This window comes from Marmota marmota, unplaced genomic scaffold, assembly GCF_001458135.2.
Source record: "Marmota marmota marmota unplaced genomic scaffold, marMar, whole genome shotgun sequence".
Lineage (NCBI taxonomy): Eukaryota > Metazoa > Chordata > Mammalia > Rodentia > Sciuridae > Marmota > Marmota marmota.
Window position 1 is genome coordinate 6,017,045 of NW_025999863.1, and position 71,832 is coordinate 6,088,876.

Sequence of the window (71,832 nt, forward strand, 5' to 3'; positions counted from 1 at the left end):
TTTTCACCCCTATAGTGGAAAAAAAAGACAGGGTGAAAAGATCATAAAATACATAGCCCAGCATCATCAGCATCACATGGGAACATGTTAGACAATCACCCTGACTTATACCTTGGCTTTCAGAGTTGTGAGGGAATAAATTTCTGTTAAGTCTCCCAGTCTCTGGTTCTTGGTTGTGGCAGGACTAGCGACTCATACTCACAAACCACTTCCCCAATATCTCTACCAGTATCAAAATAGATTTCAGAATATTTTGTAAGTGCCATCATGTTTGGGAAGAATCAGGTTTCTGTGCTGCAGCAAATGGGACCAGTCAATGGCAGCTGTGCTGCTAATTGGGGCCACGGATGTATATTTTTCCTTTTTATAAGGAGAAGTGTCTTTCCGCATGCTACATGAGCCACTTTTTTTCCCCTTTCGGAAATTACATAATTGAAATATTTCTACTGAGGTGTCTATTGTTTGCCAATGTATCAAAATTCTTTAACTAGGTTGATCCTTGGAGTTGCCAATTTGTCACTTAGGGCTCAGGCCTGTTTTGCATCAGCTGTGCACCACTTGGTGGATGTACACAGTGCTCAGTTAGAATGAATAGCGAGGCTCTATTTTCCCTGATGATTTGCCTCAATGATTCTTGATGGTGAAAGAATTACTTACACCAATTTGAAAAATTTTGAGCATTGCCTTTTAAACCACAAAACCTCTTAGAGTTTCTTTTTGCCTTTGAAGCGGCAGAACTTCACATTTCTCTCTTCTTTCCAATTCAGCAGTATGTCAAGTGTCCGCTTATGTGGTGGTGTTTTTCTGGCCTGCCTTGCTGGTACAGGAGAGTTGTTGCATCTTTCCCAGTACCAATGGCTCACACATTCACTGTAACACACCAGCCCCTAAAATCAACCTGTTTGTGGTAATAAAACTAAGATTTTTTTGTTACAACTTCAAAGCAGCTAGTACCTCAGGATAACAGCTTTTCTGTTAATTTGCAATTTTCTACAACAATGTTGATGAGAGACACTCAGTTCACATCTGTGACCTGTACTGTTTACAAATACATGTACTGAAGCAAAGACCCTGAGATGGGGTAAGGTTGGTACAGGAATTCTACAAAAATAATGAAGCATGCTTACCTGGCATGCTAGGTCCTCATTGGTTACACATAGCACTTTCAAATTGTTCAATATCCTAGAAAACACGTAACCATATTTATGGAGCCGGTCCTATAATTGCCCCTTTGTATTTGTGCATTTTGGGGGAAATTACCGTCTCTATAATAGCACTTGCATTTATGCAGGAAATTGGTAGACAAAGTTGATATAACAAAGCTTGTGTTTCTATCACAAATGTTTAGTTTCACCTCAAGCTGGCTTGTTTGTTTGTGGTGATGGGTTTTCTTTAGAAATGCTTAGAAAGAGATGTGTGACTCCACTACAGAGGAGAGGTGTGTCCATGCCTGAGTGCGCTGGAGTAAGGTGAGAGCCGAAAAGGGGAGGGGAGAGCTGGCTCCTCAGGTGTCTCAGGGTGAGAAAGGAGAAAGGGATCTGTCGAACTCTGGCCCTTTCCACAGCAGCCACCGATGATCACGGCTCACCACGCTCCCCGCTGAGTGTCCCTCAGGAAAGTCTCAGGTTCCTAGCCCCAGGGGCCTTTGCTCCCCGTTCGTTTAGGGAGAAGGATTTCATGGTTAAGTGGAAACTGTTCAGGATGCCTCAACAGCTAAGAGTCATCACGCCTAAGGCCTCAACACCACGCGCTCTGCTCTTGACCGTGGGTCCTGCTTTGACACTGCTGCTGGCGAGGCGCCACTTTGGTGGACAGAGAACAGAAGGTCTTGAGAACCGAGAAGGTCACTGTGGCTGTTTGTGGGTGGGAGTTTTCAGGAGTCACGTGCTATTTGGGAACTCATCAGAAGTCACCTCACATTGGGGTAGATGTTCCTCTTGGGAGTCTGATATCTTGATTTCAAAGGATACGAATTTCTCTTCAAAAAATGGCTCTGTGGCTGGGTCTGTCGCTCAGTGTTAGAGTGCGGGCCTCCCCTGTGGAAGGCCTGGTATTATCCCCAGAACTGCAAAAGTAAAACCCTGCCTGACATCTCCTCTCGCCCTGGCCACAGCATCAATGTCTTCTCCCCTATTCAAGACTCCTCCAAGTGACCCTTGCACTCACTCCCCACAGCTGTTCTCCTCTCAGGTTTCCTAAGGTCAATCCAATGACAGCTTTAGCGTGATTTCTCCTGTGGCAGGTTCTCAGTTGGTCTCACCCAATAACTTCTCCACCCCTACATGGAGTCCCCTGCCTCTGCTCAGTGGTGGGCAGACTGCCAGAAATCCACAGACAGTCAGCAGCAAGCTCAGTGAGGTTCTTCCTTGGAGGCTTTTCTGAAACTTTCAGGTGCTCCACTCCACAGCTATGGGTGCAGGAAAAGCTCACGTTCACCACGTTGCTCAGGTATGGAGACGGCCTCTGCTCTGGCACACTACTGTCCTCCTGGGACACTGTGTCCTCAATACCATCAAAGATGAATCCACAGAATTCCTTGGCTTCTGCTCACTTACCTTAGTATATTTGATTCTTTTTTTTTGTCTCTTGAAAGCTTTATCTTGCTTTTACATACTGCTATTTGGGGGACTGTCAGTATAAACATTGACCCTTTTGAAATAACTCCACTGATATCTTTTATATACTATTCCCATTTTTTAAAGTGGATGAGGTTAACATGGTGAAGAACGTCTTCATATAGTCATCCATTTAAATAATACATCTTGCAAATTGTAAATTGTTATGTAAATACTTAATATAGTCTAAGTTTCATTCAATGTGAAAATATTGAAGCCTTTATATATAGAATGTTTTAAAAAGAAAACTAACACGGAGCTCCACCTCCACCTGTAAAATGACTGAGAAATCCCGTCCAGTGTGCTGAGTGTCTGGGTGCAGCTCATGGTCCTGCCTTGTGTTAGTTTTGTGATGGTCTCTATATTAAAAGCAATAAGCCATAATTGCATCTCAAAGTTGTGTAATGTGAAGGAACAGAAACTGAAACTATTGGGATGGGATTGAAAACGACATTAATGAAATGGTGAGCAGGGAGTAACAGCTAAGTCTGTATTTTTGGCCGTCAGCAGTGATGAAAGAGAATATATTAGAAGCTTCTTTGAAAATTTTAAGAAACAAAAATTATAGTCCAGCAAAGAGCTGTCTGAGCTGGGGGAACACCCAGGGTGTTGGCAGTGGTGCAAAGTTACAGTTGGGTATTCGTCCCCTAAAGGCCCCTGTGTTAAGGCTTGGTCTTCGTGACGTGGCACTACAGGGAGGCGTTGGGGCCTTTAGCTGTGGGACATAGCGGAAGGAAGTCGGGTCCCTGGGCACTGCCCTTGAAGAGGATGTTGGGACTCCAGCCCCTCTTCTTGCCCTTTTTTCACATCCTGGCTGCCATGAGTGGACAGGACTCCTCCGCCCTGCTCTCCTCTATGATGTCCTGTGCTGTCACTGGCTGAGAGCAACAGGCCCAGTGACCTTGGAATGATATTCTCAAACCATGATCCACAACGAACCTCACGTAGGTGTTTGTTACAGCAACAGAAAGCTGTGAGAATGCCTTAGCTAGTATCTTAGAAAGTGTCATCTACACCCACACAGAGGAAATGTCTTCAAATGATCGAAGCAAGACTCTTGAAATGATTAATTAAAATGATGACTTTGTAATTTAAAGGAGCCCTGGACATTTTTAGAGAGAGGCCAGGCCCAAGCAATGCAGCTGAGCAGACACAGTGCAGAGAGCTGAGAGGGGCAAACGTGGCCTCAGGGGTCAGGAATCAGCCGCCCTGAGTCCTTCCCTCCTGCAGAGTTGGTCTTCAAGGACAGGCCCTCTTGGGATCAGAGCATTAGTAAAATAGGTGATCTAATGAGGACGTTTGGATGAGCCTCCAGAGGAACAGAGACTATAGACATCAGTATGAAACCACCTCACTCAACAGGAAGCAGCACCTGAGCCTCCTCCTGAGATGAGCCTTCCTGTCCAGGACCCTCTGACTCCTAGGTCTGCCTGCATTTCCTGAAGACCCATCTTCCAGCTTCAGTATCCAGGTGAGGCTTTTGGACAGCATTCCTATTTAAACTAACCCAGCATCTAACATCCATATTTAATGTTTTGGAAGTGTAATCCATGCATCTCGTTCGTTCATTGCTGAAGTCATTTGAGTTCCTATTCATGTCATCACATGTCCTCGCCTCATGTGTATATGCCCGGCCCAGGTCTCTGATCTCCACCCTCCTCCATCTCACAGTGCATACTCCACGTTCCCTTCTTATTCCTCCACCCGACCATCAATTCCAGCATTTGTTGCATCACAGTAAACGCTTCCCTGATTTTTGCAAGTATGGTGTCAACCATATTTTCTCTGTCCTCGCTCATCAGTTACTCTGACCCACTCTTCCTTCTGAGGAATGAAGAGGGTGCTGAGCCACAGTTCAGGACTGTAAACCCGGAAACACAAAGGAAATATCAGAATGGGGGACCCACGTGGCGATAGTGTGCAGGGTGCTTTTGTTGGATACATTTCATCACGAAACAGGACCGTGGTATTTTTACAGATTCATTGGAGGATAATTCAGTAAGATTTGTATAAATGCAAGGTGTTCAATGTGATGGTTTGATCCATGTGTGCACTCCCAAATGATTTCCACAAGCAAAGCAACTAACACATTCAACAGGCAGCTGGTTTCTGTTCAGGTGGTGATTTCCCCCTCCACAGCTTTTCTAGAGCCTGGATCACATTCAGAGAGTGTGCTTTCCATCCTGCACCTGATGGTAAATGCCGTCAGACCCAGTTCTGTCCCACTCTGCAGACGAAGGCCATTGCCCCACCGTGACACACCAGGTAGGTCCCAGGTTTTCCTGTGAGGATGTGTGGACTTGTGTGTTAGGAGAACCCAAAAATTGTTTCTATATGCATCACTTTTGTTAGGAGCATATACATTTACTTTTATCTCATTTTAATGTTTTAAAAATTTCTTATGTTGTCTATTAACTTAAGAAAGACCTCCTTTAGGATAAGGTAGAGAATCTCCTGGTTTCCCTTAGAATTAGTTGCTAACGGGGCTGACTTACATTCCTGGGGTGGTGTCTTCTGAGTTTCGAGTGTAGAGGCAACATTTCCTAATCTTTGCTCAGGTCCACCAGGAAGGATGCCGTCCACCTTCTGTAACTATTTTTGTGGGTAGAACTGGACATATATTGAAGGCAAGGGAAAGATCAAAGGCTTTAGATAGGGGAAAGAATAAAATTACAAATGAAATGATGAGATCTGAGTGGCCAATTAGCAATGTTAGTCCTGTACTATCCAGAGGCATTGACAGATTGCTTGAGAATCAACTCAACAGTCAGAATATCTGAGCCCCAATCCAGGCTTGGCCTAACCTGCACTGTGGATCTGACATCCGTGATATAAACTCACCTTCCCTGATTGTCCTCCTGGGTCAATCAGGATGATAATAAAGCACACGAAATCGACAAGATGATTTTGAAGCAAGCCCAAATTAGGGGGCCTTTGCTTTAGAAAACAGATTTCCAGATTTTCAATGACTTTTAGAATAAAGGCATGAAAAATTCGAATTCAAAAGTAATATCTCATACTTTATTTCATTTGTAGCACTTAGCACAGTGCCTGAAACAGCATTGGTGTCTAGTAACCACTTATTTCAATGAAAAAAGTGGAGGGGGAGGGGGAGTGTATAAAGAAATGGGAAAAAAAAATCAGAGTATTCACTTGGGTTCACGGTAACAATGAGGAAGCTTTTGTTTTTAAGTTTTGTTCTCAAACTACATCAAACATCCCAAGGGCTTACTGAAGCACAGACTGCTTGTGCTTATCCTCAGGGTGATTCAGCAGATAACTGGGGCTGGGGACGAGGGATGTGCATTTCTGTCATCTTCCCAAGTGCTGCTGCTGTCCGTACTGTTGAGATGTCTTCTCTCATATTTTCCATAAGATTCACCAGAAACATGGAACCCGTAAACTACACAGCTATTTCAGAATTCCTTCTCCTGGGACTGACAGAGGACCTGGCTCTGCAGCCTCTCATCTTCAGCCTGTTCCTGTCCATGTACCTGGTCACCGTCCTGGGGAACCTGCTCATCATCCTGGCTGTCAGCTCTGACTCCCGCCTGCACACCCCCATGTATGCCTTTCTGTGCAGTCTGTCCTTTAATGACATCTGTTTAAGCACAAGCACAGTCCCCAAGATGCTGGGGAACCTCCAGACGCAGGATCCGAGCATCACCTACACAGGATGTCTCTGCCAGATGTTTTTTGTCTTAGTTTTTGCATATTTGGAGAATTTTCTCCTTGCAGTGATGGCCTATGACCGCTATGTGGCCATTTGTCACCCCCTGAGGTACACAGTCATCATGCTGCCCCACTTCTGTGTCCTGCTGGTTCTGGTCTCCGTGTCCATCAGCACTGTGGACGCCCTCCTCCACACTCTGATGGTGCTGCGGCTGTCCTTCTGCACAGACCTGGGGATCCCCCACTTCTTCTGTGAACTCGCTCAGGTCGTCAAGCTGGCCTGTTCTGACACCTCAGTTGATAATGTCCTCATCTATGTTGCAACTTGCATATTTGGTGGCGTTCCTCTCTCTGGGATCATTTTCTCTTATGTTCACATTGTGTCCTCTGTCTTGAGAATGCCATCAGCCGAAGGAAAGCATAAAGCCTTTTCCACCTGTGGGTCTCACCTGTCAGTTGTGGCCTTATTCTACGGGACAGGTGCAGGGTTGTACATGAGTTCTGCATTTACTGACTCCCCCAGGAATTCTGCTGTGGCTTCGGTGATGTACACTGTGGTCCCTCAGATGCTGAACCCCTTCATCTACAGCCTGAGGAACAGGGACTTGAACGAGGCTTTGAGGAGTCTCATCGGAAGGATAACTTCTTTTCTGTGACGTGATGACTTCTATTTCCAGGCCTTCATGGTCTTTCTCCATGGTCTAGGGTCTCAAGTAAGTCAAAATGACAGGATTCCCATTGGGCCCAAATGTGTCAAACTTGTCTTTTTTTTTTTTTTTTAAAGAGAGAGAGAGAGAGAGAGAGAGAGAGAGAGAGAGAATTTTAATATTTATTATTTTTTTTAGTTTTCGGCGGACACAACATCTTTGTTTTGTATGTGATGCTGAGGATCGAACCCGGGCCGCACGCACGCCAGGTGAGCGCGCTACCGCTTGAGCCACATCCCCAGCCCTCAAACTTGTCTTAATGCATATTTCTCAAAGGGTGAGGTCAATAATCATTATGACTTGTCTTGAACCCTCACTTTTTCAATTTTTGTCTAACTTTGTGAGATTCGTCTCATGATTCCAATGAACAGAACACACTTCGTTTGCTAATGTTTCACAGAAACGATGCCTGAAGCCCTGGGCTGCTGGTTTTTGACAATTTCGATGTGGTGCCCTCCAAGAAAAAGGCAAACTGTAGAAGATGATCAGCCAGGAATCTACTGAATCTTACCTGTGGTCATATGTGGAGAGTTGGCTCCAGCAATTCTTACGGTTGAGGTCACATGAATCACCTTCAGATTTAGTCTCATGTGAGGCAAAACGCTGCCCATTCTCAGTCTAAGAAGCAACTAGTGAGAGCTTTTACTGATCCACAGCAACCTTGAGATAACAATAGCATCCTCAACATTCAGTGCCTTCTTCTGTGAACTTGGCATAATTAGATGCTATCAGTGGTTTGAGATGATTTTGACATAGCCAAGACTCATCAGTGAAGTGACCCTCGGTCCCAATAGGAAAAGAGAAGGCTAATAGCAAAATGCTCTATCAATTGAGTTACCTTTCCTCATAAGGATGTCTGAAGTATGGAATGTTCTGGAAGTGTAGGGCTCTCTTCAGTCCTCCTTGAGGTGGCATCTTCCTAGGACTGGTTCCCTTCCAGGTCACCAGGTGGTAGCATCACCTGAACAAGAGGCTATGAGACAGAAAATGGAGAGTACTTCCTTAGGTCCACACATAAGTCATTTCCCCCATGAACCAACTAGGCTGATTGAAACTCTCCAGTAGACGGGATGATGGCCTCAAACTGGTTCCAGAGCCTGTCCCACTGATCTGTGATTGACTTATATGATAATCAAGTGAATGTTGTGTGTTTGGGAGAAAAGGATTTGTGGGGGAGGAGTTTTTCTTGATTATTTGGGTGGGCTTTGAGTGTAATCACTCATCTCACTATGAAATAGAGCAAAGTGGAGAGGAAGAAGAGAAAAGGGGGCACATAACACTGGAGATACAAAGGGATTGGTGCAGCCAGTAGCTGATCATTTTGCCCTACAAAAAATTCATTTTTATAAGATTATAGTGTGTTGTAATCACTGCTTTAGAGATCCCTATACTAAAAAGAATGCTTCCTTTTGACCTTGTTAAAGTTGAAATCTGATAAATGAATTCCATGCCTCATGGTTGCTATCACCCTGCTTTGCATAATCAATCATGTTGGGTTTCGTGGTTATCCATTCATTTTCAAAATCCCTATTTATGTATTGTGACATTAAAAATCAGAGACACTGTGGTGTTGAAATATTAGCATATATTTTTCTGCTCCTGTGAATCAGGTTGTTTTAATCTTCTCTATGGCTTATAAAGGAAATAAAAAATTTATAAACCTGGGATGAACCTATTTGCTTTAACAGTAACTACTCACCTTTGGTTAGTTCCAAAGGTTTTTTCAAAGTGTTGCTCCATTTTACTTACCAAGCAGATATTCCTGCCCTTCCACAACATTCCGCAAATATTTTTACTTAATCTGACAACCTAAATGGTGTAGAGAATCAGATGTGACTGCGAGCTTGAAAACGTAATGCTTACTGTCCTTGATGGGGCTGGCCTGCAAATGGGAGGTTCCTTCAAGGTTTAGATAAGGTAACAAGCAGACATGCTTGAAAACAAGGTGTCTGCTGTCCTTGGGAGGACTTGCCCACAAACGGGATGTTCTGCTAAGTGGGCTACCAGGGTGCTGAGAAAATTTTTTATCTGTTCTTAACCAAGGGCAGAGGTCAGTATGCTCCAAGCCAAGAGTAGATTAAGCCATGAGAAGCGAGTCACTTCTGATTAGAAAGGAAGACTTCTGTATGCTATGTTTAATTAGCTGAAAGACCTGACTTATTGCTGTTGGAAGGCTGCCTTCTTTGTTCACAATACTATAAAACAGACTGCTGTATACAAAAAAAGGGGCTTTTTTCTTTGGCTTCTTCGGCTTCTTCTTTCTTCCTCATGGTGACCTTCGAGTAAGTTATTTGCAACAAAATGGTGTACAGTATAATTTAAATAAGTTAAATTTCTCTTACACAGGGAATCAGTGTCACTTCTGATAGAACTGGACTTGTTTTCTGTCTTGTGAAAACTGTGTACTATGTTTCCATTGAGCTTTTTATCTTTTTAAAAAATTAATTCCTGATAGTTCTTTAAGTAATCTGTAATAGCAGTCCTCTTCATTTTTCTCTTTATATATCACAATTTATTCTTTAGACCTGTCTCCTTTATCATATGTGTTAGTGTAGTTAGTAGATACACAAAGGTGTTTTGATTTAATTTGTCATTTTTTGTTCATATATTTACGTTTTTAAAAAAATTATGTTTTAAATTAGTTTTATATGACAGTAGAATGCATTTATGCACTTTGATGTGTCATACATAGATGGGATATCATTTCTCATTTTTCTGAGTGTACATGTTGGTCATGCAGTCACATATATACAAACAGTAACAAGGTCTGTTTCATTCTACTGTCTTTCCTATCCCCAATTTCCCTCCCCTCCCTGCCCATCACTTCCCTCTTTATTTTATTTTTCTGACAGTATTTTTCTGGACCTCACTGCTCAGGAGGTGTTGGTACTGAAACACCTACTTTGAGAACACAGTAGTCGTCTTGCCTTTCCCACTTGAAGCTGAAGCCATGGAAATTTACTTTTCCCTTTGGTGTGAGAAGGGAATGACATTCATTTTCATTACTGAGCACCCTTCATCAGACAGCCCAGCCTTCACTGTAACTCCAATTCAGCATGAAGAAGCGCCGTGCTCAGGTGTTCATGTCTCCTGGACTCTCTTTTCTAAAAAGGGGCTCTGCTGGATCTCTCCCTGTATAACCTCACATCCTTGATGACTGCAGCTAACAGTCAGCAAAGCTGAGTTCCCTATGGCAACAAACAATCCCTAGAGATTTTTAGTTACAATCACAGAGGTAACTTGTCCTCATATCAAAGTATTTTCTGTTAATTTGCATTTTTGGCAACAATATTGATAATGAAGACTCTTAATTTACATCTATGATCTCTAATTATTACTTGCAATGTTTTCATGTGCTACGACTCTGAAGTTGCAAAAGTGCAGGGGTAAAATTCTAAAAAGGAAGTGAAATGTCTATAATAGTCCATTCTGACTATGGACAATATATTAGAAGCTTTTGCTTATGGAATGCAAAAGAAGTTCCAATTTCACAGAGCCATACATAGGCTCAGCCTTAAAAGGTGGGTATTTTTATGGTTCTTGCAGTACCCAATCAGTTACTAGACAATTAGATATTAAGACAAATAGTCTCCTAAGTATCTCTCCCAAATGTCCATTTGGCATCCTCATACAAATGCCTAATAGACATTTTAAAAAATTAATGATTTTAAGACATTTAGTCTTAAAATCAGCATTTATATGGGAATCATGGTGTTGACCTTCCAGTGTGCTGTGCTCACACAATTTCTGGTCCTCTTTGATGGCAACTCCATTCTTCCAGGTGCTGAGCAGTTTCTTCACTGAGCATCAGCCCTCATTCCTCTCTTTCTTGAACGCCCTAAGCACCATCATTGGGAAACCCCGTTGTCCACACTGTTGAAATGTACCTGGCATTCAGCGAAAGGCCTCATCTCCACAACTGCTGCTCTCTCTCCATCCCTCGGGTGCGCACCCTCAGGGTTTGTGCAGGAGGCCAAAAGAGTTGGCTAATGAGGAGCTTTGGATATTGAAGCCCCAAGGGCCACGGAGATGACAGTCTGCCTGTGACCACCGACTCCACGCTGGCCCAGGTGAATATGTAGCTCCCCTGGCCCTGGGCTCAGCCACATCCTTTCCGCACAGGAGGCAGGTGCTGCACTGTGTCCGTGTCCTTGAGAACAGAGCTTCCATCTTTCTCCTTCGCTGCATTGAAGAGCCATGTCAGTGCTCAGTGTTGGCACCAGGTAATCTGAAGCCTCCTGGTTTATGTGTCCCTGTGGGGACAGGTCTTTGTCTGTCAGTCCATCTGGGGCAGTGGTGAGGTAAAGACCTGAGGAGGAGGAGCAGAACTAGGTCACCTGCAGGGTGTCGGCCTGACTGTGCCTCCTCTGCACAGGTTTGCCGCCTCTTGTGCCCCAGCACCCAGCGGCTTTCCTCCCACTAACACCTCACTCTGCCCTGAGTCCAGCGCTGCCTTCCACACCTACAGCACTCTGCCCCTGCCGTGGTTGTGATTTGTTCGAGAATTCTCTAACCTTTTCTTTCATTTACTTTACAAAGGGCAAAGGTCTGTGGCCAGCTTCTAGCAACTTTTTCCTTCCTGGCTCATAATTCCCTTATCAGACCAGGTCTTGACCAGCACTGCCTCCTGTTCTTGAAAATACTGTGGAAGAGCAGGTGGAGAACAAGGGCCATCCCAAGGGTGATTCAGCTTTATCTTGGCATTAACCTATGAAATGTTAAAAAACAGAGAAGCACAGCGTAACCTGAGAACTAAGCATGCATGTATGATTCAACAGTGTGGATGTCCCGCCACCCATGATCTTTTCATAAAATAACAAAATAGCAGGCTTCAGTGTGACAAAGAATCTGTGTTCCACTCCATTCTCTTTCCTTTTTCAGAGACAAAAACTGTTTTTAATTAAATTGTCCTTAACGTGTTATTTTAAATTCACTTTTTCTTTGCACTTTTTAATGTGTGTATCTTTATATGGATGTGTGTGTATATGAATATAATGTTCAATAATTAAAATGACCATCAGTCAGAGAAAGGAAAATTAAATTGTGATTTAATAAGGCATTGGTAAGGTAGATAAGGTCTTGAACAAGAGAAAATTGTACCAACACTGAGAAGTGATTAAACATGTTATTTTTTTCCAAATAAGAAAAGATCATGTGATTTACATGAAGTTTCTGTGATTCTAAAATGTTTTTGTTAGTGCGTTGTAGTTAAACATAAGAGTGAGATTCATTTTGACATAGTGTTACACGCATGGATTATGATTTGCTCCATTTCAAGACCCAGTACTTCCTCTGTTCTGCAAGAACAGAGAATAATGTATATCAATTTCACTATTCTGATTCTCTTGGGGAAGAGAAATGTACATCCTTCTATTATTAAGGATATGGAAAATGAATACATGTTACTTATTTTTCAACAATAATAATACAAATAAGGCAATATCTATTAATTAAATGTGTATGGTGCACACCCAGTTCCTCATTCATAATAATCTGGATTTTGAATATGTGAGATGTTTTCATAATTAAAGAACAGAGTCTCTGAGTTGGAATCTTTTTTTAAATCCATTACAATTTATTTTATTCTTTTTAATTATACCTGACAGTAGAATGTATTTTGACATCATATGTACATTGAGTTGAAATCTTGATTGAAGGAGTTATTATGGATCTAGGTATAATGTTGTTTGTTTATTCATTTACTGTTCATTTAAGGATTGGAGAATTTTCAAGGAAAAAGCTACTTTTTAGTTGCATGTTTACTCCTATTAGTTGGGTAGAATAGGGATGGAGGTGGTATTTAAGAAATAAACTTTGAACAGGCAGATAGTTGGGAGAGTGGAAGTGAGAAAGACAGGAGACTGAGAGGGAAGGGAGCAGATCACAGGAGGTGAGAAGACTATCACCTTTACTTCACCTCATAACACAGACTCTGTACTTTCCTAATACAGAGGCTCATGCATCCATTATCTGTCCCATCACCTGTATCTTCCCTGTCAGTCTCTCCAACAGCACGGAATCAGAAAAGCATGCGGGCACAGTAGAATTCCTCCTCCTGGGTCTCTCAGAGGACACAGACCTGCAGCCCACCATCTTTGGACTGTTCCTGTTCATGTACCTGGTCACATTGGTTGGCAACCTGCTCATCATCCTGGTCATCATCTGTGACTCCCACCTCCACACCCCCATGTACTTCTTCCTCTCCAACCTGTCCTTCAGTGACATGTGTTTCATCTCCACCACGGTCCCAAAGATGCTGGTGAACATCCAGAGACACAACAAGATCATCAGTTACACAGGCTGCCTCGCCCAGGTCTGCTTTGTCCTGGTTTTTGCTGGAATAGAAAACTGTCTTCTTGCAGCAATGGCTTATGACCGTTACGTGGCCGTCTGCCATCCCCTCAGGTACACAGTCATCATGAACCCCCGCCTGTGTGTCCTGCTGATTCTCTTGTCCTTGACCATCAGCATTACGTATGCCCTGCTCCAAAGTTTGATGCTACTGAGGCTGTCTTTCTGCAGAAACCTGGAGATCCCCCACTTCTTCTGTGAACTTGGTCAGGTCATCAAGCTGGCCTGTTCTGACAACCTCATCAATAACATCCTGGTATATGTGATGACTAGCCTGCTGGGTGGTCTTCCTCTCTTTGGGATTCTTTTCTCTTATGTTAAAATTGTGTCCTCTGTTCTGAAAATGCCGTCATCTGGGAGAAAGTCTAAAGCCTTTTTCACGTGTGGGTCTCATCTCTCAGTGGTCTCCTTGTTCTATGGGACAGGTCTTGGTGTGTACGTTAGCTCTGCAGTCACAGACTTACCCAAAAAGAGTGCAATAGCCTCCGTGATGTATTGTGTGGTCCCTCCAATGCTGAACCCCTTTATCTACAGCCTGAGGAACAGGGACATGAAGGAGGCCTTAAAGAAACTCATTCAAATGTCTTCCTTATGATTGATTAGTTCTGTGCTTTGTGCTTTCACTTCAAAAGTGAGTCCGTGTCCAAGAGCACTGGATGAGCCACAGAGATGTCTTCTACCACTAGCCCCTTCTCTGCTCTGTGTATTTCTGCTAGTATTTAGAAATTGATTTGGGTCTTCAATAGTTTGGAATTTTGAAAACTCATGTGACCTTTTAGAGTTTAATTTCATGGTCAGCTTCCATAGAGGCAGAATATAAGCAAAGGGTTCTTGCTATAGCGATTTTGGGGTATTTTTTAGGAGGATGTGAGTGACAGCAGAGAATTAGGACAAAGGATGGAGCTAAGTAAGCATCTCAGTACAGGAGGAGGACTAGCCTCTACTCAACCCATGTACACGGCCATTTATGGCTTCCCCAAATGATTGCAATCTTAGTTCCTGTTTTATAACTCATGATATTCTAAACTTTGTCTCCAAGGTTGATAATTACTCTGCCAGTTTCTGTTAAGCTGATAAGAGGTAACTCTACAGAGAATACAGGAGCTATGCAGTGTCCGTCAACAGTGACAGCAGGTCAGTTCCGTGTCCTCAACATGCTACTTACAGAGCAAAACCACACCCACTAACCTTGGCTTCCTCTTTCACCAATTTGGCCTAAATTCCAAGTAGCAGAATTTGACCTAATGATGGAATGTTTGAATTTCGTGAATGAGGACAGCTCTATTAGCTCACACCATGAAGCTGATCATCCCAAGTTAATGAAATTTCACAAGCTGAACCTCCACACACAGTGCAACCCCTTCATTCACTCCTCCTCCTGTTAGTTTCACCCTAACCCTGCACCTCTGGTCATTGAAAGCCTGGCTCAGTTCCAGGGGTCATATCCCAACATTTTCCAGAAAACAGAATGCAGACTCTGTTTTCCTTAGGTTATGATGCAACAGAGAGCCAACCATCTCATGGAGTTATTCAGAAAACATCCTTTCCCATATCCACAATCCAGAATCAGGACCTTTGCTCCTTTGTAAACTAATCACAGTTTGGTGAATAGGGTGGTATTCTGGGGTCCCTACAATGACAAACTCACCCATTTATCTACAGCCTGTGAAACAGGACATGGAGGAGGCCCAAACTCACCAAGGCATAAATCAACACATGAATAATAGTAATATTAATAATAATAATTACTAATAATAAATAGAAGATCAGTAGAGTAGAATGAGCAGATCAGGAGAAGGAAGAAAGGAAAGGGAAGCTACTAGGAAATGAACTGAATCACGTTATACTTGGTGCATGTCTGAATATGGCATAATGAATCTCACTACTGGGTATTATTTTAATGCACCAATAAAAATGGTGAAACACTCATCAGAACATCTTCTACCTTGTTGTTCTTGTGTCACTTGATTTGTACGTTGGCTTCTTATTGATTGCTTTCTTCTGTACTCATGAATGAATGTCAGCATCAGTCAACGGGGGCTGCTATTGCACAACACCGTAGCCCGGGAAGGTTCAATAGTGGACATTTATTTCTCTAAGGACTGGGTGTTGTTTTCCAAGATCCAGGTATCAGATGATACAGACCCTGGTGATGACTTCTTGTGGTTTGCACACTGCTACCTGTTTGTGGTGTCTTCTCTTAGCAAGTACAGGAATTTCTGCTCTCATCTTCTTGTTACAAGGACATGGATCTCAGGGTGAAGTTCCATGACTTCACAAAAACCTTATTAATCTAACAAGTCCCACCCCCTATGGCTATCAATGTGGGAATAAACCTAAATGATCAGAAAAGCTCTTACCTGTTGTAAAAGTCCATTTGTGATTAAGAATAAAAAAGGTTTCAGAGCTTTATATTACCACGGCAAACTTAGTTTCAGCTGACTGATGTTCTACAGTGACAAAGGGTTGTGATTTTGGAGCACGACAAAGTATAACAGTACTATTGCTCAGAAAAGACATTCCACAAAACATCGACCTCTAAATGAAGTTTATTTCTGAATTGAAATTACAGTGGACAGATGGATTATGTGGTCAAAGGTGCTAAGAAATAAAAATGAATTTGATTCCTTTCTTGGGTCAAAGGCAAAAATAAATTTCATGTGGTTTCAGCCTAAACTGAAAAAGGTGAAACTAAAAATTCCTTATTGGGAAAAGCAGAAGTTTCAAAATTGAGACCTTCTGACCACAGAGCATGAGGGGAAGTATTCACTAATTAAACCATGGGAACGTTGCACACTGTGGCCAGCTAGTGAATACCACGAGGTACAAGCACAACACCACGCTGTCCTAAGTAAGTAACTGCAATCTTCTATGTTTATGTATGTGATACATATATAGGATGACTCTTCCAATTATATAAAGAACAATTTCAAATTGCTTTTTAAGATAGATGAACAATTCAGTGGATATATCATAGATACATACTCCCCAAGAGAGAAAAATAAATGGACACTAATATGTGAATGCACTCTAAGCCTCTTAATGAGATAAACAAATTAATCAACTCCCATTTGCAACCTTTAGATTATCAGGGTAATTTAACTATTAGAGAATAATATGGAAAATCAGGAATATTTATTGAGAAGGTAAATTGATTCAACTACTTAGCAGATCCTTTGGAACCATGCAAAAATGAAAATCCACTCCACTACAACCCACAAATCCACCCCTCTATAAAACCACCTTTTTTCCCCATGTCAGACATGGAGAAGAATATTGAAAAGACTTTATTTACAAGAGAAGAAAATAGATAAAACATTCATCACCATCAAAAATATTCCTCAGTTTTAATGTCACCATAACGGGCATAATCTTATGGAATATTTGGAATAAGAGAGTAACTGCCACACCCAAGAGCACAATAGATTCTGAGGCGAAGTGATGAGAGTAACAGGGAGACATGGAATCCATCCACTAAGCTTGAATTGAGACACATGAAATGGAAGCACTTTTATGTAATAAATTGTACAGTTATATCTGCACTGGAGATGCAAAGGCATTAGAGGTCTATGGGAATGACAGTTGTGTAAGGGAAAAACAATCAAATACCAACCACATCAATTCCATCATGACCTGTGTGGTTACCACATGTTTTTTCCTGTGCTTTCTCCCTTCTGGAATCACTTGATTACTGAGAGCCCAGATCATCCACTAATGCTCCTCCTCCACAGATTCCCCTATTGCAAACAAGTGCCTTGCACCAATTTGTCATGTAAGTTAGTCACAGTGACTGAGACAGCAGCTGGACACTGAGGGCCACAACTCTATGCACCTCAGAGATGTGATCTGCTTCACCCATGGGAAGGTTTCCCACCAGTGGACCTACGGAAGGACACTCAGTTTCCTGTCTCTGAGATCATGTCCAGGTGTGACACCTGATGGCGGCACGTTCTGCAATAACCTGGGGACCAAGAGAACCAGTCCCAGGACGTGGCCCCTTCGTGGAGAGAATCACTCTGTTCCAGTGTGTTTCCTGTCTCTGAGTCATTGCAGGAAAACTCGAGTTATTGTTTGAGCTCTTTAACAATTAGGTTTTCTCTTCCTTATTAGGACTGAAGACATCTTCACTGATGAGCTTCATGACCTATCACCACTGACATCATCTAATTATGCAAATGTTATCAACAATGAAGCTGAGGGTGGTGGATGCTAGTTCCGAGGTTTGCCAGGACAGGGCTCAGTGTTTATTTCCCAGGTTGTGAAGGTTTACTACTTTGCCTCACATTACACTAGAGTGTACTTCTATTAGCCCTAAACACATAAGCAGGCAGAAGTTATATATAAAATATAACAATAACTTTGTATAAATTTTCCTTGCCATCTCTGAACCTCACATTGCCTACAGCTGAGGATGCAAAAAAAAAATGTTTAAATTGGAGCCTCTTCCACAGGTTCTGCATCTACAGAAGCCAAGCAAGGAAAGATTATTTGGAGAATCGAGTCAGAGAGCAGGACAAGAGCAAAATTAGGTTTAAGCCAATTTAAAATGGACCTAGTCATTATTTGATCATTATAGAAAACTATGGTTTCACAGAAGGTTCACAAAGAAAATTGTCAATTAGATTTGCTGTAGAAACCCAAATTCAATTCAAATAAAGCATAATAGAAAAGAAGATGTCCTACTAATGAGCTTCCTCAAGGCCTCTTTCATGTCTCTGTTCCTCAGGCTGTATATAAAAGGGTTCAGCATTTGAGGAACCACCGAATACATCACTGAAGCCACTGCAGTCTTTCTGGGGGAGTCAGTGACCTCAGAGCTAATGTACACCCCAAAAGCTGTCCCATAGAACAGGGAGACAACTGACAGGTGAGACCCACAGGTGGAAAAGGCTTTATACTTTCCCCCAGATGATGGCATTCTCAAGACAGAAGTTGCAATGTGAGTGTAAGAGAAAATGATCCCTGAGAGAGGAACACCACCAAATATGACAGCTGCAATATAGATAAGGATGTTGTCAATGAACGTATCCGAACAGGCCAGCTTAATCATCTGAGCGAGTTCACAGAAGAAGTGGGGGATCTCTAGGTCTGTGCAGAAGGACAGTCTCAGCACCATCAGAGTGTGCAGCAGGGCGTCCACAGTGCTGATGCACAAAGAGGACAGAATCATAAGGACACAGAGGCTCAGATTCATGATGACTGTGTACCTGAGTGGATGGCAGATGGCCACGTAACGGTCAAAAGCCATTGCCGCCAGGAGAAAGTTTTCCATTCCAACAAAAACCAGAGCAAAGTAGACCTGGGTGAGGCAGCCTGCGTAACTGATGGTCTTGCTCTGTCTCTGGATGTTCACCAGCATCTTGGGGACCGTGATGGTACTTAAAGAGATGTCAGTGAGGGACAGGTTGGAGAGGAAGAAGTACATGGGGGTGTGGAGGTGGGAATCAGAGCTGATGGCCAGGATGATGAGCAGGTTCCCCAGGATGGTGACCAGATACATGGACAGGAACAGGCTGAAGACAAGGGGCTGCAGTGCTGGGTCCTCTGTCAGGCCAAGGAGCAGGAATTCTGAAACCGTTGTTTGGTTTCTGGGCTCATGTTGTTGGTGAATCTCAAGGAAAAGATGGGATGAAAAGATCATAAAACATATGGACTGCATTAGGAATATTATTTGGGAAGATGATAGCAATGCAAATTCTCAGTCCCTCCATCAGACTCACTGCCAATAAACCCTGTGGATGAGGACTGGCAGTCTAAGTTTCAACAAGCCCTCTGGGTGACTTTGATGTGTGCTGAATTCTGAGAACCATTTATTTTTTTAAAAAAGCTTTATCATTAATACTGTGAACACAAATGAATGTTCAAACATTCTCCTCTGCCACTCTCTCCTCCCTTCCCCGGTCACTCACTTCTCTTTTTCTTACCTCATTTACTGAAACAATTGTTTTACTGAACACCTACCGTTGCACATACTGAATTAAGTGCTGAGAATAAAGCAATGCGTAAGGCGTGGCTTTTACCTTAGAATTAGTCTGTGCCTTCAAGCAAACAGTAAGACAGGAATGGTGGTGTGATCTCTCTCCTCTTTATCCAAAGTTCACCAACTTTGGATTCTCTCTGAGTCATGTGATGATCTTGTCAAACTGCTGACATGTTAGTCCTCACTGCCACTCCATCTTACCTACCCATGAAGACCCTTGAGTAACGGGAGGTCATCTTGGGATGTGGGATGTGAAATGGGTGCTTGGCTAAGACGAGGACTGAGCTCAGGTCGTCTGAGTGAGGGGTTGACTCTCCACTAAGCTCTGCTAGTGCTCTGGATAGCATAGAACTTGTATTCCTACGTAGTCACTCAGATCTCATAATCTACCTTTGTAATTTTAATATTTCTTCCAATGCAAAGCCTTTAGACATTACCTGCCCTCAGTGTTTGGCCACCTGTACCCATGAAATTAGTTGTGGCAGGTGGATGGCATCCATCCAGGTGGGCATGAGCAAAGGCTAGAGAAGCCCTCCAGAAGCTCAGAAGACTCGCCCATGGAATTGCAAGTTCTCTCCTTTGCAAATAGTTCTGTGAGAATTTGGGCAAATGTTCATGAGATTCTTGTTCTCATTTTAAGGTTCTTTGCCTTAAAGTAAAAAACATCAAAATGAGAGAAATTTGGAATCCATAGACTCCTAAGAAAAGAGTGAGACTACATACAGCTTGTTCTTTGGAAAACAGAGACCGGATAACACAGACATATTTATTAGATACTTTTAGGATATCAGGTTGCTCCTAGGATTGTGCTGGTAGGTAGACCTATTGTCTCTGTCTACATGAGGAGACAGACATGTCTGACTGATTTATCATTAGGTGACACATTGGTGTAAGTCACACACTCTGAATATGATCCAAGTTTCTGAACCTGCTTTTTGAATGGGAAAAAGCTTCAACTGCATGAGCAACCTGGATGTTCCATTTGTACAATGGGGACTGTGATGGCTGTGTTCATTAGCTTGATTGTATTCATAGGTTATTAACCATCATCTTGAACATCGTAAATATCTGCCATTCAGTCATGTTTCAGTGAAGCTTGAGGAAAAACAAAAACTGGGGAAGAGAAGTGAATAGAAAGAAAGCACACAGCTTAGTGTACAGCAGTGGGAACTTCACACCCCCACTTTTCGTGGGCCCTTTATTGTTTTTTTAATATTTATTTTTTAGTTATAGTTGGACTCAATACCTTTATTTTACCTATGTATTTTTATGTGGTGCTAAGGATCGAACCCAGGGTCTTGTAAATGTGAGGCGAGCGCTCAACCGCTGAGCCACAACCCTAGCCCCCTTTACTGTTTCTGGCCTGAACATTGGAACAGGGCACCTTTTTTTTTTAAAAAAAAAACAATTTTAGTTGTTAACGGATCTTTATTCAATTCATTTATTTATATGCAGTGCTGAGAATCAAACCTAGTACCTCACACTTACAAGGCAAGTGCTCTACCCCTGAGCCACAATACCAGCCCGAACACAGCACCTTTTACTGCTCAGAAGGAAGCAATGTGTCAGGGCATGTGAGGATAGAAGAGAGAAGGAAACCATGCCTTACGTGGTAAATGCAAACCCAGCATAGTGCTGCTGTGGAAGGTTGGTCATGGAGGAGCAAGAAACCAATATTCATTGGTATTGCACTTGGGATGAAATATATAACAAATTAAATAAACTAAACAATAAAGGATATGGGTATGTGAGCCACACCTAAATTCATTTTCCAGTGTATGAACAAAGGTCTGCATGTTACCTGGTTGGCTTCAAGAGGAACCATGTTCAACACCTCATCTGTGTATTGGTGGTGGGCGATGCACACCCAGGAAGTGCGGACAGACGGACTGGGTCCACAGGTCCTGGTCAGGAAGAGTCATGTCTCTAGCAGGAGGCTCCAGTGTTGCTTCTCCACTGGGCAGGGCTGTGGAGTGGGGTGGCCACAAGCCGACTCTATGCAGTCTCCACACCCCTGGGGCTCAATATGCAAGCTCCCTGTTAGACTAGCAATTTCACTACCACTCTGATCCCTGGGGTGCATATCCTTGAAGACCAAGGAAACAGAAGGGAGGCTTTCAGGCTGGCTTGTCCCCTGGCCCCAGAAGCCAGGAGCAGATCACCCAGTTCTCTCCACTGTTTCTTCTCTCCTCCATCATGGTGCTTTGATTGTGAGGCCCATGGCAGTTTTCTAGAAAACCCCAAATATATACTTACCAGCAAAGAAAATGTAGCTATTGCATATCATGTAGCCCATTTTTCTTTTAGATGTGAAAATATAGTTTATGAATATGGGTATTACAACCCTGATCAAAAATACAACTAAGAGGTTATAATAAAAAAAATACTCAGAGGCATCTTTTTAATGTCATTGATGATTCCTGATCATTAATTTTCATTTTCTATATATTGACCAGAAGATTCTAACCTGTGATTAATAATGATAAAAAATGATTTTTTAATCATTATTCATTGTAGCAAGTATAGACAAGGATACTATTTCCTATAGGCATTTTACAAAATCCTTTTCTAATTGAATTACAAAGTATACTTTTATTCACATTAAAGGACTGTAAGATAAAATTACGGTCTTCAACTTAAAATGAGATGTTAATTCAGCTACAGAATCTCTAAAAGTCAACAATAAGCAGATGTGTCCAGATGCTCAGTAGATTTGAATATATAATGCACCATCACTTAATAGGTGGGGACCGAGCACCACAGTAGTGTACATTTTTAAACCATTTACACTTAAGCACCTCAATATTTTATATGTTTATCAATTTATTTTGCTGCAGGTTTCTTGCTTCTCAATGAGTCTATAAAACCTTGTCCTGTGGTGTCTTTTTTCACTCTCCTAATTACTTTCCCTTAAAAATATAAAAAATAGATGAGATTTTCAAAGACATCAGTGACATTATTAAGAAAGGTGAATTTTTCCACGTATCTTACAGAGAACAGTAATAGGTAAAAATATACTGAAATTTCCAGGTCACAACAAAAATTTTTTTTTTCGTCTTGTGGTGAGCAGCCAAAGCCAAAGGGTCCTATAGATTATGTCCTTTAGTGAGAAAATTCTTCCTCCTTCCAGGCATTGAGGACACAGTGTCCTAGAGGACCTGAGTGGCCCGGGCATGGGCAGAGCTGCTTTGTGGGAGAAACACGGCTCCACTCCAAAGAGGAGCACTGCCAGACCTAGGACCGCAGACTTGGATCACATGACAGTTTCAGGACAACCTTCAAGGAGGGCCCTAACCCAGCCCAGTGGGGCTCGGTGGGTGGGGTCGTGACCTTCTCCACCAGCAGGAAGCAGAGTCAGCAAACCCAACTGAGGAGCAGAGACCTGACTGGAGACCGGCTGCGGCCCTGTGAGAGGAGAAGCCAGGACAGAGCCTCTTTGGACAAATTCAAGACAAATCTTGAAATCTAGGAGGAAAAATATACCCTCTACCCACACAAGTGCCCCTGTAGCTGGTGCAGCTGGTGAGGACACCATTGAGGAAGAAGGGGAATGGACAGCTGCACACCTCAACACCTTTGAGTTGAGGAGGAGTTTTAAATATTTAAACACAAGTTACATGGCAGGGGCTCACTCGTTGACAGTGAAGTCCTTGCACCGTAAGGTGGGAGCCAGGATTGACTCAGGAATTGAGACATTGGAGAATGTTGTCTTCTTTCCCAACCTGATGCTGGTTGATCCCTCATCCTGAGAAACCCTGGTTCCGGTATTTTTCCTCCCCCTCTTTTCGTTCATGTCTGTCCTGAGGAACTCTCACGCATAGGTACACCTTTTATTTGTACGTGATTCTTATCTTTTTTCCTTAGGTTGCTTTAGAGTCACAACAACCTTTACACAATATCAGGAAGACTGACACACCCTTCAACTCAAAACTAAAATGTAGCTATAGAAGACAGTTACAGTATATAGTTTTAGTTATACATAGTATATATAGATATTGTTACAACTAGTTTTTGCACAGTTATACATGAGTTACATGTATACATGTGAGTTATACAAATAGTTATAGGTAACTATAACCTAATGCTATAATTTGTATTTATAATAAATAATAAAAGTAGAAAAGGTGACACAATAAAATGCAACCATAGTGGGTTATTCTAAGTACGGCTAAGTATGGCTAAAAGTATGATTTTGGATATTAAAAGAAGAGTTTCTAACATATTCCCTCTAACCAAATTGACTAAAAAGCATACATTTCACCCCTTTTTTTGGAATTTTTGAATTTCTCTATCAAGTATTCATTCTAAGTAATAATTTATACATTTACACATATGTACACAAACACATTGGCACACACACACACACACATACACAGAAGGTCCTACACCCAAATTTTGGGTCTCGGTTATTAATTTTGTTGCACAAAATTGCAAAGTATCAGAAAAGCCATTAACCTGGGGTACAAGGCACACTTGTGATTGTAACTAAAAAGATGATTTATTTGTTACCTTGTTAAAATCGGTTTTATCTGGCACAGTGGTGCTTGGTGGCACACGCCTGTAATCCCAGTGGCTTGGGAGGATGAGGCAGGAGGATCACAAGTCCAAAGCCAGCCTCAGCAATTTAATGAGGCCCAAAGCAAAATATTTAGAGACAGGTCTCTAAATAAAAAGTATAAAAAGGGCTGGGGATGTGGCTCAGTGGTTGAACATCTCTGGATTCAATCTCCAATACCAAAATAAATAAAAAATAAAATAAGATAGTTTTACCTGTCTGAGGTGCGGCAGCAATGAAAGCCTGTGATATTAGGGAAGAGAAAGATATAATCCTATTGTTCAGGAAATAGTGTCCAGAAAAACATTAACTGATAAGTGAACAGATAGAGCATATAATGGGAGTATATGGAAATTAAAAGAAAAATTTGATGCGGTCTCACAGCAAAAGCAACAATAAATTTTAGGTGGTTTTAGCCTCAATTGCAAAGGGCAAGACTAAAAATCCCTTACTGAGGCTATTGTTGCTTTCAGTGCTAAAAATGAAAAATTAAACTGAAAAATTAAACTCTAATTACACTGAGCACTGGGGGCACCTACTAAACACTATGAAGCACAATTCTAAAGAATAAATTTGCAGAATGTATTTAAAGACAAAGGACTGTTATTCCAATTACTTACATGAATATTGTGAATTAACGATAGATATGCAGCATGATGGACATATCGCTCACGTGTATTACTTCAGAGAGGAATCCAATGGCCCATAATACATGGAAAGGCTCATAACCTCCTAACATTAAACTGTAGGTGAACAGTTACACCCTTTGAATTGTCAAAGCAAATGGAAGTGTTTGGGGGATGGTGCAGAACCCCAGAATACCTAAGGGGAGGGTAAGTTGGTTCAATTCTTTGAAACTACCCAAACGTGAAAACTGTTCTGCTACAGCCAGCACTTCCACACCAAGTATGTGTCCCAGGGAGTGGGGTTCAATCTGAGGGCACTGGCCACGTGTGCCTGTACAATACCACTGAGCTACGTCCCCAGCCCTAAAACTATTTTTTATTCACTTTGAGAGTCATGGTAGAGAATATTCAAGAAGTTTATCCAAATAGCAGAAAAATGGACACCAAACCTTGTTCCACATCAGAAAAGCTACGTATGTTTAATGTCACCATATATAATGTGTAAAAAATACAGAGCACCCAAATCAAGAAATAACTCTGAAACTAATGAAAGGGTCATTTCTGAAGCACGAAGATGAGACTTGCATGAAAAAATTGGAATTCATTATGTGACATGTTGTGCAGGGTTGTCATGAGGGTGATGAATATGGATTGGATTGCTGTAAAAATGACAGTTTTTCCAGGCAAAAGTGACCCAATACTGGCAATCAGATACTGACTTCATCAAATCAGTTTTCCACGGTCACAGAGCCTCCTCCTGGGTTCTGTCTTCTCCACTCCTGTCTTAGGAAGAGACATGGGATTACATTTAGATCCCTCCCAGATGGTCCACTAAGTGCTCCTGCTCTGCCAACCCCCTTGTTCCCAACAAGCAACACTCGTCATTCATCCCACACTTGGATCACAAGTTGACATAGTTTGAAGACCACCATGGAGTCCACCCCAGAGATGCCACTGGTTGGTACATGGGGAATTCCCTACCCAAGACACCCAGGAGTGGGCTCCCAGATTGCTGTCTGTGGCATCGGGTCCAGGTATGACAACTTCATTGGGAATTGAATGAATGAAGTTCTGCTCTCTGTGCCAGCTTATTTCCTACCTCCGATATCTTTGGAATGAAAGGTTTTTCTCCTTATTGTCACAGTATATTAAAGTCATGTTTTTTTAAACTAGGAATGAAGATATCTTCATTGATGGACTTCAAGTATGTCACAGTCATCTCAAACCACTGATCTGATCCAATCATGACAATTTTATAGACAAGACGTTGAGTATGGTCAATGCTATTTTTTCCACAGAAGCATATGGATGCCAGTAGCAGATCTCAATTTTTGCTTCTCAGGATATGAATGTCCACCCCTTTGCTTGCATTAGCTTGACACTAGGATGCAATTCTAATGGCCCCAGCTGTGATCAGTGGAAGCGATTCTCTTAATATGGCCAAGCGTTGCTTATATACCACCCTTATCCTGCCATCCTTCACTAACTTGCCTTCTTCTGAGACTTCAACGCAAAGAAAATTCTAAGACTGGAATCCTTGCTTCAGGGTCCACTTCTGTGGAATCAAAGCAACAAAGTTATCTTTGGGGAGAGAAATCATGTGGCAAATACCACAGAACTAGACAAAAAGCAACGCCAGGTTTCAGGACGATTTAAAATCCACTTGGCCATTATGTGAGTTCAGTAATTTAGAAGAGTATAGTGACAGAAGAATCAGGAATTATAGCTCATCACACATGTTTTCACTGTTAACTATTCTAGAAAGCCAGTTTTAAAAAAAAAGGGCAAACAACACATCATAGAACAGCTCTCCCACTGATGAGTTTCCCCAAGGCCTCCTTCATGTCCTTGTTCCTCAAACCATAGATAAATGAATTCATCAACTGAGGGACCACTGTGTACATCACTGAAGCCATTGCGGTCTTCCTGGGGGAGTCAGAAACTGCGGAGCTTATGTACACCCCAAAAGCTGTTCCATAGAACAGGGAGACAACAGACAGGTGAGACCCACAGGTGGAAAAGGCTTTGTGTTTTCCTTCTGATGATGGCATCCTCAAGACAGAGGACACAATGTGAATATAAGAGAAAATGATCCCAGAGAAAGGAATACCACCAAATAGGCAAGCTACAACATGTATCAGGATGTTATCAACGAAGATATCTGAACAGGCCAGCTTGATGGTCTGAGCAAGTTCACAGAAGAAGTGGGGGATCTCCAGGTCTGTGCAGAAGGACAGACGCAGCACCATCAGAGTGTGCAGTAGGCCATCCACAAGACTAATCAACAAGGAAAACAGCATCAGCAGTCCACACAGCCAGGGGTTCATGATGACTGTGTACCTGAGTGGATGGCAGATGGCCACGTAGCGGTCATAGGCCATCACTGCAAGCAGACAATTTTCCAAGCCACCGAAGACTAAGACAAAGCAGACCTGGGTGAGGCAGGCCGTGTAGGTGATACTCTTATTCTGTGTTAGGATGTTCACCAGCATCTTGGGGATGGTGCTTGAGCTTAAACAGATGTCAGTGAGGGAAAGATTGGCAAGAAAGAAGTACATGGGGGTGTGGAGGTGGGAGTCATTGCTGATGGCCAGGATGATGAGCAGGTTCCCCAGGATGGTGACCAGGTACATGCACAGGAATAGTACAAAGAGGATGGGCTGCAGGTCTGGATCCTCTGTCAGTCCCAGGAGAAGGAATTCTAAAACAGCTGTATGGTTTCTAGCTTCCATGTTGGTGATGAATCTGAAGGAAAAGAAAGAGTCAAGGGCTGGGGTGTGGCTCAGTGGGAGAGCGCTGCCCAGCATGCGTGGGTTCAATCCTCAGCACCACATGAGAATAAAATAAAGATATTGTGTCCACCTATAACTAAAAAATAAATATTAAACAAAGAAAAGAGCCAAGATATAATAAGATATAAGGACTCCAGTGAATGGAATCTGTTACTGCAGAGAGATTGAGGCAGGAAGAATGAAAGCTGGGCGCGTCTTGGTGCTGACCCATGAGAACATGCCTGGGAAGATGACATTCCACAGGAGCGGAGTGGGCACTGCTTTCTCTTCATCTCACTTATGTTCTTTCTTGTTGCTTCTGCAGGATGAGATTTTCATAAAACACTGCACTCACTTCCTGACCATTAATTAGGGGGCCCTGTGCTCCCTGATTGGCCCCAAGAGCAATGAGGTCAAGCATCCTACCTGTATACTGAAGATGGAAGATGTGTCCTCCAGACGCGCAGACACAGTCAGTGAGAGACTGGGATCTTGGTCTGAAGGTTCATCTCTGGGAGGAGGCTCCGGAGCTGCTTCCTGACTGGGGCAGGGCCGTCCAGTGACATCACAGGCCAGCTCCTATTGTCTCCATATCCCTGGGGGCTCAAAATCCAAGGTCCTCATTAAACAGCTATTTTACTGTCATTCTAATCCCAGGAGTTCATGTCCCCAAAGACCAAGACTTTGGAGGTGAGGAGTTCAGGACGGCTGATTTCCTGACCCCAAGGCCAAGTGTTCCCATGTTTCTGCACACCTAACACACACCTCTTCTATGACACAGTCCCGTGTTCCTTGTAAGTTACAAACTAAGTCACATCTATCTATCACATTTTATCTCAAAATCAGTTGCCCATTTTAGGTGTGAGAATGTCTTACAGATTCAGATATAAATAGTGTCATTTTAAATGTTATCTAAATATTTAAAAATACAGGAACTCAGGCACGTCTTTTCTTAATTACAATTGGTGTTGACTGAACCTTAATTTTTGCACAGAGAATTATAATCTGTTTTCTATGATCACAGCTAATGGTCCAAAATACAGACAGACCATGACAGCTTGTTCAGAATTTAACGTTTTCACAATGGTTTCAACAGTCTTTTTGACAGAAAGAGACTGTGAGTTGAAATTATAATTCTTCATTTCTTAATGAAGAAATATGTTAGTTAATTACTAAATTACCAAAAGAAAAAACTATGCAAATGTGTCCATAAACTCAGCACATTTGTTTAGATTTTGGACATCTTTTAAAGGGTGAATGAGTTATTCATATTAGTGTTCACTCCAAAGACATTTTTAGTTAAGGGTTTTGATATTTTCATGTGTTATTAACACATTTTACACCATGTTAACTCATTCCATATAAATTTCTAATTTTCAAGTAGCTGATTTTTTTTTTTACAAGATAGCATTGTGATTTTTTTTTATTTTATTTTTTGTACTAGGTGTTGAACCTAGGGGCATTCAATCACTGAGCCACATCCCCTGCCCTTTTTATTTTTTTAATTTGCAGATGGTGTCTCACTACGTTGCTTAGGGCCTTACTAAATTGCTGAGGCTGGTCTGGAACTTGTGGTCCTCCTGCCTCAGCCTCCTGAGTCTTTGGGATTACAGGAGTGCGCCAATGTATCCTGTGCATTGTGATATCTTTCTTTACCATCTTAACCCCATCAATATTTACACCAATGAGTCATAGTTAAAATGAACAAAGACATCGATGGAATTTAAAAAGGTCATTTTTTTCTATGTACCGCACAAAGGGAACAGCAAATATTAAAAGAGGATAATGTTTTACAGGTACCAATAAAGAACTTGACACAATTTGTCAAGAATAGAAGTAAAAGGGGCCGTGGATGTTTCCCCATAAACAAGAAATATTTCTTCTTTCTAGATATTGAAACCTCAGTGTTCCAGGGGACTAGTTGCTAAGGGCAGAGGTAGAGCTTTCTTTGTTCCAGAAGTATGGGCTAACCCAAGAGTCAGGCATTGCCTAAACCCATGGCTGTGGACGTAGACCACCTTATGGTTGCAGAAAAATCTCCAAGGAAGAACATAACCAAGCTTGCTATTGACTTAGTGGATGGATTTATGATATGGTGTTCTTCATATCTTCAAATATCCAAACTCAGTTAACTGAATTCAGGAGTAGAGACCCCATTGGTGAGGATGAGGCAACTATGACCCTGCCAGTTAAGAAATCAGGTCAAAGCCTCATTGTATTGATGGATTAACTGATGCATCATAGTTATACATAATGTTGGAGTTCATTTTGACATAATTATAAAAGCATGGACTATAATTTGCTCCACTTCAGGCCTCAGTACTTTCTCTTTCCCTTCCCTCCTTCCTTCTTCTCTTCCCCTTCCACTGCTCCACTGGTCTTCCTTCTACTTACTTATGGCTTCTTAAATTTGTGCTTTATAGATACACATCAAAGTGCAGTTCACTATGGTATAATCATACATGTACATAGTATAATTTGGTCCATTTCATTTCCCACTTCTTCCCTTTCCCCATCCCTCCTTCCTCCTCCTCCACCCCCTTCCTCAGCCCCACTGATATCTCTTCTTTTCATGGGTTTCCTTCTCTTTTCCCCTTGGTTTGCTCGGGTGTCAGCATATGAAAGAAACATTTTTGCGTTTCTGAGACCAGCCTGTTTCACTCAGCATGATGCTCTCCGGCTCCATCCATTTACCAGTGAATGACATAATTCCATTCTTCTTTATGGCTGAGTAAGACTCCATTTCTTTATCTAACCATCTTTTGAGGGACACCTAGGCTGGTTTCATAAACTGGCTACTGTGAATCGCGTTGCTATAAACATTGGTATGCATATATCACTGTAGTATGCTGATTTTAGTTCCTTAGGATGAATACCAAGGAGTGGGATAGCTGGGTCATGTGGTGGTTCCATTCCTTGTCTTTTGAGGAATTTCCATACCATTTTTCAGAGTGGTTGTAGTGATTTGCAGTCCCACCAACAACATGTAAGAGAACCTTTCTCCCACATCTTCAGCACTTATTATTATTTGTATTTTGATACTTGCCACCAGAACTGGAGTGAGATGAAGTCTTGGTATAGTTTGGATTGGCATCTTCCTGATTGCCCTCAGGAGATGAACATTTCTTCATGTATTTGTTGGACACTTGCATTTCTTCTTGTGAGAAATGTCTCTGCTCATGTTCATCAAAGCACCACTGACATATGGGCACCCTTCCTTCTGTACTAGCTTCTGCTTTTCTTTCAAGGTATCTTTAGAGTCACAACTATACTCACAGGTGAAATCAGGAAATATGACATTGCAATTCAACTCAAAATAAGACATGCATGAAGGTATCAACATATAAATACAAGTGGTAATGCACAGAGAGTACCATAATAATGCAACCCCATCAGGCTCATTCTATTTATTGCTCAGTGAAATTTTAATTTGTTTTTGAATATTATAGGCAGTCTTTTCTAATCATAATGGACTAAGCATTTAATCAATATTTTGCTTCCTTTTTAGAATTTTACTACCAAGTTTTCCAAATTTCATAGTATTGGTGCATGTATGTGCTGGTTCGCGTACACACACACACACACACACACACACACACAGTCACAGAGTAAAACTGTGTCTTGTTTATCTGCATTTTTACAGAAAATTCCAAACTCTCAGAAAAGAACTTAATTTGTGATACAAAGCCATTTTATGATTGTATGTAAGAAACTTGAGGGCTTGTTTTTTACCACAATGAACTAGATATAATTGATTGATGTGTTGAGATCAGTAAGACAAGAGATATTGTTGCAAGAATGCATAGTCATCTTATTATTCAAAAAAAGAGAGTCCAGGAAAACACTAACTCATGAATGAATGGCTTCTTTATTGCCAAATTGGCATTACAGTGAATGGAATGACTATTTCATAAATCACGCTAAAATAAAAATGAATTTGGATATCTTTACTCTTATCAAAGACAAATAAATTTCAGGTGGTTTCAGCCTCAATTGCAAAAGGAAAGAGAATAATTTATTTGTTGAGGTGATTAGTCATTTCAATGTCAAGACTTGCTGTGTACAGACCAAGAGAGAAAATACTGACAAATTAAAACCTGCTAAAACCAAGCACTTTGGGACATCCATGATATAGTATAAAGCCCATGGCAAAGGAGGCACACTCCCCCAAAATAAAATTTTACTATTACAAACTACAAAGAATCGCTATTCCACATGCATAAATAATTTGTCTATTTGGAAAAGAAAACGACAGGCAGTTCAATGGAAATATCATAAACATTTATTTAACAAGGGAAGAAAATAAATGGCTCATAATATGTGAGAAGACTCTCAATGTCATAGTAAGAAATGTAAATTAATTAATGTTTTACATCCATTAGATTGTCGAGGTAAATAAAATATTCTGCACGTGATGTAAAACACAAGGAACATCTAATTAGAACTTAAATTCACTATACCATTTAGAAATATTCTTCATCCAACCCAAAAGTTACTATGCAATAGCTCGTAATTTCACGATGTATGTCAAAATACATTTATTTCCTCCAGAAGACACAGAGGAGAATATTCACACAGCTTTGATCACAACATAAGAAAAACAGATACCCAAATTATGTCCACATCAAAAAAATGCCCCTGACCTTCAAGGTCTCAATACACAACTCAAACATAGAGCACTGAAAATAGATGGATAACTGCTAAATGGACAACAGCAGGATTGATGGAGAAGCTCAATGACGAGAAGAATGTGACACGTGATTAATCTATTCATTACCAGCGGTGGACATTGGCACATGATTTCTATTCTCTAAACGTATTCTCTCTGCCTGTGTTCCACAGAAGCAGACCCTAAGGCAGAGTTTCTAGTTTCAGCAATTTTTCTGTGGTACATTCTCAGAAAAGGCAAGGTCAAAATGAAACAAATTTATGAAATGAAAAGTATAGGAATATCTGCAAGGGTGATAAAAATGCCCTAGAGTGGAAATCACAATGGTGCACTTAAAAAAATAATTGAATACTGGAGGTCAGTACTGGCTGGCTCAATACAGATTCCGTCTCCATGGATACAATGCGTCCCACTTTTCTCTGTGTCTTCTCCACTTTTATCTTGTAAAGAGACATCATTACACTGAAGGCCACCCAGGTGAACCAGGATACATTTCTCTTCTGCAAATCCTCTTTCCCCCATTATCATATGAGTAACATTCACACCTTTATCACATAAGATAAGCACAAGTTATTGGGACAGGATCTGGGTGCATTTAGAGGGCAACCATTCAGTCCACTACAGAGATGCAATTTGGTAGGTTCACAGAAAAAAGGACCAAGGGGAGGACCCTCAGCATTCCATCTCAGGCATCATGCCCAAATGCAACACCTCAACTTATTCCTACTCCTGGGTTTCTGAGGGAGAACCAGCCCTGGGATGAGCTCACGTTGGGGAGGACTGAAGGAAGCCCTGCTCTCTGTCCCTGTAGATTCACTGCTCACACGTCCTTGATGTGAACGATAACTCTCTTTGTTGTTTCAGTTTATCATCATTGGATTTTACTTCTTATTAGGAATGAGGGCATCTCCCTTGATGAGTTTAAAAGATCTCGCAATCATTTCAAAACAGTAATATGGAATTAAGCCATTTTAATTATAGAAATTAAAATGGAGATGGTAGATGCTATTACTACCCGAGAAAGATATTTGCTGTCAGTAACTTGTTTCAGTAATTGCGTTATGTAATCCCTTTACCTCCCATTAGTATTAAGTCTAAGGAGGAAATTCACTTCAACCTAATTAAGTCATCAGGTGAAAACTATTGTAGGGGTTCTGGGTTTGGGAGCGGGATCCCTGATGACTTCATGGCTGTGGCATGTTTGGTGTGCCTGAGAAAGTTTCTATGCAAAGGCATAGGTTACCTGGTTGCTATGGCAATGCTAGAGTCTTATCAGCATCAACCTTAACCTTAGGCACATAACTCCTGGGATAGAGGAACTTGCTTGCTAGATAACTACAAGGTTTCCCCAAGCTCCTGGAGCTGCCCAACTAACAGTGGACCTTCTTGAGAGTTGCACAAAGCTCCTGACACTGCATATTGTAACTATGAAATGTAACTGCAGAATAAGCAGCCTTCCTGATATACTCTAAACAATAATGTGGTTGTGGTACTAATAACCTAATGTAACCTATTGGTATAAATAAAGGTGGCCGCTTGGACAAAGAGCTACTCTTAAATACAAGTGATAATGCACAGAGAGTACCATAATAATGCAACCCTATAGGATTCATTCTATTTATTGCTCAGTGAAATTTGAATTTGTTTTTGAATATTATAGGCAGACTTTTCTAATACATTCTCTGTGATCATAATGGACTAAACATTTAGTAATCCTGTCATTTTGACTTAGTGGAGAAATCCTAGTGCAAAGCAAATGACTCATTATAGATGAGCCAATATCCTGCCAGTGAGTTTCCTCAAGGCCCCCTTCATGTCCCTGTTCCTCAGGCTGTAGATAAAGGGGTTCAGCATTGGAGGGACCACAGTGTACATCACTGAAGCCACTGCAGTCTTTCTGGGGGAGTCACTAAATACAGAGGTAATATACACCCCAAAAGATGTCCCATAAAACAAGAAAAAAATAGACAGGTGAGACCCACAGGTGGAAAAGGCTTTGTGCTTTCCTCCTGATGATGACATTTTTAAGACAGAGGATACAATGTGAATGTAAGAAAAAATTATTCCAGAGAAAGGAATACCAACAAATATGCAAGCTGCCAAATATACCAGGATGTTGTGAATAAGGGTGTCAGAACAGGCCAGCTTGATGAGCTGAGCAAGTTCACAGAAGAAGTCGGGGATCCCCAGGTCTGTGCAGAAGGACAGTCGCAGCACCATCAGACTGTGCAGCAGGCCATCCCCAATGCTGATGATCAGAGAGACCTGGACAAGCACAACACAGAGGCAGGGGTTCATGATGACCATGTAGCTCAGGGGGTGGCAAATGGCCACATAGCGGTCATAGGCCATCACTGCAAGGAGAAAATTTTCTAAGAGACTAAAAACCAAGACAAAGCAGAGCTGCGAGATGCATTCTGCATAAGAGATGCTCTGATTCTGTGTCTGGATGTTCACCAGCATCTTTGGAATCATGCTTGTGCTTAAGCAGATGTCATTCAAGGACAGATTACAGAGGAAGAAGTACATGGGGGTGTGGAGGTGGGAGTCTGAGCTGATGGTCAGGATGATGAGCAGGTTCCCCAGGATGGTGACCAGGTACATGGACAGGAACAGGCTGAAGACGAGGGGCTGCAGGGCCGGGTCCTCTGTTAGTCCCAGGAGAAGGAATTCTAAAACAGCTGTGTGGTTTCTAGTTTCCATGTTGTTGACAAATCATATGAAATTGATAGGGTGAAAGCTAAAAATTAATGGACCAGCAGGTGCAGCATCACCTGGGAATAGGTTAGGACCACCTGGTAGACTCCTTAATCTTTAGATTTTTAATACTATTAGTATGGGAATTTCTATTAAGACACCCAGTCCAAGGTAATTGTTTACGATACTCCTACCAACTAATATACTCACCACAATCCCTGCTCAACACGCACAAGAACACAAACACATTTCAGAATATTTTGTAGGTCATTATGTTTAAGAAGCAGCAGATTTATGCTGTGTAGCAAAAGTGACGTCTCCTTGAGGAAAGTAGGAGACTGCAACATAGAGAACTGGGTGGGTATCAGTTCACACGTCGGGGAATTTGTCCAGAAGACGACAGTTGACAGGAGTGGGCTAGGGAGACTGGCTTCTCATCATCAGGGTGTCCTCTCCTCCCTGCTTCCCCAGGAAAACATCTGCTCTGCTTTCCAAAGCTTGATTAAGGCTGTGTGTTCCCTGTTTGGGTGGAAGAGGGGTGGTGTTGAACATCTTACTTAATGTTTTCTGTGGTGCTGGGGATGGAACCCAGGGCTCACAAGGGTTTAAGTGCTCTACCACTGAGCCACATCCACAGCCCATCTTACCTGAATGTTGCAGATATAAGATGTGTCCTCAGGAAATACAGACTGATTAATGAGTGGATGAGATCCTTATCAGGAAGGCTCATCTCTGGGAGGAGGCTCAGGTGCTGCTTCCCAGATTGGGAAGGACTTTTGTGGGGAGTGGTCACAGGCTCTAGTCTCTGTGTCCCTGGGGCTCAATATCCAAAGCTCCTCATTAGACCAGTTATATCACTAGTATTCTAATCTCAGGAGAGCATGTCCTTAAAGACCAAGAATGGAGGCGAGGAGTTTGGGACAGGCCAGATGTTCCCATTCAGTTCTCCCCATTTTTCCTGCCCATCTTCATTTCTGAGTCCTTGAACATGTAACACACACCACTTATTATACATTCCAATGTTCCTTTTGACTTACAAACTAAACCATCAAGCCTGGTTCTTATTTTAGGTATCATAATATGTCTTATATATGTGGGTCTAAATGGTGTCATTCTAACTGTTATCTAAATATTATAAAATACAGACCCTCAGGGATGGCTCTTCTTAGCTATCATTGATGTTAATTTTTGCTTTCATATTGAACACAGAGGATTATAATCTATTTTCTAGGATCACTGCTAATGGCCAAAATTACAGACAGGACCATGACTCTTCATTTAGAATTTAATGAACACCTGCTTCAATTTTATCACAATAGTTTTCTCCACATACAGAGAGGATAGTTAAACTTATGGTTCTTCATCTATACATGAAGTTCTAATTCAAATTACAAAATCTTCCCAAGGTAGTGTGTCCATATATTTAGCTCATCGGGTTGGATTTCAACCATCGCTTAATGGAGTTGGTGTTCTACATTGGTGTTTATTTTTAAAAAAAACTTTCATATTTGGGGATTTCTCTATGATCATATGTTTATCAAGTTACTTTACATTTAACCTCTTTTCATGTGAACTTATAATTCACTGGATATATTTTTTTGCAATTTGTGAAGAGAGAGATTGTGATGGTTTTCTTCAATGTCTCAACTCTATTAATTTTAAAAGGAGAAAGAGTAAAAAAAAAACTGTAATAGGTCTTCAATAAACTTTGGTTTAATTTTTAAGAGAAACTCATATACATTGGATGCTACTATACATGATCTCATCAAATCAGAAAAATATGATGCAGAAGAGAGATGAAGGGATTTCTAGAACTATGTCTTAGAATGAGTGAGTTCAATGCAAGATGGGAGTATTGGATTTAATTAAGTGCACACATTTCTCTCAATAAAATACAGAAAGCAATTTGTCCTGGGAACAAAAAATAATTTAACGTTTATCAATAATACAACTCTCCATGGAACATTACCAGCCTCACAAAATTTTATACAGACGTTCTTCCCAACATTCAGGAGAACTGATTTCAATTAAAGGGCAATTTCAGAAAATATGGGTAAGGAATATGCTCTATATTATCCTCAATTTGAATGTCATATATAGACAAGTTTAATACACAAAAGGGAAACCCAAATGTACTCTGACTGCAGATTTTCTGGCAGAATATTAGAAATAGGAGTCTGGCAAAGATAGAGAGTGCGACCATTTTTCATTTGTTTTTCTATCAAGGAATGCGAGGTTGGTTCTATCTCTACATAACTACATCATGTGCTCTTGACTACAGAAGGTCTTTTATCAAACATCATCTTTTCAGTGAAGCATCTCATTGTCATCCTGTTTAAAATTAGAATAACTTTCACATCATCATATTTCCTAACACATATAATCCATAGCATCTCTCAGCACTGAAAAGAATGTGATTTTCATATGAAAACAGGTTTGGCTACCAAGAATAAAACAGAAACAAAGTTTTATACTGACAGGTTATTAGGATGTGTAACTGGGATGAGACCCTGTAGAAGAGAAGTGATTGAAAATTGACTAGGCTGAGGGATAAATTGTGCTGGGATAACCAGCATCTCCCAATAAGTGTCCTCTGACCTGCCAGGGGATAGAAAATGGAGATGAACCTTCAGATTTGTCCCAAATTAGGGCAAGTGAGTCAGGTCCTTAAACTGCACAATATTACCATGGATGCAATTTGGGAAGGGGAAGTAATCTTGGTTGCAATCTCTTTTATTTTATAAAATTAATTAATTTATTTATTTATTGGTGCTAAGGATTGAACCTAGGGGCACTTAACAACTGAGCCACATCCCTAGCCCTTTTTTGTTTTAGCAAAATAGGGTCTTGCTAAGTTGCTCAGGATCTCCTGATCCTCCAGCCTCAACCTCCCAAGGGTCTGGGATTTCAGGTGTGTGCTACGGTGCCCGGCGCAGTCAATCTCTGCTATGGAGGCATTCCCAGAGGGGTGTAAGAGGAAGGGCTTTCTGCTAGCAGCACCCAGCTGTTGTGGTGATAAGTCCATCTCTCCTGACAGGACATCCAGATGTCTCATGTCATGACCGTCATGCTTGTTTTCCTTGTGCATTGCCTATTTCTCCTCTCATGGACGAATCAGGATGTTTGGATGAGGGCACTGGATAGATGGGCTTGATGATCCGATCTGGGTGAGTTTGCAGAAAAGGGCATCTCCAGGTCTGTTCAAAGGGCAGTCACAGCCCCATCTGACACATCAGGCTGTCTGCAATGCTGGCCAACAAAGGCTAGAACCAGCAGGACTCAGACAGGCAGGGGTTCATGGTAACTGTGTACCCAAGGGGTGACTGATGGCTATGTAGTCATCACCATGTAGACATGACTGCAAGGAGAACATTTTCTAAGGCAGTTGAAATCAAGACAAAGCCTGACTGGGAGAGAAATCATGCTTATGTGTTGCTTAGACCCTGTGCTTGGGTGTTCCCAGCATCTTTGGCATTGTGCGGGGGCTTAAATGCTCATGTAACTGGTGGTCTTGCTCTGTCTCTGGATGTTCACCAGCATCTTGGGGGACCGTGGTGGAGATGAAACAGATGTCAGTGAAGGACAGGATGGAGAGGAAGAAGTACTTGGGGGTGTGGAGGTGGGGGTCAGAGATGTTGGCTAGGATGAAGCTGTTGTCAGGTTCCCAAGCACCGTGACCAGGTACACAGACAGGAAGAGTCCAAAGAGAAGGGGCTGCAGTTCTTGGTCCTCTGAGAGGAACTCTACTGCACCTGTTTGGCCTTCTGGTTTCATGTTGCTGAGGAGGAGGATGGGGAAAGTTAAGGTCATGTACCAGAATGAGTGTTCAAGTTCCCTTATTTTGAAAACCTTTCATATATATTTTGGGAAGAGAATATTACTAGTCTCTCTCTCTCTCTCTCTCTCTCTCTCTCTCTCTCTCTCTCTCTCTCTCTCTTTTTCTCTATCCCTCTCCCTCTTTCTCTCTTTTCTCTTTCTATCCACAAGTAGTGTCTACACTACTTGATTGCCCAAAACTTTTAATGGAATGCCCACTCTTTTTCACATTGTACAAATGACTAGAAGAGAATGAAACTGTAGCTAGACCAGGAGGTATAGTACACATAAGGTTTATTCTTTGCTTTTCTAAAGAGAAAATTCTGACTATTTGACATCATATCAGACTTTGGAGTTGACACTCTTTTCTTTCTGTGATACATGGGAAGATTGACTTTTAAAAATCATCTCAATGATATCTCTGCACATTTTATCTACGATTAACGTGTTATAAAATTTAGTGAGTTTAAAATAGTGAAGAAGGATGCCATCTTGCCAAAAATCTCAAAGAACATACCTTGAAAATTAGAAATTCATACTGAATGAGTGAACATGGGGTAAAATGATAACACATGAAGGTATTGAATCCTTCAGTAAAATGTTACAAAATGAACATTGATGTGGAGCTCCACCTCTGACCACATGTACTGAGTATGTGCAGATTGGCACAGTCTGCCTTTTGGGTTCTATTTAGTTATACATAACATTGGCATTTATTTTGACATACTTATAAAGGCATGAAATATAATTTCCCTTCCCTATTCTCCTACCCTGTTCCCTTTCATTTTTTCTGGTATTTCTTTTTATTTTTTTCTTCTAGTTTTTAGTTATTTTGTATTTTTTTAAATTTTATTTTTTATTTTTTAGTCAGTGTTTTGTGAATATACATGATGATGATATTCACTGTGGCATGCATATATGTATACATAGGAAAGTTAGATCAGATTAATTCCCTGATTCTTAGTTCACATTAAAAATGTCATAATTTATATCTGTATATATGAGGATATAAATATGTGTGTGTGTACACACACTCACACACACACATATATGTATGTATGACATTTATAAATATGTGTGTGTGTGTGTGTGTGTGTATATATATATATATATATATATTTTTTTTTTTTTTTCTCATATCTAAAATAGAAACCAGGCTTTAGGAGTAATTAAATAGATAGCTGTGCCTTAGTTTTTAACTTGGACGGAACACTGGGATTTATTATAGAGGAGGTAGGCATTGCACGTTCAAGGTCTGGGAATTGGGGATGGGCAGGAACCATGGCGAGAACTGAATGATGAACAGTTTCCCTCAGGGGTCAGGAAGTCAGCCATCCTGAACTCCCCACCACCAGAGTCTTGGTCTTTAAGGACCTGCACTCCTGGGGTGAGAATGACTGTGAAATAGCTGGTCTAATGAGGAGCTTTGCATATTGAGACCCCAGGGAAATAGCATCAGGATGCAGCATCTGACCTCACTCCCCAGCCCTGCCCTGCTCAGGAAGCAACACCCAAGCCTCCTCCCAGAGACGACCTTCCCTGACCAGGATCCCATTATCCCTCTGGTCTGTCTGCACGTCCTGAAACAGATTTTCCATCTTCAGTATTCAGGTAAGATGTTCAGCTTCTTTCCTCTTGAAACCAGAAAGGGAACACAGAGTCCCCTAGATAATGCTGTAGGAATGAGGGAAGACGTGTTTTGAGAATTTCATCCTGGGGAAGCAGGAGAAAGCATGTGCAGGAGACGATGAGAAACAAGATCCATGCCCAGCATGTCAGTCTACACCCCTTAACCCTTCCCATAGGCCCTCACATGATGTCACACAGCTCCTGTTCTTCCACTCGGTGCACAAGCACATGGGCCATTTCCTTCAGGCAGGAAATCTTCCCTTTCTCAATGGTGATGACTCTCACAAAGCACTCTGACATTTACTCAAAATCTTATTTGGTGTTGGGAATATTAGCTGTCAGGAATGCCATAACCACCTACCACAGACTAGTGGCTTTGCAACAGAAGCTGATGTTCTCAGAGTTCTAGATGCGACGTGCAGAGATCAAAGTGTCTCAGGAGTGGTGTTCAGACACATCCCCACGTTGGGCTGCTGCCACAGATCTATGTATATTCACCACCTTGTTTGCAACAGATTGATCAACATAATGGAAGCTAGAAACCACACAGCTGTTTCAGAATTCCTTCTCCTGGGACTGACAGAGGACCCAGCCCTGCAGCCCCTCATCTTCAGCCTGTTCCTGTCCATGTACCTGGTCACCATCCTGGGGAACCTGCTCATCATCCTGGCTGTCAGCTCTGACTCTCACCTCCACACCCCCATGTACTTCTTCCTCTGCAGCCTGTCTATTAATGACATCTCCTTAAGCACAATCATCATCCCCAAGATGTTAGTGAACATCCTGAGACAGGATCAGAGCATCTCCTACATGGGATGCCTCTCTCAGGTCTGCTTTGTAATAGTTTTTGTTGGTATGGAGAATTGTCTCCTTGCAGTGATGGCCTATGACCGCTATGTGGCCATTTGCCATCCACTCAGGTACACAGTTCTGATGAACCCCTGCCTGTGTGTCCTGCTGGTTCTGGTCTCCTTGTCCATCAGCACTGTGGACGCCCTACTGCACACTCTGATGGTGCTACAGCTGTCCTTCTGCTCAGACCTGGAGATGCCCCACTTCTTCTGTGAACTTGCTCAGATCATCAAGCTGGCCTGTTCTGACACCTTCATTGAGAACATCTTGATTTATATTTCATTTTGCATCTTTGCTGGTGTTCCTCTCTCTGGGATCATTTTCTCTTACATTTACATTGTGTCCTCTGTCTTGAGAATTCCATCATCAGAAGGAAAGCATAAAGCCTTTTCCACCTGTGGGTCTCACCTGTGTGTTGTCTCCTTGTTCTATGGGACAGCATTTGGGGTGTACGTTAGCTCTTCATTGACTGACTCACCCAGGAATTCTGCTGTGGCTTCAGTGATGTACACTCTGGTCCCTCAGATGCTGAACCCCTTTATCTACAGCCTGAGGAACAGGGACATGAAGGAGGCCTTCAGAAAACTCCTTTGACATACAACTTCTCATCTATGACATGGGGTCTCCAGAGTAAGTCACAGTGACAGTGTTCCTGCTTAGCTCGAATACCTGACGCTTTTGTCATTACGTCCTTCTAAGATGTTGAGATAACACAATGACCACTTGCATTTCGACTTGGTTGAAACCTTACTTTTCAGGTGGTCTAGGTTGGTGATGTTTGACTTATCTTTTCCATTCTCTAAACTCATTTTCTTTGTTCAGATTCCACAGAAGTGGAGTCTAAAACAGGGGCTCCAGTTGTAGTGGATTTCTCTGTGTTGCACCCTCAGTAGATGGCACATTAGTGAAGCAGACAGGGAAAGGATGGACACAGGAAAGCGTGGTCACATCTGCAGAACAGCTTCCCCTGGAGATCTTGTCCAGGGCCATCCCAGCTGCCTTCCACTGTCGAACCTGCTGTGAGACAAAGGGTGCAAATTCGTAACCCAGGAAGCAATTCCTTGGACCTCTTAGTGGTAACTCATATCTGTGTGAGGCAAAAGAGCATCAACACACACATTGTCTATCTGAGAACTGGCATAATTAAATGATGTCCGTGGTTTGAGATGATTGTGACGTAGTAGAATATTTCAGTGAAGATGACTTCTGTGCTAATAAGAAAAGAATACCATGCATATGATAGCTCCACCAATGAAGAGAGTCACCTTCCATTCCTAGATCCTCAGAGTCTGGGAATGCACTGGGACAGATGTGGAGCTTCATTCAGATCCCCATGAAGTGGCCTCATCCTAGCACTTGTTCTGTTCCTGTCCCCAGGCCATAACTGCATGGGCGATGTCACATCTGGACAGGATGCCTGAGGTGACACTCTGAGAGTCTGCTCCTGGTGACTTAACTAGGAAGTCATGGATCATGGGTCAGCCACATTGTATCCTTGAAGTGGACTGAATAACGGCCCTCAGAATATCTCCAGATCCCGTCCTGTTAACATGTAATATATGTGGGATAAATGGTGACTGTTACTTGCTTGTAAGAAGGGGATTTGTAGAGCAGGAGATTTTACCTGATTCTGTGGACAGCCTATAAATGCAATCCTGTGTTTCCCTATAGCAGAAGCAGAGGACACACAGCACACAGGAGGCACTGTGACCAGAGGTGGGAGTTGGATGGATGGAGTCACTATTGATGCCAGTGTTTGATCACTTAGGCTCCGCAGAGCTGTCGATTACTTAGACTCTTATGGATTTGTAAAAATCAATCCTTTAGGTATCCCTCTTATTAAATAAATTAACTACTATTGCAGTTCAGATTTAATACGTGAATTCCATGACTTCTTGTTAGTCCTGTGATTTTGCTTCAGAATCAGTCATGCTGTTGGGTGTGGCAGTGATTCATCTATTTTCAATGCTCTGTAGTTGCATATTATGTGTGATGAAATTAAAATATGGAGCATTTCTGGCATTGATGAAGTTTCGGTGACTTTTTTTTCTTTTATAATAAAGCTTATTTAACATTCTCCTCTATGTCCTTTGAAGGAATTAAAAGATAATTTTGTTATTGGGGTAAAATTATCAGATCTAAAAGAGGAGCTTTTCCATTTGGGTTAGTTCCAAAAAGTTTTAAGAGCTTAAACCTGTTTACCCCACCCTTGAAAATTCCTGGTGATCCACATCCTCCCTGAAGCATTCCTTTACCCTGACAGTCTAATGGGTCTAAAATAGCATTCAATTAATTTACATTTTTCTTATTTTGGGGCTGAGAATTCTTGTATACATTAAGGTCTATTTATTTTCTTTTCTTGTGAGATAGATGTCTATGATATTTCCAATGTTCTGCTTAATATCTCATTCAAAGGAATTCTTTATGCAATATCATAAAGAATTATATATTATTGTACATATTATACATATTATTATTATCACATATATAAGATATATATTGCTATGTAGAATGGCAAGTGGATTGCTTGGTTGTGTGTGATAGTATTTGTAGGTACCTACCCCTGTCTAGTTTTAACAGGGTTTAATTTGTCAGTATATGCCCTCATTATCTCTGCTCACTAGGTAGTGGTCTTGTAAACCCTACTTCCTTTTCAACTTAAAACTTCTACCATAAACCCTGCTGAGATTTTCATTGCAATTTCACTGAATGTACTTATCAATTCAGGGGCAATTGACATTTTTGACAAAGCTGAGTCTTCCAATCTGTGCATATATTATATGTGTCCTTATTTTTAGACTTTCTTTAATGTTCTCCAACAGTTTTTATAGCTATCAGGGTACAAATAAATTAACATGTTTTAATATATGTTTTTCAAATATATCCTTAAGTATTTCATACTTACAAAAAAATTTAAAAACTAATCCAACATCCTTATCTGTCTGAAATAAACAAAATCCCCAAACAAACACCCCTCAGTAAAGCAGAAATAGGAGAGATCTTCCTCAGTCTGATAAGCTCACCTATGAAATCCTTCAGCTACTGTCACACTTATGGAAGTTCTCTGCACGCCTCTGCTCAGCAGTGTTGCCTGGGCCCTGCTCACACAGCACACGGCATCTCTCTAATGAATTCCTGGGCTCCTCTTCAGTACAAAGGCATCTCTAATAATGATTTCAGGAAGCCTTATTCCATTTCAGATGTGAAGAAATATACTGTATATAACTGCATGGATAATTTATGTATATAACTGCATGGATAATAATAACTGCATGCTGATAAATATTATATTAGATATTGTGTTATCAGCCTTTATGGGTTATCCAAAACTTCAGATAAATCAGTCTAAAATGAGGAAAGGTTTATTTTATCTCATTTCAAAGGTTTTACTTTATTGTCATTTCTCCTGTTACTTTGAGCCTGGGATTATGCAGGACATCATGGAGGGAATGTGAAACAGAGGAGGCCACCAGGAAGAGAGAGAGAGAGAGAGAGAGAGAGAGAGAGAGAGAGAGAGAGAGAGAAAGGTAGTCTCATTCTCACCTTCAAGTGCACAGTCCCCAGTGACCTAATTACCATCTGCTACACCCCACCTCTGAATGATCCCACCACCTCCCAAGAGCACCACAGTGTGAAGAACAATCCTTTAACAAACTGGCTTTTGTTGGACCAATATCCAAACTATCACATGGTAAAAATGCAAATGCTCAGGGTGTTTCTTCTTGACCTTCATTGAATATTTGATGAACTGTAATTTTTCTACCCTATATTTTACAGATATTCCAATATATTTTCATTGATCATTGCTAATGGTGAAAAACATTAACAGGCTGTCTCTCCCCATGCATGGTTTTAAGAACGCCATTTGCAATTCCATCATAAATTGCATTATTTAGTTTCATTTTTGTTTTATTATGCTTTTCTTCATATTAGGGGATTGTGAGGTGAAATTATGGTTCTGTATGTCTGTTTGTCTTTTTTGACTCTCTTATATGTTTGTCTGTCTTTTAAAACTGCTGCATTATGACAAGATATACCAGTGGGATTCACTGTGATACATTTGACACACAGAGAACATGTGATCAGTTTCATTCCCCAGGATCTGCCCTTCCCCTTCCCTTCTCCCTCCTCCAATCCTCTTTCTCGGTTCTGCGGGTCTCCCTTCTATCTTCAAGTAGTTTCTTTTTTTATTATTATTAATTTTTAATTTGTTTTAATTAGTTATATGTGACAGTAGAATGCATTTATGCACTGTGGTAGATCATACATAGATGAGATATAATTTCTCATTTTTCTAGTGTACATGTTGCAGAATCACATTGGTCATGCAGCCACATACACACAAATAGTTTCATTCTACTGTCTTCCCTATCCACATCCCCTCCTCTCCTCTCCCTTCACTTCCCTTTACCTAATCTAACAGTATTTATCATAAAGTTCCTTTTTATGCTTTTTTCTTGATAGTGTCCACATGTGGAGGAAAACACATGACCCTTGCCTTTCTGTGTCTGGCTTATTTCACCTAACAAAGTTCCTGACATTTTCTTGCAATGAGACAATTTCTTCTTCTGTATTGCTGACTTAAACTCCATTCTGTATATACATGAAATTTTCTTAGCCCATTTTTTCTTTCATTTTTCATTTATTTACTTATTTATTTTTATTTTTAGTGATTTATAGTTATTCAAATAGCAGGGTTCATTTTGACATAATCACGAATGCATATTACATAGTTTTATCCATTTCAATCCCCAATACTACAGCCTTCCCTGCCCTCCTTCCTCTGACCTCCTCTGACTGCCCCCTCTACTCTATTCATCTTCCATTTAATTTGTTTTAATTAGTCATACGTGATAGTAGAATGCATTTATGCACTGTGATATATCATACATATTATATTCCATATTTTTTGATTATGTCAAAATGTATCCTAACGTTATTTTTAATTGATGCATTATTTTATATATAAACTTGAAATGCATCGTGGCATATTCATACATTCACTTAGTATAATTTGGTCAAATTCATTCTCTAGTTCTTGGTCCCCCACTTCTAGTCTATTGATCTCTCTTCTATTTTTGTGAGATCCTCCTTCTTATTCCTTTTTTTCTTTTTCTCTTTAAATTCCACAAGTAAGAGAAAGCATTTGACCCTTGACTTTCTGAGTGGCTGACTTCACTTATTTGATGTTCTCTAGTTCCACCCATTTATCAGAAAATAACAGAATCTCTTCTTAATGGCTGAGTAGAACTCCGTTGTGTGTATATACCACCGTTTAAAAATCCATTCGCCTATTGATTGGCATCTTGGCTGGTTCCACAACTTGGCTATTGTGTATTGTGCTGCTATAAACATTGGTATGCACCCATTAATATAGCATGCTGATTTTAATTACTTTGGATGATTATTGAGGAGTGGGATAGCTGGGTCACATGGTGCCATTTCTAATCTCTTGAAGAATCCCCATACTGCATCCAAAGTGGTTGTACTAACTTGCATTCCCTTAAAAAATTGTATTAGAGTATCCTTTCCCCGACATCATCACCAGCATTTATTTATTATTATTTGTATATTTGATTATTGCCAATCTGACAGGAGTGAATGGGATGAAATCTCAATATAGTATTGATTAACATTTTCTTGATTGCTAGAGATTTTGAACATTTTTTCTTATATGTGTTGCTATTTGTGTTTCTTCTTTTGAAAAATCTGTTTAGTTTGTTTGCCTGATTACTCATTGAGTTAATTTTTTTCTTTTAGTGTTATGTTTTTTGAGTTCTTTATATGTTCTGGATATTAATCCCTTGCCAGAGAAGCAGATGGCAAAGATCTTCTCCCATTCTGCAGGCTCTCTCTTTGCATTCCCAATCATTTCCTTTGCTGTGAAGAGCTTTTAAATTTGATAGCATCCCACTTACTCATTTGTGGTTTTATTTCTTGAACTTCAGGGGTCTTGTTAAGAAAGTTGACGTCTGTACCAGTAGGACGGAGTGTTGACCCTTTGAGAAATTGCTCTTTGTAAAATGAAAAATCAGTTTCAAGTTTCAGCAAGATCAAATTTGTCTACAAGACACCGATAAAATAAAACTATAAATAACTTGCAGAAAAAATTAGTAGAGAAGAGGGAACGGAGCAGAGGGCAAGGTGGGCAAAGGAGGAAATGTTGGGAACTGAATTAGAGAAAATTATATTCTATGTTTTTGTGATTATGTCAAAATGTATCCTAATGTTATATATAACTGAAAAGAATCAATTAAAAATTTTAGTGAGTTACACTGGAATTTGCCTTTATTAAAAAGTTGTATTTTAATGGCATATTTACAGAATTATCACTCACTTTATCTCTTGCATTAGTTATCTATATTAATAAATATAAATTATAGTTATAAATATGTGCCTATATTAATATGTGTAAATAGACACTCTTTACATGTACCTTCAGATGTCTATATTACTGTATATAACTATAGAAACTATCTTTTATAGTTTGTTTTTGAGAGGAAAGGCAATAGTTTTCCTGAGGTTGTGTTTTAGCTTTGACTGCAGTGATGCCTGGGGACAGAGGACTAGGATCCACGCAGAAGGAAGCGTGTCCATGTAGCTCAGGATGTGGGATCAGCCAACACCATGCTGGGAAAGGTCAGGAATCCCTCAACCAAATACCACCTAGCGAGGGTCTCACAGGCAGCAAGTGACTACCCGGCTCAGCAGCTGGTGCCTATGAGCTATTTCAAGTTCCTGGAGGTGAAGGTTGTGGAGGTGTCGAGGCACATCCTGCTGGAGGCCTGTTTTGTGTTGAGGTCTAAGTCGAGGTCTAAGTGCTGGGCAGTCTTCCTCCCCCTTGTCCTCTCCCAGCTGCATCAGCTGCCTGGACTCCCGTCCTGGGAGACTCTGCTTTCGACCTCCTAAGAGCTGGTCTAGGATGCAGTTACAAATATCATTATTTCTTCAGATTTTCAATTCTCTGCCTATTTATCTTTCCTCTTATTCCTCTGTTTTGGAAAAAAAATGTGAAACCTGTCACCTGAACTCATAGAGACTTGATCTTCAAGAAATTACTGAAAATAATGTCTGACCAAAATAGTAGTCATGAGTCCTAAGGTTTTGGAAACAAGTCCTCTGACCCAGAGTGTGGGTGCTGTCTGGACGCTGCCCCTTGGTGGACAGGTCCTACGAGGACAGCGAACTAGAGACCTTGAGAGCTGAGTGTACCTGTGTCTCAACTCAGGTGAAAGTTTTCAGTAAAGCTTCAGTTTTCCTAATCTAGTACTTCTCAGAGATCAGTGAAGCCTGACATCCTTACTCCAAATGCATATGAACTTCCCCTAAAAATAAACAAAGAGATCTCACACTCTCATTCTGCTCCAGCTGCAGTCTCTCCTCTCTTTGTAACACAACTCCTCAAAGGAGATTTCTCTACTCACTATCCCTCGATAAGTGGCTGAGGCTGGATTTGAACTTGCAATCCTCCTGCCTCAGCCTCCCAAGCCACTGGGATTAGAGGCATGCACCACCACAATTGGCTTATTATTCATTCTTTTTTAAGTGAATGGAATTAGAATGAGGAAAAATAATATTACAAGTCCATCTTGTCATAAACATCAAATATATATCTTTTTTTTTTTTGTACTGGGAATTGAAACCAGGGGCAATCAATCACTGAGCCACATCCCCATACCCTTTTTTAAAAATATTTTATTTAGAGACAGGGTCTCACTGAGTTGCCTAGGGTTCCACTCATTTGCTGAGGCTGGCTTTGAACTCACAATCCTCCTGCCTTAGTCTCCCAAACCTCTGGGATTACAGGTGTGTGCCGTTGCACCCAACGCAAATAATGTATCTTCAAAATTTTAAATTCATGTAGGAACAGGAAACAAGTGATAAAACAAGTTGATAAGCTTAGGGAAATACTGCTGTCCTGAAATATGAAAGGTTTAAAATGAACACTAACATGGAACTCCGTCTCTGCCTAGTAGAGCATGCTTGAGATCCAGCCAAGTCTACTGAGTGTATGGACGCATCTGCCTACTGCTGACTTGTGCTGAGTTTGTATTTGAATGAACACCTCATTTTAAATTGAAGGACCGTAATCTCAGTTCACAGCTTCCTTATGTGAAGAAAAGTGAACCGTGATGACACAGCGATGATTAAAGAAATAGATGAGAATGTGCTAGTGCCCCTCAACAGATGGACAGATAAAGAAAGTGTGGTACATATACACAGGGGAGTTGGACTCCGCCACAAAGAAGAATGAAATTATGACACTTGCTGGTCAACGGATGGAACCCGAGAACATCGTGCTAAGTGAGATCAGCCAGACTGAGAAGGTCAAGGGTGGAATGCTTACTCTAATGTGGGGGAGCTAGAGCAAAGTAAAGAAAAAGGTGGGGGAACCCCAAGAAAATAGAAGAGGGACCAGTGAAGCAGAGGGAGGTGATGGAGATGGAGGAGGAGGGAGAGAGAAAGCAGGGGCTGCAGAATGACATGGACCACATTATACTATGTGCAATAGGCATATATCACAGTGAGCTTCACTTTATGTAATCTACAAAGCACAAATTAAAAATAACAGACGGAATGATCGTTAGAATGGAGGAAGTCGAGCAGGAGGAGAGAGGAGACAGGGGAAGAGAAGTACTGGGGAGTGAAGTGTCGCAGATGTGTGTATAATTATGTGAACATGAACCCCAATGTTATGTAACTAACTATAATGCAGCTGTAAAAATATAAAAAAGATTGTGAGAAAAAACATTAAGGCTCAAGTATCATCAATGACAATAATAGAAGCCTTTTTTTGTATTTTAAAACCTCTCAGCTATATTTGTAGTAGTCGTGTCGTTTATACTCCGTGTATATTTTCACACCTAAAAGCAAATCGGGCTTCCAGATATCATGAACAGATAGAGACACTTCTTTAAAGCTAAAGCAGAAGTTTCCAATTTATTAGAAAATGCTATGTGTTGTGTTCACAGGCTATGATAAATGGAGGAGAGGAGAAACAGTGCAGAGAACTGGGTGATCTGCACCTGGCTTCTGGGGCCATGGGACAAGCCAGCCTGAAAGCCTCCCTTTTGTTTCCTTAGTCTTTAAGGATATGCACCTGAGGAATTAGAATGGTAGTGAAATTGCTAGTCTAACAAGGAGCTTTGCATATTGAGCCCCAGGGGTGTGGAGACTGCATAGAGTCGGCTTGTGGCCACCCCACTCCACAGCCCTGCCCAGTGGAGAAGCATCACTGGAGCCTCCTTCTAGAGACATGACCCTTCCTGAAAAGGACCTGTGGACCCAGTCCATCTGTCTGCACTTCTTTGGTATGTACCTTCCACCACCAATACACAGATGAGGCGTTGAACATGGTTCCTCTTGAAGCCAACCATGTAACATGAAGTCCCTTTGTTAACACATTGGGCATAAGATTTGTGAGATTCATATATGTAATTCTTTTATTACTTAACTCAGTTTCATATGTTTCAGGATATAATCCTGCCAAAAGAAGATTGGAATTATTAATGTTTCTTCACTCACTTTTCTCCACGACCAGCATTCCCAGAGGGGAGTTCCGCAAATAAATACTTCCCTGACATGTGCATTTATCAACTATGTTCTCATACTTCTTTCCTCATCTGTCCCTACACCTTGCTTTTTCTGAGGAATGGGAGGTGTCAGGAATAAATATTTATGACAGAAAAAAATAGCCCACTAGGAAATATGTTAGGGTCCCACATGCCGTACACTGAGCTAACAGCTTTAGTTATATTCATTTAACATCATCCTCCAATTTTTTCAGCTTATTCATGCATAACTTAATGAAAAACATATATTTCAGATGTACAGTGTTGGGATCCCATATACAAATATACTTCAAAATGGTTAGCACGATCCAGCTAATTAGCATGGCCATTGAACATGGAGAACACTGGGTCTTCTCTTACAGTGAAGATGTTTTCCCTTCACAAAGTGTGTTCTGGAGCATAGATTAGAATGTATGAGCCCAATATTATGTCTAATTATAACAATCTTGTTTCACCCTGTAGAGAGACCACTGGTCTACAGGGACATTCCTGGTAGCACCCAAATTATATGTATCTCATAGATATGTAATAATTCTGTGTTATGAGGTCTCTGTTTTCTGAAGAACATAGAATCAGAAATTTATTTTTCTCATTTATTTTCATCTGTTTTCTTTCTTTTTTCATATTTTATTTAGAGATAGGCTCTCATTAAGGAACTTAGGGCCTCACTAAGGTGCTGAGGCTGACTTTGAACTTGTGGTCTTTCTGCCTCAGTCTCCTGAGACGCTGGGATTACAGGGTATGCCACTGTGCTCTTCTGTTTTCTTAGGAGTTGTGCACATCAGTCTTTCTCTCATTTAGTTGCTCTATTTTAAAAATCCTATGTTCCTATTACCTTAAGGGAAGAATTCCCTTGGGATGACACAGAATCCCATGGATGGAGTTCCACAGCTCCTCTTAGAATTAATGCTAAAGGAGAATGACTCGCTGTTCCACGGGTCAGTCTTCTGAGCTCCAGGCCTAGAGGCAACATTTCCTTGTGTCCACCTGGATCCATGCCACCCACTAATTTCATCAGGGAGAAGTCAAAAACCCTTGAAGGCCAGGGATGTCTTTATGCTTTGCTCAGGAAGTAGATGTTAAAAGGACAAAGGTAAATTGTGAGGTTGGAATGATCATCAGGAATGCTGCTTCCTGCCACCCAGAGTCATTGGCAGAGCCTGGTCAAGATCTAGCTCCTCAGGGAGACATTCTGAGTTTGTCCCAGTCCTTGAAGGCACTCACTGGGTGTCACACATCCAAGACACAGCCTCACCTTACCTAGGAGTATTCACGGGTAGATTTGGCAAGGTCTTCAGATGATTTTGAGAGACTCCAATCTTTGTGAATCACAGATCAAGTAGACGGAGCTAATGAAGTCATTATCATCTTTTTGTTTATTTGAAGGCATGGGCAATTCTGTCTGAAAGCCTTATCCTTTTCTTTATTCTCAACATTGAGCACAATTCATGAGAAAGAATTGGTACCCAGTCCAGAGTGGCTTGTATAAAGGGATTCCAGGGGAAAAGAAGGCTGAGCAGAAAGGAGCAAATGAGAAAGGAGAACGGAACTACTTGGATACTCGTGAGAGCTCATGATACAGGTGATGAAGTGTTTGTTTTTAATGAACTGGTTCTCAATGTTCAGCTTATATCAAAACCATCTGGAGGGCTAGTCCTCATCTCCAGAATTTATCACCCATAACTCTGGAGGGGGGCTAAATCTTTACATTTTTTTTACACCTTCACTGATGTTGCTGCTGCCATCCATTCATGTTATTATTTTTTAACTGTATCTTATCCGTCAGATTATTCAACTACTTGAAAGCTAGAAACATGTCTGTTTTCTCAAAAATTCTTCTCCTGGGACTGATAGATGACCCAACCCTGCAACGAATCCTCTTTGGACTGTTCCTGTCCATGTACCTGGTCACAGTGCTTGGGACCTGCTCATCATCCTGGCCATCAGCTCTGACGCCCACCTCCACACCCCCATGCACTTCTTCCTCTGCAGCCTCTCCTGCACTGACATTAGCTATACAACATGCACCACCCCACAGATGCTGGTCAACATCCAAATGCAGGATCAGACCATCACCCACGTATGCTGCTTCACCCAGGTTGGCTTTATCATAATTTTTTAAACTCATGGAAAATTTTCTCCTTGCAGTAATGGCCTATGACCGCTATGTGGCCATTTGTCACCCCTTGAGATACACAGCCATTATGAACCCCTGCCTATGTGTCCTGGTGGTTCTGGTCTCCTTGTCCATCAGCACTGTGGACGCCCTGCTGCATAGTCTGATGGTGCTACAGCTGTCCTTCTGCTCAGACCTGGAGATGCCCCACTGGAACATGCATATTATCCTCATTTATGAGTCTACCTGAGAATATTCTAAGGAAATATAATCAGGAAATACACTTAAAATTATGATGGGAACAATGATATTCCAAGCATGTAAGGAAATTTCAATGTGTTTCCTTGTATTAATATATCAAAAAAGAAAACGATATGATGTTGACCACCTATGACTGATATTAACTTTAAAAATGCATAGTAAAATATACATGAACCTTACTTATAGTCCCATATATGTCTTTGTAGAATTTAACTATTATTTCTCTTTTTAAAAGTGAAGAAGTTTATCATGGTGAGGAAAATCACTATGATGCTATCTTCTCATAGATTTCAGATGATTCATGTTTGTAGGTTGTTCTCTTATCTGGCAAGCTTTCTATATTCTTTTATCAGTTCTAACAGATTGGGGGTTAATTCTGATTTTTCCTAGGTAAATGATTATGTAACCTCAAATAATGACAAATTTAAGGTTTTATTTTCATAACTTCTAAACATGATGTATTAGACACTAGCTAGTCAGTCTCACCAGCAAAGCATTAAAAGAGATCCTACTGGTAGAATGACACAGACATAGTTACCTTATGTACATATATGACTGCATGACCAATGTGATTCTATAACATGTACCATGAGAAAAATGAGAAATTATACACCATCTATGGAGGATGTATCAAAGTGCATAAATGCACTCCACTGTCAGGTATAACTAGTTAAAACAAAATAATTTTTTTAAAAAAGAGATCCTACTAAAATCAAGGAAAAAAAAGAAGCACATCCATTATCATCATTTAGTACTTTTCTGGAAGAACTAAAACTGGACAATAAAAGCAATAAGAGCACAAAAGCTGGAAAAAGAGGCAAACTATATCACTTACAGTGGATATGGATGTACACATAGATAGCAGTCTCAAGAAATCATCTTTTTTTTGACTTAAAAGAGTTCTGGAAATCCTCCTGGTTCATTCCACTGATAGGATCTGAAAGTGGGCTAAGTAATCTGAACCCAACTGCCTCTGCCCGAGTCAATTCTTGGAAAGACCAGGAATTTTTCCATAAAAAGGAGACCAGCAGAGTAGAGGGAAAGCCCTAGAGAAGGGAGGCGGGGATAGACAGGGGCGGTAGTAGGGCATGACATTGACCAACTTAAGTCGTTACCTTGTGTGCATGAAGAAATATGGAACAACAACCCCGCTGTTACATATAATTGTAATGCAGCAATGAAAATTTGAGAAAAATAAATTTAAAAAATAAATAAGTAAAAAATAAATTGAAAAATTAAAAGGGTCTTTTCCCAAAATAAAGAATTTATACAATTACAAATGAATCAGTCAACATATGCAATGCTAAAGCCTTTAAACGTAAAAGAGTTTAAAATGAACACTCACCTGGAATGCCACCTGCGCTGATTAAGTGATGGATGAAATCTAGCCCAGTGTACTGAGTGACTGGAACATCTCTGTAGCACTCAGTCTCACTGATTTTGTCATGAAGTATCAATTTTTCAAAAAAACATAATTTCAAGGTTACCTAATACAAAAAATGTATCGAAAATGTCATGATGGAATTGTAATGGTGCTACTTATACTCCATGCAGAAAATAACAGCTCTGTCTACATTTTGATAGTCAGCAGTGATAAAAGAGAGTATATTAGAATCTTTGTAAAGTATGAGAAAAAATAGTTCAACAAATATTTCATAATGATTCACACGTGTGTTAAGTATACCCCTTGTTACCGGAAGTAGCTTTACACCTAAAACTGAATCAGGCATGCTGAAATCATTGATTAAAATATGATGGTTTCCTTTGTAGTTTAAAGGAGGACTGTAATTCTTTAGAGTGAGGCCACCTGCTGTGTGAGTAGGGGTGGGGCAATGAGCTGAGCAGAGACAGTGCAGAGAGCTGAGTGGTGCAAACAGGGCCTCAGGGGTCAGGAATCAGCACCCTGAATCCCTCACTCCTGCAGAGTTGGTCTTCAAGGACCCGCACCCTTGGGATCAGAATGATAGTCAAGTAGCTGCTTTAATGAGGAGCTCGGGATATTGAGCCCCTGGGACACAGAGACTATAGGAGTCAGGGTGGGGCACCCCACTCAGCAGCTCTGCCCCAGCCAGGAAGCAGCACCTGAGCCTCCTCCCGGAGATGAACCTTCCTGACCAGGTACCACTGAGTCATTCAGTGTGTCCTCACTTCCTGTGGACACATCTTCCATCTTCGATAGCCAGGTGAGATGCTGAACGACATTCATACATAAGCCAAACAGGTATGTGAAGTCTCTTAATGCTTTGGGAGAGTGATCCATGTTTCAATTCATTTAGTATTTACTTCATCTTAATACCTATGTATTTAAACATATTCCAATGCCAAATGAATATTGGTCTCATTGGTGTTTCCTTATTTTTTAATCTGACAATTCCCAGAGGGAGTTTTAGAATATTAAATAATTCCCTGATATTTTCATTTACCATTCGCCTTCTTTTCTGTTTTGTTTGTTTGTTTTGTACTGGAGATTTAACCCAGGATCTCACTGAGTTGCTTAGGGCCTTGCTATGTTGCTGAGGCTAGCTTAGAACCTGTGATCCTCCTGCCTCAGCTTCCCAAGTCACTGGGATGACAGGCATGCACCACCACACCTGGCTCTTTCTGAGGAATGAATAAACACCATTTGTGATTGTTCACAATAAAAAGAAACCAAGAGGAAATGTCAGCGTGAGGGTCCCCTAAGACAAGCAGCATTTGGGTGCTTTCCTTTTAGTCTTTCCTCATCGTGAACTGTACCCACTATTGTCCTTCTAGCTTCATTGTAGTAAAATTGAAAAAAAAATAATGGACATGTGAGGAGTACAAATAATGGTTAGATATATTTATGCACTGGAAATAATGAGCACAATCAAGTAATGAACACCTCCCTGATCCAGTTTCCAGCACACAGGTACCTACAGGTAGAACATCCAGGCTGTCCACAAGGTTGATGTCGGTTGCTCCTCACAAAGGACATTCTAGAGCCTCAGTAACATTTGGAGTGTGTGACTGCAATATTGCACCAAGTGGTAAGTGCTGACATGCCCAGTTTTCTTCACATCCTGAAGGCAGAGACATTGCTCTACAGGGACATTCCTGGTAGTACCATGACAATGTCCATGAACAAGTGTGTGTTATCTTGCAAGCTTCTGATTTCTGAATATCAGGGAATGTATTTTATTTTTGTCTGTTTTCTTACATGTCTATGCATTTCACTTTTTCTCTAAAAATGACGTGACACCTATAGAATTAAGGCCACAACTCCCTTAATGAGACAGAGGATCTCAAAGACAGAGTCCCCCAACTTCCCTTAGAATCAATTGCTAAAGGAGACAATGGGTGTTTCTATGGGGAGTCTTCAGGGCTTCAAATATGGAGGCAACATTTTCTGATATTCACTCAGATACTATCCACCTGCTCTAATTAATTTCACTGGTAGCAATCGCTACTTTGAAAGCAAGGGAAAGACCAAAGGCTTTGGTAAAGAAGAAGTCATTAAAATGTCCAAGGAGAATCATGAGAACTGAGTGATCATGGAGGCATGCTAGTTCTGAGGCTTTGCTGGCAGTGACTCAAGAATCAACTAGGCAGTCAGAGTATCTGAGTTCCAACCCAGTTTTGACCAGCATGCACTGGGGATCTCATATCCATGATATAACCTCAACTTACCTAAGTGTCCTCGTGTGTAAATGGAGATGATAGTTAAGAATTAACACATCCTCAGTTTGGAAATATCTTTAGATGATCTGAAGCAAGACAAAGCCAGAGAATCTTTGCTTTAGAAGGATTTCAAAATTCCATTCTCACTTTTTAATTTTTACTGTCATGAAATGATTTTGAAACCTGACACCTTCTACTTTGTTTCATCTCTATACTTAGCACAGAAACAGTGTGTATTCAGTAAATTTTATTTTGATAGAGGGTGTGGACAGAAAAAAGAGGAATGAGTAAAGAGATGTGGAGGGAAACATTTTCAGAGGGATATACCTGAACAATCACTTGAATTCAAATTGCCCACTGGAAAGCTTTTTTTAATTGGTTTGCAAAATTCAACATGAATAAACCACCCAGAGAGCTTGCTGCTATTCCTCATCCCTGGAGGGTACCAGCAGTAAGTTTGGAGTGAACCAAGCATCTGCATTTCTGTCATCTTCCCAAGGGCTGCTGCTGTCCATAAAATTTATTATCTTTTCACACATCTTTTCTATCAGATTCATTAAGTACATGGAACCAGCAAACCACACAGCTGTTTCAGAATTCCTTCTCCTGGGACTGACAGAGGACCCAGCCCTGCAGCCCCTCATCTTCAACCTGTTCCTGTCCATGTACCTGGTCACCATCCTGGGGAACCTGCTCATCATCCTGGCTGTCAGCTCTGACTCCCACCTCCACACCCCCATGTACTTCTTCCTCTCCGCTCTTTCCTTTAATGACATCTGTTTGAGCTCAAGCACAATCCCAAAGATGCTGGTGAACATCCAAAGACAGGATCAGACCATCACCTACACAGGCTGCCTCGCCCAGGCCTGCTCTGTCATCCTTTTTGTAGTCTTGGAAAATTTCCTCCTTGCAATGATGGCCTATGACCGCTATGTGGCCATCTGCTACCCCCTGAGGTACACAGCCATCATGAACCCTCGCCTCTGTATCCTGATGGTTCTGCTCTCTGCGTTCATCAGTACCATGGATTCCCTGTTCCACACTCTGATGGTGCTGCGGCTGTCCTTCTGCTCAGACATCGAAATCCCCCAGTTCTTCTGTGAGCTTGCTCAGGTCCTCAAGCTCTCCTGTACACAAACCCTCATTGATAACATCCTGATCTATGTTGCATCTTTCCTGTTTCTTGGAGTTCCCCTCTTTGGAATCATTTTCTCTTACGTTCACATTGTGTCCTCTGTCTTGAGAATGCCATCATCAGGAGGAAAACAAAAAGCCTTTTCCACCTGTGGGTCTCACCTGTGTGTTGTCTCCCTGTTCTATGGGACAGGTTTGGGTGTATACATTAGCTCTTCAGTGACTGACTCCCCCAGGAAGATTGCAGTGGCTTCAGTGATGTACTCTGTGGTCCCTCAGATGATGAACCCCTTTATCTACAGTCTGAGGAACAAGGACGTGAAAGAGGCCTTGAGGAAGCTCATGGGTAGGATGGCTTCCTTTCTGTGATGGGTCCTTGCTTTGGATATAGGTTTGTAGAGTAAATCAAAGTGACAGAATTTCTGGTGACCCAGAATTCCTGTCTCCTCCATCAATACAGTTTTTCTAAAATAAATGAGACAAAATCATGACCAGGCTGCCTCTCCCTGCCTTGAAACCTGAATTTTCTTTTATGACAGAAAATTTCAAGTATCTGAGCACATTTCCCTTTCTTGGAGCTGTGGACTTTTCCGATTCTATGTGGCACACACTTAGAAAAAGGCAAGCTGGAAGACACGAGTGTTTTGGGAAATAATGAAGCGCCCTGTGGTGGGATGCAGAGTCTGTTTCCCGTGATCATATGGTTGGGAGGATAGATGACAGCTAAGTGCATTTCTACTTGGACTTCAAACTTGTCTTTGGGTTTTGAACAGTTCTGCAGTGTTTCCAAAATAATTCAGTCTCTAACTTCAACATCATTTCTTTGATTCCATCTAGCAGAGCCTGAGTTGGGTATTTTTTTTTACTCTTGTGATATTTTATGGAGCAGTCTCGGAGGACAGAGAGTTGTAGAAGGTAGACAGGACATGGAAAGGTTTGCACAAGGTCAATATCATATCTGGAGACTGTCTTCAACCTGATCTCATGGGTCGGGAAGGCTACATACACTGCATCTCACAGGTAGATCAAATGTGAGGCAAGAGAACCGCACTTTCATACTCAATTACATAATTACTGAGGCATTCCCTAAAAAAGCATATCATTATAAGGTCATGCTTAGTTTCATTATTTATAAAATCCACATAATAAGATTATCTCAGTGACTTGAGATGGTTTTGTAATTTGGGGAAGCTGTCATTTTACAAAGAAAATGAAACTCTGATAAACCTAGACAATGGAAGGATTTATTGTTCCTTACCAAGAATTCAGAAGTAGAAATGTGTAGTTTCAGGCATTTGGGCTTCACTGAGCCCTACGTGAGGTGACCTCCTGCCAGGACACGTGCTCCTCAGAGTCCCCAGGTGGTTGCAGCAAATGAGGATGCTGTGCCTGGACATGGGGCCAGAGCCAGAAAGATGAGTGCCCTTCCCTCTGTGTTTTGGTAACAGCTTTCTCTATGGAGTCACACAGAAGACATCTGTGTCCTCAGTGAATGGTGGCCTCCAAAATGATGCTTCCTTTTGCTAAAGCCTCTTATTCTTGCATATAGACCTATATGGCAAGTGGGTGAGTGTTACTTACGTTGGAAGTGAAGGTTTATAGAGAATGATCTTTTCCAGATTATGTGTTTGGGCCTTCATGTAATTTCATGCATTCTTACAATACTGACAGAGGTTGAGAGAAATTTCATTAGTGGAGCCAGAGTTTTTCTAAGTGCTGGGGAATCCAGGGCTCCTTTTATATAGGCTGCGTCTGTGGGTTTTGAACAGTTCTGCAGTGTTTCCAAAATAATTCAGTCTCTAACTTCAACCTCCTTTCTTTGATTCCATCCAGCAGAGCCTGAATTGGGTAATTGGGAAATCAAAAGGCTGCTTTTGTATAAATCCAGTGCATTGGTATCACCCATATTTATCTGCCTGTAGAATCAGTTACATCCACTTGCTTTTTGACTTTGCTATAGTTTCTAGGTCATGAATGATTTCTGGGTCTTTGTTGTCATTTTCATCATTGCATTTCTGAGAGTTCATCATATTTGGGGGTTTAGTCCATTCATTTTCATTATAAGGTCATGCTTAGTTTCATTATTTATAAAATCCACATGATAAAATGATCTCAGTGACTTGAGATGGTTTTGTAATTTTATGTGATATGTAGTAACAATAAAAATCAGGTGTTCTTTCTGATAATGATGAAATTTAGACAGTCATTTTTCTGCTGTCATGAATAGAGGTGATTCAATATTCTCTTTCATGTTTCCTGGTAGAAATGTAAGATGGTTTTATTTGCGGGTGGGTTTATTGAATACAAGTGTGCAAACTTCCTCCTTCGAGTAGTTCTAGTGAGTTTTCCACAACTGTGATAATAAATGTTTGTGGTTTAAGTCACCTAGTCCATGATATTTTGTGAGAGCAACTCTAGATGATTGATAAATATACTCACCCATGAATAGAGAAAAATCAATCCCAGAGAGATATGCGTGGAGAAGACACTGTGATGTGCTGATTGAATTCCAGAAGTAATGAGAATAATTATTTTCCTAGAAGTTATTTTTATTATTCATTCATTCATCCACAAAAAACACAATACAGCCAGGTCCTATTCTGGACACTGAGGATATAAGAAAACTTGGTACAAATCCTTGTTCTCAGGGAGAGTTCATTCATCTATGAAGGCAAGAGCTGGCAGGTGGCATGGACACTGATGTACACCTGGATCTGCTGTCAGGGGGAGGGAATTACTGCCCAACCCTGGGAGTGCACCTGGCAGATAGCTGTTCATTGGCAGCCCGGTTCTTGGACTGCCTCAGCAGAAGGGAGAGACTGCACCCAAGGTCTGCAACCAATGACTAATCAACGAAACATTAAAGGTCTGGCCCATTTGCCACAAGTTGGGAAACTTCAGAAGGTACCTCTCATCTCCATAATTCCAGTGGGCACTGACACTGAGAGAATGTTACAGTTCGGTTTCTCCCTTTCATTGTTATTATTATAGAAGTTTTATTGTATAGATTTTATAAAAATTACATTGGTTCATAATAGCTATACATAACATTAGGATTTATTTTGACATAATTATAAATGCACATAGTAGAGTTTTCTGCAATTAAGTCCCCTGTACTTTCCCTTACCCTTCCACTCCTCCTCCCCCCTATTTCCTTTCCTCTACTTTGATCTTTCTATTTATTTACTTTTGGAAAAAAATAGTACCTTGTGGATATACATAATGGTGAAATTCACTATCATATATTCATATGTATACATTGGAACGTTAGGTCAGATTCATCCCGCTGTTTTCCCGTTATCCTATCCCTTCTTCCTCCCCTCAATCCTCTTCTATTCCCTTGATCTTTCTTTCATTTTGATGGCATTCTTTCCTGCATTTCTTTCCTCTGTTTCTCTATCCCCACCCATCAAAGTTTAGACTAGCTTCTTCATGTTGGAGAAAACATTTGACCCTTGACTTTGTGAGTCTGGCTTACTTCACTTAGCATTATAGTCCCCAGTTCTATCCATTTACCAGCAAATGTGATAATTTCATTGTTTTTTCCCTTTCCTAATCTTGTTTGCATCCTGTTACTTCCATAGGAATAGAACTCATGTACACACCCTAATATATTTCCCAAAGTAGCCCAAGAAAATTATAGTCTGTTAGATGCTGACTAATGCATCAGGAAGTAGGATAAGAACATATTAAAATATTGTACTTTTTGTACAGTGATAGCATAGGGGAAGCTTTATTGAGAGGCTGGCATTTGAGCAGAACTGAAAAGGGTTCAGTGATGACTGATGTGATTCTGTAGAGAACGAACCAACCTTGCATTCCTGGAGCAAAACCAAACTTGTAAGAATCCATTATCCCTTTTCATTCCTTGCTGGATTTTATTTTCTGAAGTCATTTTAATAATTTTTAGGAGGCAGGATACTTTGGTTTATTCTCTCAGTGTATTAATCTTGTCTGAACTGGGCATCTATCTTACCGTGACCTAATAAAACAATTTGCATGAAACTTGGCTTTGTAGTGATATTATGAATGAATTCACACCTGAATTAAATGCATAGAACCATACTTTCAGCTTACAGTCCCCTAAAGTGAAGAAAACTATCCATTGAAAATATTGGGACTGAATTGGAAAAGTATTCATAAATGATAATTAGGAAACAATAGTCCTTTTTAATGCAGCCAGAAGTATCAAACAAAACCAGATGAGAATCTTCTGTACAAAATAAGTAGAACAAAAATTAAGGTTTAAGAAGCATTAATGCACTTAAGAAGAAATATCTTTTTATGCAATTTTGCAACATCTTAGACCTATTTACAATTCTATTGTGTGTGCCTATGTATATGTAAGTTATATTTTCACACCTAAAATTTAATTAGGCTTCCTGATAAGATGAAATGGATGGGGATATGTAAAATGGGAGGTTGATATTCATCAGAAAATTCAATGTGTTTGGTATTCAAGGTATGTGAAATGGAGGTGAGCAGAAGCATTGGGGAAAATTGGATGACGTATGCCTGGCCTCGTGGGTCAGAAAATCAGCCATCCTGATTTCCTCTCTTCAACAGACTTGGTCTTTAAGGACATTCACTCCTGGGATCAGAATAATAGTAACATTTCTGGTATAATGAGGAGCTGTGCATATTGAGTCCTGAGGGATACAGAGACTGCAGGTGTCAGCGGTGAAAACCTCACTCAGAAGCCCTGGGAATCAGGAGGCAGCAGCTGTGCCTTCTCCCAGGGATGGTCCTCCCTGATCTGGAGCCCACAGGCTCAGAGTGTATCTTCCATCCTGAGGACACGTTTCTGTCTACACATGCAGGTGAGGTGCTGGGTCCTTCTCAGGGAAGTCACCCAGGAGCTCACTGTCCCTGAAGGCTTTGGACACTAGGGCAGGTGTTTTGCTCCACTTTCCTCCCAGGGAAGCCATGAGGAGCATGCAGGCAGAGGATGAGGAGAAGCAGGTCCCCGGGAGGCTGCTGCCTGACTCCAGCTTCCTGACACATTCTCTTCACCAATATCCAAGCAGTGTCCATTCTGCTGGGCACTTGCTCTCTCTGGACAGCTGCAGGAACATTTTCCTCCAAAGCAAAATCTGTCACTTCTTGGTGATGGTTCTTTCAAAATATTTTCACTTTTTTATTTTTTATTTTTGTGTGGTAGGTGGGTTTTTGTCAGTGTACCAGTTTGTGAGGGCTGCCATAAGAAAATGCCCCAGACTGGGTGGATGAACGAGAGAGATTTATTTTCTCAGAGTCTGGAGACTAGAAGTATGAAGATCAGGGTGTCAGCACGGTTGGCTCCTCCCGAGGCCTCTCTCCTCACCTGGTAGCTGACTGTCTTCTCCCTGTGTCTTCACGTGGACTTCTCTGTGTGTGTGCCTGTGTCCTAATCTCTTGGGAGGACACCAGTCATATTGGATTAGGGACACCCTGTGACTTTGTGTGAACTGATCGTTTCAATGCATTATCTCCAAATACAGTCACATCTTCTCTAAATGGGAATTAATATTTCAACATTTGAGTTCTAAGGATAGAGAGTTTAGCCCATAGCAATTATTCCCTTTGCTGGTTCTTGGTGCTTCAATGTACAGAGAGCTTTTGTTCTATCCCTCTAGCAGGACTATGAGGGCTCTAGGCTCTGAGGTGTAGACACAGAGGGGCTCAACAAGAAGCTTTCTAGTCCTTATGGTTTGCTTTCCAGATCTGCCAAATATTTTGAATTGGAATTGCAGAGAGAGTTCAATTAACACCACTGCAAACATGGCCACTCATCTCCTTTTTTTTCACAAAAATCCAATGTTAACATTATGTTCTATCCTTTCAGGTCTTTTTAAAAATGAAATAATAAATTAAGAAGCATATCAAATTCACCACCTTGGTCCCCCAACCCCCCATTTCATCTTTTTCCCTTCTCAGGAGTGCCATCTTGAATGTGGGTGTGTCCACTGCACATGGCTTTATATTATATATGTAGTCATGAATACAGGTAGTAACCAGGACACCTGTCAGTTAAAGAATGTAAAAGTAAATTAAGTTGTAAAAATGTAGTGGAATATATAACAAGTCTGTTATGTTGTAAGTCTCTGTCTTTCTAAGGGCAAATGTTTTTATTTCCGTCTGTCTTCATAGGTGCCTCTGAATTTCATTTGTCATTTAGCTATTATTGTTTGCTCTCTTGTTTTAGATAGTGATACATTACCCAGCTCCTTCAGGGAAGAAGTTCTCTTAGGAGAGATAGAGAATGCATCAAAATGTACCACTTCTCTTAGAATTTATTGCTAGAACACACTGCTTGTGTTTCCAATGGAGAATCTCATGAGCTGCACACTTGAAGGGGACATTGTCTCATCTTTGCTCCTGTCCACCTGGTTGGACATCCTCCACCTGCTAAAATTAACCCTGTGTACAACAGGACACACCTTGAAAGGAAAGGATGCTTGGTCTTTTTTCAACAAGAAACAGCTATGATTCTAAAGAAAAATTGTGAGACCCATGGGAACAGTTTGGAGCTAATCTTGTACTGTCCAGGGGCACTAGACAGACTAGTTAGGAGAGTCATTTTTGCAGACAACTGGAGTGTGACCCTGTCCTTGTCCCTGCTAAATGTTCTATGTACTTTGTACATGTCCTCACCGGCCTCTGAGGCTGAAGCATGAACTAACTCATCTGTAATTTGGTGAGCTGTTTGGTGAGCTGTTTGAATGATTCTGAGGCATGCCCAAATTAGGGACTGTGGCTCTAGAAGATAGATTCGATGTTTGTCCTCATCTTTCTTTTTGATTCAATGCATGGACTAATTCTGAAGGAACAACCATGTCTTATGGTTCTTACAGTCTAAGCACTTGACACATGTGCGAAAAAGGTTACTTATGAATGTAGGTATTAGAGGGGAAGATGGAAGAGAAATGGAAGCAGAAAGAGGCCAAAGGAAAGATCAGAATATCCATGTAGGTTCACAATGGAAATCAGAATTTTTTTCTTTACTTTTAAGGCACTGTTTTAAAAAAATCAAAAAAACTTAGAAATATCGAATTCATCTACACTGTGTGATAAAACATAGACCACCGCTCCTCATCCTCAGGTCTTTTCAAACATTCTCTCCAGAGTGGCATGGAGAGTGTTCTACCATTCACCAGGTGATACCATTTCTGCTTCTCCAGGAGATATTCCCTTTATTCTTACTCATCTTTTCCATAAGATTCATATATAACATGGAACCCATAAACCAAACAGCCTTTTCAGAATTCCTTCTCCTGGGACTGACAGAGGATCCAGCCCTGCAGCTCCTCGTCTTCAGCCTGTTCCTGTCCATGTACCTGGTCATCATCCTGGGAAACTTGCTCATCATCCTGGCCGTCAGCAATGACTCCCATCTCCACACCCCCATGTACTTCTTCCTCTCCAACCTGTCCCTCACTGACATCTGTATGGGTACAACCACGATCCCCAAGATGCTGGTGAACATCCAAACACACACTCAGAGCATCTCATACACAGGTTGCCTCTCCCAACTGTGCTTTGTCTTGATTTTCAGTGGTTTAGAAAACTGTGTCCTTGCCGTGATGGCCTATGACCGCTATGTGGCCATTTGTTACCCGCTGAGGTACATGGTCATCATGAACCCGTGCCTCTGTGTCCTGCTGGTTCTGGTCTCCCTGCTCATCAGCATTTTGTATGGTCTACTTCACACCCTCATGGTGCTGCGGCTGTCCTTCTGCACAGACCTGGAGATCCCCCACTTCTTCTGTGAACTCGTTCAGGTCATTGGGCTCTCCTGCTCTGATACTCTGGTCAATAACCTCCTGAAATATTCAGTGGGTATTATATTTTTTGGTGTCCCTCTCTCAGGGATTATTTTTTCTTATGTTCAAATTGTCTCCTCTATCTTGAGAATGCCATCAGGGAGTGGAAGATCTAAAGCCTTTTCCACCTGCGGGTCTCACCTCTCGGTTGTGTCCTTATTCTATGGGACAGGCTTTGGAGTTTATTGCAGCTCTTCAGTAAGTGACTCTTCCATTAAGAATGCAGTGGCTTCAGTGATGTACAATGTGGTCCCTCAAATGCTGAACCCCTTCATCTACAGCTTGAGGAACAGGGAAATGAAGGGAGCCCTGGGTCAGCTCTTCACTGGGATACCTTTGCTGTGACTTTGGGCTTAGGATTAGAGAATGTGTTAAAGGGACAGGAATACTGGTGAGCCAGAATGCCTGATGCTTCTGTTACTGCGTTCTTCCACAGTGACTAGATAATGTGATGTGTAAGTTCATTCCACTTGTACTTTAAACCTGACTGATTTTGTTCACATGTGATTTTGTCAAATGATTTCCATCTCAAGGTTCCATTTTGTTGCTGTGACATTATGGAAGCAGAGTCCGCGTCTGTGGTTCAATGTTAGTAATTGCTGAGGTTCAGTTTCAGAAGAAAGAGAGCTGGACCATGGGTGGGTCAAGGGCGGGTTACAGAAGGCTGTGTGAGCGTCTGCAGACTAGCTTCCCGACCTGAGCTCATGGTCGGGGCCAGGTGGGTGTCATCCCACATGTAGACCTACAGTGAGGCCAAGAACTGACATTTCATACTCCATTAAATAACAAGTGAGGTTTGCCCTGGAAAACTGTGTCCTTCTGATGTAGTGTTACGAGCCTCCCTACTCAGTGTCATTATTTACACAAATTACACAGTTAGATAATGTCAGTGTTTTGAGATATTTGAGATTTTGGACTTTATCTATGAGTTGACCTTCTGTTGTCATAAGATTCTGTTGTCATAGGAAAATGAGACCCTCACTCTAATAAGGTCAGACCATGAAGAGAACTACTGTTCATTGCAATGAGTTGAGATATAGGGAATGCATAGTGTCAGGGATTAGGGCTTCATTGAATTCTACACGAGGTAGACATTTCCTAGGACCAATCTCCTCAGTGTCCCCAGCTGCTATAATTTGGGTCTGAAATGTGCTCAATGGCCAATGTATTAATGGCTTGGTCCCCAGACTCTGATGCTTTGTTGGTGTCATGACTTTAAGAGGTGGAACCTAGTTGGAAGAAGTTGGGTCACTTACCTGTGCTCCTGAAGGGGAGAGAGGGATGCCACACCTTCTTCCTCTTTAGCCGCCTGCTGTTTGCTTTACCAGATGCTCCCAACATGATGTGCAGCCTCACCACAGGTTTGATTTGTCTTGGTTTTCGTTGACATTGAAAATTGTCTCCTTGCAGTGATGGCCTATGACTGCTACAAGGCCATTTGTCCTCCCCTTAGGTACTGTCTGTGTGTCCTGATGTTTCTGGTCTCACTACCCATCAGCACAGTGGACGCCCTGCTGCACTGTCTGATGGTGCTGAGACTATCCTTCTGCACAGCCTGGAGATCCCCCACTTCTTCTGTGAACTCGCTCAGGTCATCAAGCTGGCCTGTTCTGATACCCTCATTAATAACACCTGGATACATGCTCCACCTTTATATTTATTGGTATTCCACTGTCTGGGATCATTTTCTCTCATGTTCACATTGTGTGTCTTGAGAATGCCATCATCAGAAGGAAAGCATAAAGCCTTTTCCACCTGTGGGTCTCACCTGTCTGTTGTCTCCTTGTTCTATGGGACAGGACTTGGGGTGTACATTAGCTCTGCAGTGACTGACTCCCCCAGGAAGGCTGCAGTGGCTTCTGTCATACACTGTGGTCCCTCAGATGCTGAAGCCCTTTATCTACAGCCTGAGAAACAGAGACATGAAGAAAGCCTTGAGGAAGCTCATCAGAAGGACTGTTTCTCTTCTCTGACATGTCATTTGTTGGTTTGTAAAAGAAGTCACAATGACAAGGTTCCTGATAACCAGAATGTCTGACTTTTTCAGACTACATTTCTTTAATATGATAAGGTAACATAATAACCAGGTACATTTTAACTTGACTTGAACCCTGGCTTTTCTCTCTGTCTCATTTTGTGAAGTTGGATGCAGAATTTTAATTATCTGAATATAACTTGTTTCACAGAAGAAACTGGTCAGCTCTCATAGAAGAGTACCTGCAGAAGGGGTTCTAGTTTTAGTGAATATATTATGTTATTGCCCTCTAAGAAAAAAGCAAGTTTGAGGAGAAGGGCCAGGTAAATGCTAAAGCAGAGCTGTGGTCATATCTAGAGAAGAGACCCCACGTGATCATGTGCTTGGGGTTGTGTGCATTAACTCCTAATTTTAGTCCTACTCTGAAGGAAAGCGGTGGCTATTCCCAGCCGACAAAACAATTCTGAGACCTCTTCAACTGTTACCTTCAGAGGCAAAAAATAGAATGTTCAATATCATCTTCTACAAACTCAGCATAATTAGATGATCTCAGTGGTTTGAGATCACTGTGAAATGGTTGAAACCTAATTTAAAAAAAAAAGGAAATCTAAGATGAGTATGCTCTGATAGTAAAGAGAATTATCCTTCTTTACAGAGACTTCTGAGGTATGGAATGTACCCAAATAATGTACAACTTTCATTACTCCTCCATGAGGTGGTCTTTTCCTAGGCTTCATTCTCTTTCAGGTCAACAACTGATAGCAGGAAATTCAGGTGTTGCACCTGGACCTGATTCTTCCTTGGATCAATCAATGGATAACATTTCCATGGACCAACCATACTTCATCTCTGCAGTGAAGTGAATGCTAGACCTCAAAACATGTTTAGATTCTGTCCCAATAATTTAACTTTAACTTATATGATAATTGGGTGAACACTACTTGTTTGAGGAAAGAGGATTTGCTGGGAAGGAGTTTCTCCTGGATCACATTAAGTGTAATCTCATGTTTTCTTCTAAGACAGAAGTGACATGAGAAAAGACATGAGAAAAGGAGGAGGCGTGGTCACCATGGGATAGTATCCATGCAGCCAGGACACGATGGCCAATATTTAGTCACTATTGCTCAATACACTGCCATTTTCAGAGGACTCTACTGCATTTTGTCACCGCGATAGATCTCCTGGTACAATTTATTACATAAATGTGCTCCTCTTTGATCCTGTTAAACTTCAAATTTAGTACACGAATTCCATGTCTATAGTTACTCTCATCCTGTTTTTCAGAATCAACCAAGTTATGTTTAGCAAATATTTATTCATTTTCAAGCACGATTTCTTAAGTTTTTTATTGTGACATTGAAAATAAGAAGTACCTCCTGGGTTATAGAAGTTTTGATTTTTTTTTTTTGCTACTGTGAATCAAGCTAGTTAAATATTCTTTTCTCTGTCTTCTGAAGGTAAGAAAAGTCAGTTATATACCTTGTGTGGAATTATTGATGATAGGAGAATACATATTAAACTATTCACTATCAGGCAGGTCCAAAGTGGTTGAACTGTTTTACCTCACCAGTAGATATTTTGGGTGTTTCACATCATCACCACAACTTTCTCACTTTTCCTGACAATCTAATGGGTATGAAACTACAATTAATTTCCATTTCTCTTTTGATGAATTTCAGAGTTGTTTTATATAGAATGGGTAATGTTTCTCACTTATGTATTTATTCTTTTTTTCCATTGAGCTTCTTATTCATCTTAAAACTAATTGCTAATGTTTCCTTTATAATTGTAATTATAGTCATTTTTATTTGTGTATATTGCAAACTTATTCTTCATGTGCATGTCTCCTTTTGCATGTGTATAGTAGATGCCTACAAATGCTTAGATTTAATTCAGATTCCCAGTTATATTCCCAGTCATATTTCCCAGATATATTCACTATTCAGTTGACGCTCCTGAATTAATTTTAATGAATTCTGTTGGTGATGTTAATAATACCATGAATACCATCAATCCAGCCAGAAGTCTGTTGCTTCTGAGTGGCTTTTCTGAAATCTTCAGCTCTTTTAAGTCCACATACGTGAGTTCAGGCTGTGTCTAACACCTCTGTTCACACACTTCCCTAACCCTGAAGCAACCCTTTGGCTTTGCCTTTAAGCACCTAAGCTCTTCTTGTGCATTTAGACTTTATTGCCTGGACATGGTAACTTCTTCCTTCTGGGCATAAATCTGTTGAGTTCCTTGGCTTCAACCCAAGCACCCTTTATGTCATAGTGAATTTTGTGGTATACAGGAGATTTTCTCTTGCTTTATGAAATAAACTATCTCTTTTTACATTTTTTATTTCATGTGATGTAAATGGGGGTGAGGGGTAGTCTGACATAACAATGCCATTTTTTAAAAAATTGATATTAAACTTTAATAAGTTAACATGGTTACTCTGCAAAAGGCACTTTTAAGAAAATGAAAAGACAAGAAGCTGTCTGAGATAAAATATTTGTAAAACACATATTTTACAAAGGATTCACGTTCAAATACACAAATGACTCTCTAATTATAACAAGGCAAAAACTAAAATAGGTAAGTGGTTTGGATTGACACTTCACAAAAGAAGCTTTAAGGGTGATGAATGAGCATATGTAAAGATGCTAAACATTATTACCAACATGGAAATAAATACTGAAGCCACAATGAGACAGTACTATATACCTATAAAAAATTGATGTCAATATCAGCTTCTGGCAAGGATATAAGACATCAGGAATTATGATGTATTTCAGATGAGAATGAAAACAAGTATCATTACTTTTATAAACAAGTAGTTCTTTACAAAATGATGAATACAACTATCATAAAACTGAACAATAGTTCTCTGAAGTATTTGCCTGAGAAAATGAAAGTAAATGTCCATTTAAAGATCAATATACAAAAGTAACAGTAGCTGTAATCAGCTGGAATAATACAGTGCCCTTCGATAAATAAAAAATTATGGTGCTACTGTATAAGGGAAGTGCCACTTTACAAATCAAACCAATAAAAAGCAACAAACTACCAATTCCTGCAATATCATAGACAAATCTGAAATACATTATTTAAATGAAATAAGCTAGACTTAAAAAGATATATAGTATATACTTAAAAAGATATATAATTGTATTTAGGTGACATTCTGGAAAAGGACAGATAAAATGTTGCCAGTGTCTGAGTTTGGGTAATAGGGTGATAGACATATTCTCTATCTCAACAATACTGATGGAAAATTCATGCAATTATACATCTAAAAAGGTCTATTTCACTGCATAAATATGATTTAAAACAAACTTATTAGAAAAGAATAAGGAGAAAACCCTGAGAGTTGAGCAAAAAGGTGTTTTTTTGTCATTGTTTTGTTTTTTGACTATGGTATATTGCTTAAAAAATTTCATCTGTTGAAATTTTGAAATGGTAAAACTGGGGCTTCACATAAATAATTCTAAAATACATCCCCCCCCCTCTCTCTCAAGAGAATCTATAGAGAATTCTAGTGATCATGTTGAAACACAGGTTTCATTTTCAAAATTCAAGTTCAGGAATAATGCCATTTTGACACAACTTGTGTGAGATTATATATATATATATATATATATATATATATATATATATATATGTCATATGACATTTTTATAATCTTAGCTACATATGCAAATATATTTGTATACCACGTGTAAGGCTGCTACACCTCAAGTAAGCATCAGGCTTAATATATGCCATTGATTGTGTCATATGATATATATATATATATATATATATATATATATATATATATATGAAAATTTAAAAGTTCTTATAGAAAGATTTATCATGCTGCAAAAGATATCTATAAATGCAAGATAATACTGAATTCATTTAATATAAAATTTTTAAGTATTAGCACACAGTACTGTCTTCATTTGTTAATTATGATTGAAATCTCATTGTGTGATCTGGGAGGATGGATAAACAGCCAGCAGACAACTGCTTGGCCATTGTTGTCATAAAGTCTCATAACTACATTAAAAATCAAGTCCTATGGTACACTCATGATCACCTGATGTGAAGAAAAGTTTTTTCCAAAAGTATTGTGTTGAAATTTGAAAAGGCGGTTATGAAACTAAACAGGGATTACACACGTCTCTCTTAATCACGGTCAGAACTGACTACAGAGAGTAGATTAGAATCCGCTGCACCAAATACACAGAATGAAGATTCATTCTCAGTAAACATTCAGTAGCTTCGAGGGAGAAATTCCTCTGAGTGTTGGCATTTTTACAATCTGAGCTATATATGTAATATATTTGTATTCCCACATGTAAGATTAGGCTGCTACACCTCAAGGTAGCATCAGATTTCAGATATGCATTGATTATGTCCAAAA

At 40.8% G+C, this 71,832-nt stretch overlaps 7 protein-coding genes and 1 pseudogene across 7 annotated transcripts; 5 read left to right on the forward strand and 3 right to left on the reverse strand.

The window, feature by feature from the left end:
* Nucleotides 1-5,983: 5,983 nt before the first annotated feature.
* On the forward strand, nt 5,984-6,943 carry LOC107157568 (olfactory receptor 7G2-like). The gene has a single exon (XM_015503919.2). The coding sequence runs from the start codon at nt 6,005-6,007 to the stop codon at nt 6,941-6,943; it is 939 nt and encodes a 312-aa protein (XP_015359405.1). The 5' UTR covers nt 5,984-6,004.
* A 4,248-nt stretch (nt 6,944-11,191) lies between these two features.
* Nucleotides 11,192-13,940, forward strand: LOC107157492 (putative gustatory receptor clone PTE03). The gene is made up of 2 exons (XM_015503867.1): nt 11,192-11,217; nt 12,995-13,940. Exons 1-2 carry the CDS (start codon nt 11,192-11,194, stop codon nt 13,938-13,940), a joined length of 972 nt encoding a protein of 323 aa, XP_015359353.1.
* Nucleotides 13,941-17,993: 4,053 nt separating this feature from the next.
* Nucleotides 17,994-18,964, reverse strand: LOC107157494 (annotated as a pseudogene).
* Nucleotides 18,965-26,302: 7,338 nt separating this feature from the next.
* LOC107157569 (olfactory receptor 7G2-like) lies at nt 26,303-27,241 on the reverse strand. The gene has a single exon (XM_015503920.1). It carries the CDS (start codon nt 27,236-27,238, stop codon nt 26,303-26,305), a length of 936 nt encoding a protein of 311 aa, XP_015359406.1. The 5' UTR covers nt 27,239-27,241.
* A 6,469-nt stretch (nt 27,242-33,710) lies between these two features.
* LOC107157495 (olfactory receptor 7G2-like) lies at nt 33,711-34,652 on the reverse strand. The gene has a single exon (XM_015503868.1). It carries the CDS (start codon nt 34,647-34,649, stop codon nt 33,711-33,713), a length of 939 nt encoding a protein of 312 aa, XP_015359354.1. The 5' UTR covers nt 34,650-34,652.
* Nucleotides 34,653-40,613: 5,961 nt separating this feature from the next.
* On the forward strand, nt 40,614-41,534 carry LOC107157570 (olfactory receptor 7G2-like). Its single transcript, XM_015503921.2, has one exon. It carries the CDS (start codon nt 40,617-40,619, stop codon nt 41,532-41,534), a length of 918 nt encoding a protein of 305 aa, XP_015359407.1. The 5' UTR covers nt 40,614-40,616.
* A 15,537-nt stretch (nt 41,535-57,071) lies between these two features.
* On the forward strand, nt 57,072-58,031 carry LOC107157572 (olfactory receptor 7G2-like). Its single transcript, XM_015503922.1, has one exon. It carries the CDS (start codon nt 57,093-57,095, stop codon nt 58,029-58,031), a length of 939 nt encoding a protein of 312 aa, XP_015359408.1. The 5' UTR covers nt 57,072-57,092.
* A 6,821-nt stretch (nt 58,032-64,852) lies between these two features.
* On the forward strand, nt 64,853-65,809 carry LOC107157496 (olfactory receptor 7G2-like). The gene has a single exon (XM_015503869.2). It carries the CDS (start codon nt 64,874-64,876, stop codon nt 65,807-65,809), a length of 936 nt encoding a protein of 311 aa, XP_015359355.1. The 5' UTR covers nt 64,853-64,873.
* Nucleotides 65,810-71,832: the final 6,023 nt, after the last annotated feature.

Excerpts from the sequence above, each read along its gene's own strand:
- LOC107157568 (XM_015503919.2), top strand. The coding sequence starts at position 6,005 with ATGGAACCCGTAAACTACACAGCTATTTCAGAATTCCTTCTCCTGGGA.
- LOC107157492 (XM_015503867.1), top strand. The coding sequence starts at position 11,192 with ATGTCAGTGCTCAGTGTTGGCACCAG. Across the intron at positions 11,218-12,994 it reads GTGCTCAGTGTTGGCACCAG|TCTCTCCAACAGCACGGAAT; the intron begins GTAATCTGAAGC and ends CTTCCCTGTCAG.
- LOC107157569 (XM_015503920.1), bottom strand. The coding sequence starts at position 27,238 with ATGGAAGCTAGAAACCATACAGCTGTTTTAGAATTCCTTCTCCTGGGA.
- LOC107157495 (XM_015503868.1), bottom strand. The coding sequence starts at position 34,649 with ATGGAAACTAGAAACCACACAGCTGTTTTAGAATTCCTTCTCCTGGGA.
- LOC107157570 (XM_015503921.2), top strand. The coding sequence starts at position 40,617 with ATGGAAGCTAGAAACCACACAGCTGTTTCAGAATTCCTTCTCCTGGGA.
- LOC107157572 (XM_015503922.1), top strand. The coding sequence starts at position 57,093 with ATGGAACCAGCAAACCACACAGCTGTTTCAGAATTCCTTCTCCTGGGA.
- LOC107157496 (XM_015503869.2), top strand. The coding sequence starts at position 64,874 with ATGGAACCCATAAACCAAACAGCCTTTTCAGAATTCCTTCTCCTGGGA.